General features: G+C 41.4%; 1 protein-coding gene and 1 long non-coding RNA gene across 2 annotated transcripts; one reads left to right on the forward strand and one right to left on the reverse strand.

Moving 5' to 3' along the window:
* Positions 1-9,912: 9,912 nt before the first annotated feature.
* col1a1a (collagen, type I, alpha 1a) lies at positions 9,913-30,844 on the reverse strand. Its single transcript, XM_080905565.1, has 49 exons — positions 29,027-30,844; positions 27,020-27,211; positions 26,739-26,761; positions 26,604-26,639; positions 25,462-25,554; positions 23,810-23,878; positions 23,682-23,726; positions 23,329-23,382; positions 23,189-23,242; positions 22,999-23,052; positions 22,848-22,901; positions 22,685-22,738; positions 21,886-21,930; positions 21,728-21,781; positions 21,588-21,632; positions 21,423-21,476; positions 20,821-20,919; positions 20,587-20,631; positions 20,360-20,458; positions 20,063-20,116; positions 19,858-19,965; positions 19,243-19,296; positions 19,029-19,127; positions 18,881-18,934; positions 18,691-18,789; positions 18,544-18,597; positions 18,399-18,452; positions 18,135-18,242; positions 18,002-18,046; positions 16,066-16,164; positions 15,863-15,970; positions 15,399-15,560; positions 15,240-15,293; positions 15,028-15,135; positions 14,858-14,911; positions 14,528-14,581; positions 14,277-14,438; positions 13,989-14,096; positions 13,633-13,740; positions 13,275-13,328; positions 12,782-12,889; positions 12,606-12,659; positions 12,404-12,511; positions 12,243-12,296; positions 12,043-12,150; positions 11,599-11,878; positions 11,318-11,508; positions 10,783-11,025; positions 9,913-10,640 (listed from the first exon to the last, which is right to left on the reverse strand). The coding sequence occupies exons 1-49, from the start codon at positions 29,106-29,108 to the stop codon at positions 10,494-10,496; spliced, it is 4,344 nt and encodes a 1,447-aa protein (XP_080761691.1). The 5' UTR covers positions 29,109-30,844; the 3' UTR covers positions 9,913-10,493.
* LOC308411611 lies at positions 20,321-29,043 on the forward strand. Its single transcript, XR_013974423.1, has 4 exons — positions 20,321-20,460; positions 23,209-23,265; positions 26,999-27,253; positions 28,905-29,043. It is a non-coding gene; the product is annotated as an uncharacterized lncRNA (long non-coding RNA).
* Positions 30,845-72,089: the final 41,245 nt, after the last annotated feature.

Below are 72,089 nucleotides of genomic sequence, written 5' to 3' on the forward strand. Positions count from 1 at the left end.
CACTCCGCATACGAGCCTTGTGCTTTATGCTGGTAGCACAGGAATAGAGCCAGAGGGAGAGAGAGAGAAAGAGAGTCAGGGACAACAACGTCACATTAGAAAGGTATAGTAATCATCCACAACTATTTTCAGTTGCAGATGATAAAGGATTCAGAAAGTTTATTCATGCAGGTCCATATGACAGAGAATATGCATGTTCTTTTTGTTTTCATATTTTAATTTATATTTAATTGTGTTGTGGTTTGTGTTGTTTCACTTTAAATTTTTTTTAAAAGGAAAAAGCTGAAAATTTAAATAGTTAAAAGTTGAAAGTTGAGTGCTTGTGTATAAATACACAAGCAATACACATATGCTTTCATGCTTTCAATTGTGTAATTTAAGTGATCTAGGTAGCTCTGTTTTGGAAGTTCAGTTCATGCTAGAAATGTGTTTTAGAGTTTGTACGTGTTTTGTCTCTAGGGGCCACCGCATATATTTATATATAAACATATATAAATAAAACCACTTTTTTTTTTACATTAGTAATTCCTTTTCTGCATAATTCTATATTATTGTTAATATTAAATTAATTAAAGCAACAAAACAACCTGAAGAGCCGGTTCGGAGCCGAAAGAGCCGGTTCTCTAAAAAGAGCTGGAAATCCCATCACTACTGCCTAAGGGAAGCATGTATAATACAAACAGAAGTGGTCCTAGCACTGAACCCTGTGGAACTCCATAATTAATCTCAGTGTGTGAAGAGGACTCTCCATTTACACAAACAAGTTGGAGTCTATTAGATAGATATGATACAAACCACTGCAGCACAGTACCTGTAATACCTACAGCATGTTCTAATCGCTCTAATAGGATATTATGGTCGACAGTATCGAACGCTGCACTGAGGTCTAGCAGGACAAGCACAGAGATGAGTCCACTGTCAGAGGCCATAAGAAGATCATTTCAGTAAGGAAATATCAACAGAAGGAATTGAACATGATTCACTGATATATAGAATTTAATTAAACTTTTTGGCAATTAGACTCCAATTGTTAGATTTGTATTGTTGATTGTCATTTATGCTTAGAAATATCTACTCATATATGCTTAGAGTTGTATAATCAACATCATGTTGGTAGAGGTTTGATCCTTAATAGTCTGTTCCAGAGTGTTCTGGCATGCACACTCACAATCTTAGGGTCATGGGAAGAGGTCGTATCTTTTCTTGCTGATATATGGTATAGCAAACACACGTATATCTGTGCCTTTTGTTTAGATGAACTGCTGGACTTCCAGGTTTAGGGAAGTCGTTTATGGGGTCACACACTGACCCCCCCCCCCCCCCCCCCCCCCCCCCACACACACACACACACACACAGACACTTAGACAACGCACAGGCAAGGTACTCTTTGTGTGTATGTAGACGTCATATGTTAATGAACCTATGTATATTAATGTAACCTCAATAAAAGAGCAGTGTTACGGGGGAGCAGACGAGAGCAACTGGGGTCAAGCGAAGGAACGGCGTGTGTCCAGTTGGTCTCCCTCGTATACGAGAATCATAAAGAGCTCTGCTTGGTGTTCAATGCTTTTTGCTGTGTAGCTGAATTGTCTTGAACGTTCCAGCGAATGGGTTTATGCTACAAACCCATCACCGATGGCCCATCAGGGTAGGACCCCAGTCTAGACGTTAGTGGTGGAGATGAAGATGGAAGCTTAAATAGAGCATGAGCAGTATGGGAGAAGTGAGTAGCAGGTTGGTTCCACAAGGGAGAATGTTTGATGTCCAGTGAGACTGTATGTGGAGTGGAGGCTGATTGGCCCGAAGAAGGGCAGGAAAGTGATTGGATTAGTGATGTCAGCAATGAGCTTGACAGTATGGAAAAGTGTAAGTGATGTAAAGCATAATTAGCCACCAAATACCGAAAAAGCAGACAGATGTGTGACTACTGATCTTCCTGATTGAACTTACGCATTAACTTCATTTGTAACCTTCTGCAATACTGTTTCTGTACTGTGATGAGGTCTGAAACCTAAAACTCGTCAAATAAACCATTCGTCTGCACATGATCAGTTATCTGTTTGACAACTACTCTTTCAAAAATTTTGGGTATAAAAGGAAGGTTGGAGATTGATTCATTCACAACATGAGGTTAGCCGTTAATAGGCCCAAGGCTGGAGCCCACCAAAACAACTCCCTGATAACGACTGTGTGATCACTATTCTTCCCATCCCTGCAAGGACACCTGGATCAGCTGGAGGACTGTTTACTTAGCCTGATTGGCCGAAGGACACTGTGTCTCCGCTGAATTATGTACACGCACACACATACACTTACACTGATAGGCACTAACTCATCCCCCCTCCCCTTCCAACGCCTTCGATGCTTGTTTCCTGCGAGGGAACACGGCGGGTCTGTGTGCCGCGCTGGAATGGTAGCGCTGTGCAGGGCGGCTGCTGTGTTCGCTTCGGATTACTCCTCACCCCCCACCCACCCCTGTGGCTTGTCATGTCTTCACAATGTTGTGCTGTGGACATTTATGTGCTTTCTGTGCAGAGGAGTTTTTTTGTTTCCTGTTCTCATGCTGTCCTACCATGGAAGCATAGCATGAGTAGGGGTCTCTTTTTTTCCTCTTGTACCCAGTGTAGTGTACATTTCAATGTTTTTCTCTGATTCTACCAATCTCCGACCTGTATCCCTATGTAATGTTTGTGCTATATGTGTAAGGTCGGGGGGGGGGGGGGTCCTATTTCACTGCAGGGCAACCTGCATGTGACGAATAAAGCTTTGATTGATAATATCCTGCTGTATGATTTGAATGACACGCAATGAAAAATTCCAGATATCCTGATGTCCACGCTGATGTCTTTAGAGTTCAAATATTTGGTGTCTTGCCCATGGGCTGTGATCACATATCAAGGTTTTAAAAACTGAGCTTAAAGAAGTGCTGCACATGAATAGTGCTAATAAAAATCCAGAGAGGCCAACAATTACCACTAATTATTTTTAGAGGCATGTTTGTGTAAAATAAAACAAGAAAAAAAATACATGTAAATAAATTTTGAGTAGCCATTTTTCTTTTACTTCTCCAATTCTGCAAATTTGTATAACAGATTATGTACAGATTATTTTTTGAAAAAGGAAAACATAATAGGAAGAACTGTATAATCACATTAGCTGTTTCAAAATAAAAGTCTGTACCTCCATATAGGAATTGATCTCTCTACAGTAAGAACTCCAGCTGTAACAACTGAAATAAAAAGCTGAGTAGATGCAGGAACAGTAATACACAGATTATATTATGTGTGGTGGTGAGGTTTTTGTGCTGAGAAGCAGCCATAGATAACACTGTGTAAACTAGCTGCACAGAAGTACACCGCATTGCTGTCCTGCTGGAGTTTCTCAATTGTTAAGGTGCAGTTTTTATTCTCATCTGCACTACCATCCAAGGTTGCAGACACATTGGCCTCTAGAGTGGGACGGCTTCCCCACATGTATCCCAGCAGCTGTAACTGTCCACCCTGTGACTGCTTGTACCAGAGGATCCTGTTATAGGTGGAAATGGTGTGCAAACATCTGAGTGTGGCTGTCTCATTTGGGTTTTTGCACATATCAGCTGGAGTCTGGTGGACCTGGTCACTGAGTGAGACACCTGTGAAAGAAACAGCAAAGAACACCATAAATTACTTTACACACAGCAATAAGAAGAAGGTGTGCGCTTTAGGCAGCGGTTATTCCCTCTTTCACGCCATTACCTGAAACCAAATGAATATTATGAATCAGAATCAGGAATAAAATTTTCATTCTTGGGTATTTTAAAGTATTTAGTTATTGTGCAGCTGATGTGGTCAAATTCTGTTTTTCTCAGTGGATCTGCAGTCATACTGTTCACCCACATCCTTGATACTCGGAAAGTCTTAAAGTGGGAGGTGACATTCTCCTGTCTGCCATGATCTATTAGTTCAGTAAGTATGTAAAGATGTGCTGCCACCTCATGAGCAGAGGAAGGACAGAATCATAGATGAGTCATTGTTCAGTATAAACCATTTTGAGCTGTCAGGGCCACTGTACATATTTATTAGTAATAATACTAAACTAGCCAAGCTTGTTTTTGGTTTTTTTAATACAGGCACATGGTTAAAAAAAAAGATTACAATGTAATGTTTGATTTCAGTGTATAAATACACAAATACATATATATAAATTAAAGTCTAACTACTATGCTATATGCGATGTGTTTATATTACACTGACCGGAGACACTGAATGACATTATGCTACTTCAGGTGGCTGTGGATGAAATGACCCCCGTCGACGTGAGGTGGGTGGGACCCAAGATAACATTTTCTCAGTTTCTAGGCGAGATATTGAAGTAGCTACCAATAAGAGTGTAAGAAGCTGTAAGTTGACAAAATATGACCTGGAAATAAATAAATTAGAGGGTTACCTAGGCAACTGGATCTGGAAATGTTTGCAAACAACCAATCAACAGCTTCAAAGGGATGCATGGTAAGTGAACTGTTCTCTGTGTGGATGCAGCTTAAGAGCAAGAAAAACTCTAGACTAATTATTAAGTGCAGCCTGAAGCGTTTGGTTCACAGTGATTACACCTGGTCTAAACTCATTGTCACAGATTCTAAGGTGGCAACACCATCAGTCAGAATACTGCAACAAATCTGGTTTGCCTCAACTGCCACTCTAAGTGGTTGTTGAGGTTGTGATGACATTATAGTAAGCACAAGGAGCATACATTTAACCAGGAGAACACCAGAGCAGACATGGATGACTAGGGAAAAAGATAAAGGGAAAGACAAGACTGCATTTACACTAATTACGTGAAGGGACATTGGTGGGAACAGGGCAAACAGTTACAAAGCAAGGAAGATAAAAACAGAAAGTCTTCAGTCAGAAAGGTTAATAAAAAAGAGTGAGATGTTACTTCCAGGCTGGACTACTGCAATTCATTATTATCAGGATGTCCAAAAAACTCCCTGAAAAGCCTTCAGCTAATCCAAAATGCTGCAGCAAGAGTCCTGACAGGGACTAGAAAGAGAGAGCATATTTCTCCTGTTTTGGTTTCCCTTCATTGGCTTCCTGTTAAATCCAGAATTGAATTCAAAATCCTGCTCCTCACATACAAGGTCTTAAATAATCAGGCCTCATCTTATCTTAATGACCTTGTAGTACCATATCACCCTATTTGAGCACTTTACTCTCACACTGCAGGCCTACTTGTTGTTCCTAGAGTATTTAAAAGTAGAATGGGAGGCAGAGCCTTCAGTTTTCAGGCCCCTCTTCTGTGGAACCAGCTTCCAGTTTGGATTCAGGAGACAGACACTATCTCTACTTTTAAGATTAGGCTTAAAACTTTCCTTTTTGCTAAAGCATATAGTTAGGGCTGGACCAGGTGACCCTGAATCCTCCCTTAGTTATGCTGCAATAGGCCTATGTCTATTGCAGCCGGGGATTCCCATGATGCATTGAGTTTTTCCTTTCCAGTCAACTTTCTCACTCACTATGTATTAATAGACCTCTCTGCATTGAATCATATCTGTTATTAATCTCTGTCTCTCTTCCACAGCATGTCTTTGTCCTGTCTTCCTTCTCTCACCCCAACCGGTCGCAGCAGATGGCCCCGCCCCTCCCTGAGCCTGGTTCTGCCGGAGGTTTCTTCCTGTTAAAAGGGAGTTTTTCCTTCCCACTGTCGCCAAAGTGCTTGCTCATAGGGGGTCATATGATTGTTGGGTTTTTCTCTGTATCTATTATTGTGCGATCTAGTGTACAATATAAAGCGCCTTGAGGCGACTTTTGTTGTGATTTGGCACTATATAAATAAAATTGAATTGAATGTTCTGCACCCACATGCACGCACTCAAAATGTAGCTACAAGGCAAGGGGTTTAGTACGATGTCAAGAACCTGATGAAGCTCTGCTAACTGTTAAGAAGTGAGGTTGTGATAATACTAACAGGGAATGGCAAAAAGGTGAACAATTAAGGACTGGCATTGTTTGAACATCTGAAGAACACCAGGGGCTGGTCAGGCTCCCAGAATTGCAGGGTTTGGGGAAGAGTGACGATTTTTCATGGAGCAAACGTGTCAAACTGTCTTTGGTAATGCCATGCCCCACCATTCAAAGTTTTGTTTTAATCCCGCATAATCGGCTGTCTGACACCAGATATTGACAAAGTGTTTGCAGAATGTGTGGTTACAGCAGATGAGTGTGGTGAGGGTTTTTGTTACAGACCGCTCGGGTGATGCAGCAGGGTGCTTCACTTGCAGCACAAAAATATATCGCACTGCCGTGGGCTAAAAAGTGAAGAGACGAAGCACTTCTGCCGTCTCCGCTCACGTTATAAAGTGCTTGGAATGGGCCTTCAACAGCCTGACTGTCATATCGTGCAAATCCAATGAGAGTCATTTCATTCCTCCTTGTAGACTGCTTGTACCACTGGATCATGTAAAAATCACTGTTACTGTGATTGCAGTTAATCAGGACTTGTTTTCCAGCCACTTTGAACATCTGAGCAGGACTCTGATGGACAGTTTTTGATGAGAGCCCTACAGAAAAAACACAATTGAAGCACACAGTTGGAGTTATTAGAAGCATTAATATTTAAATCAGTACTTACAGAACTCAGGAATTTACCTGCTAGACATAGTGGAAGAGCAGCTAATTGAAGGAGTCTGAGCATCATTATTGTGAAGGTGAAAGCCAGAGAATCACAAAGAGTACTTGTGCAACTGCTGTTGACACTGTGTGATACAGAGACAGCCTAAGAGGTGTTTCCATGTGGTGGCATGGATTTACACAACTGTGATTATTTAGCGCCTCTGCTTGGCATTAATAGGGTACTGAACCCTTGATACTATGAATATAAATAAATGTAGAGTGTGCTGCACAACAGTACTTTTTGTATTATTGTAGCGTCTTTACCTTTCAATAAAAAAATGCCTAAAAAAAGGCCACTGAAAATGAACTGATAAGGTTGGGTTTCTGGAGATTGAAATTTAACTCAAGTATTAAATTAATGGTAAATAAAATAGAAAAGATAGCAAAAGGTGACACACTGAGCTCAAACAACAGTCAGTCAACTCTGAGTAATCCTGAGTTAACTGTGAGCAATGAAAAAGGTTTGTAGAAATTCCAAAAAGATGAAAAGAAAGAAAGTAACTGGGGGAAAACCATATTTACTGTTAATGTTCCTTAAACATTTGGAAACTGAGGTGGTGGACTTTTGAGAGAGGAATGTTGTTCCATTCCTGTGTGATAGAGGATTGCAGTTTCTCAAGAGTCCTGGGTGGTATCTTTGTTTTGTTTTGTTTTTGTTTCTGATGCACTCAGCCACCATGGCCTGTAAGCACACTCACCATGCAAGACTTTTAATGTTTGCTGAACAACATTTAGACGAACCTGAGAAATACTGTGGGAATATAGTCTGGTCAGATGAGACCAACATTAAACTCTTTGGATACACACCATGCTTGGAGGTCAAAAGTCACTACATATGACCCGAACACACCATACCAACAGTAAAGTTTGGAGGTGGGAACGTCATAGTGTGGGGCTGTTTTTCAGCATACAGTACTGGCATGCTTCGCATAATTGAAGGAAGGATGAATGGAAAAATGTACAGAGACAGATGAAGATTAAATGAGGGTGTAGGTTTCAGCAAGACAACGATCCCAAACACACAGCCAAGGAATGGGCCAAAGTCACAATGCATGGGACTAGTTTCTCCACACAGGAGGTGGAGCGGTTGAAACGGTTCTCACCAACAAAGGCTTGAGTAGAAAGTATTTAATAAATTTCAGTTACCAGCCTCAATACTTTTTCCCTGTGTGTTCTGCATTATTACACATAATTTACGGTCATCTATGGTTTGCTTTCTTTGCATGTGTGGATTTCATGTCAATACCATCTTTAGATGATAGAACACTGAAGATGGAAGTTAGGTGGTACAGTAGCTAAATCTGTTACAAAGCTTCTTTTTATTTTATGTGTTCATATATTTAGTAGCTGGTGCCTAAAAGAATAAACAGAAACTGTCCCTTCAAAGATCTTGCTTAAAAGTCATCCTCTAGCTGTATCTGTTCTCTCCTTTTTTCTGGCCTCATCGCACCCTTCTGATGTTTACTCTTGGTATAAAGTCACACAAGCCTGAAGAGAAGCTTCCTCTCTGCAAACAGAACCTCCTCTGTTGTCCGAAACTGGAGAGGTTAACATTCCTCTGCCCAGGCCTCAAATAAAGGCCTAAATTCTTGCGGAAATAATCCAGATTCCCACCGGGGAGTGCAAACCTACCCTCTCTTCCCTGGCTCCCTCAAGGTGGACAATCAGTGTCTTTGTGAAGCCAAATTGATGCCAACAGTCTGAGAGCAGAGCTGGTTCGTCCCAGCACCAACAAGCCCCTCAGTTCTGCAGTCTGAGTTGAGCAGATGGGCTGACCAGCTGTGGAAACAGTGGGGTAAAAGATTGTTGTAGGGACTTGTCAAGATGGACAGAATTACTCGTAAATGGACTATCAGGCTGACACTTTCTTGGCGGATTATGGATGTGCATTTTTCTATATGGATTTAATGGCATGGAAGAAGTCACAATGTGGAATCTGACTGAAAGGTAGGCTGCTCTCCTCATCTTTTCTGACCCCCAGTAAGTTGGACAGGTTTCACAATTAGAAGCCGCGTTATTCACCTGCTTATTTTAAGTGGCAGCACTCAAAACTGCAAAGAGAAGCAAAGGCTTACATGATCAAGAGACACAAGTCAAGGTGCTACCTTCAAAAATGTTTCAAAATCTGCTAACATCTTTCGTCTACAGAGGAATATATTAGCAAAATATTAAACAAGAGGCAGAAATCTTTCTGTCATGTTTCTTTAATCTTGTCTCTTTCTGTTACTGTACAAGTTGTAAAAAAGGCAAAAGGTGCTTTACTTCAAGTCTCTTCTTTTTTTGGAGGGGGGGAGAAGTGCAGGGGGTCAGTCAGGCAATTAGGCAGGATTCATTGTTCGACCACTTAACATGCTTTATTTCAGCATTCAAAATAATTAAAAACATCTCAATTTATTATACATATACAAAATAGGTACAGATCCTTGTGGTGTTTTCCCCCATGGGTGTGTCTGTCTGCCTTCTCTCACAAACTCTCACTGATGGTTCTCTTTCTGCGCATTTTATCACAGCTCGAATTTTGTTGTTGTTGAGAAACTTCAAGAAAAGAAAAACAAGAAACAGACCACAACAGATAGTTGGTGGACTAGAATCTGGATGACAGTTAAAAGTGAAGGGGGAAGTTCAAAACATAAAAAAAGAGGCTTAAAGAGGCGCTACGCTGGTTGCCAACATTACCAAAGCTGGAAATAGAAGAAGTCTGTCTCATTCTGGACACCAAGAAAAAAAAAACTGTGGTTTTATTTTAGCACCATGAGGAGGACCCTGCCATGCCAGAGTGACCGTAGCTACACTACTACACAACAGTATAGTCATACTGAGCAGCCAGCAGACCTCTGAGAAAGAAAGAATAGCACCTTCAGGCTTTTGCCCTCTCTGCTTCTGTTAAAGTGTCTGCAAACCTCAACTACCCCCACTGACCACCACAACTCTACTTCAGGCTTCACTTTAAAAAACACTGGGCCCTTTTTTTAGAGCTGGAATTCCTTTCACTTCTGAGGTAGGCATAAGGATTTTTTTGTGTTTTTTTCCTTAAAAAAAGAGGTTTAAACCCATGTTTCTCTGCTGGTGGTTTTAATGTGGCTTTTCTTTAGGAAAAAAAGGGAGACATAGAGAGGAATAAACATGAAAGAGACCACAACAACAAACAAATCACAACAGCTACAACATCAGCAGGTGAGGAAGGAACAACTCTTGAGGAGGCGTTGTCTAGGGGCAGGTGGAAAAAGGGGAAGGGCAGAACAACAGAGACAAACATGGCTGTCAGTTTCACCGTTTATTCATCAACACCTGAAACGTGGTACAAAGCAATTGGGTTCTGTCTGTTGGGACTGTCCTTTCATTCCTCTCACCGCAGAGGTGTATAAAAATACAAAAGTCACCTGTGTCTGTTTCTGTAAACTCCAGAGAGGCCGGGTTTGGCCGCATGATGAGGGGAAGTCAATTTTCTTTTACACTTTACAGAGGCATATATTATTTTCTTGTTGCCAGTGAAACAAAATGTCTTCTCTACAGGATCCTTGGTGTTGGTGATGGCAAAAACAAACAAAAAAAAGTCAGAAACAAAAAAAAAGTAGTGGTCCCAAATGCGACGATGCAGATGCCTCTACACCACCGCCATCTTGTTCTCGTCGAAGTGCAGGTTTTAGGCAAAGCGGACCATCGGAGCAACGGCCAAATGGAAACTTGTAGAACGAAGGGTCAGATTTTTCAGAAAAATGGCATCGGGAGAATGATTTGTTGGGGGCATTTTTTTTGCTTTTGCTTTAGAGAGAGATGACTGCTAGAAAAAAATTAAACACACACACGCACACAACAACAATTTCAAGTCCAGATTTCTCTTTTTACAAGAAACAGACAGGTCCAACTTCAAAGCCAAACTCTTGGTCTGGAGCACCAACGTCCATAGGAGCGATGTCAATGATGGGCAGGCGAGATGTTTTCGATGTCTTGTAGTCAATGACTGTCTTGCCCCATGTACCGGTGTGTGACTGGAAGGAGAGACAACGAAAATCAGAATTAGGGTTCATATTCAGAACAGTGCTGATTAGAACCTCTAGCCTCTAACCCGTCTCAATCTCTGTTAACTTTGAATAATTAACATATTGAGTTTAATGTAAAAGGTTTCCTCACCGTGCATCCATCCTCGAGGACGCTGTAGGTGAAGCGGCTGTTGCCCTCGGCTCTGATCTCAATCTCGTTGGAGCCCTGGAGGAGGAGGGCCTTCTTGAGGTTGCCAGCGGCAGCATCCATGTAGGCGACGCTGTTCTTGCAGTGGTAGGTAATGTTCTGGGATGCCTCAGTGGACATGAGACGCAGGAAGGTCATCTGGATGTTGACATCCTCTGGCAGAGAGCCCTCACTGCCATACTCGAACTGCACAAGACAGTGAATAGGGGATAGATTACTGACTGTGATGGGCAAAGGTGTGATGGTGTTGAAAAAGACTGGGTAAAGACAAAGTGGGAAGAAGTGGAGATGGGTAGAGAGAAGTAGAAGAGGAACCTAAGCAGACATTTAGGAAAGTGGGTAAGAGAAATGAACTCAAGCTGCAGCAAATCACAATAGAACTGCAGATAAGAGAAATATGGAAATTGACAGAAGAAGAAACTATAAAGAAGAATAGAAGAAGAGAGAACAGGTAGGTTCTATAAATTAGGACGCTTACCTGGAAGCCGTCATTCATAGCCTCTCCGAACCAGACGTGCTTCTTCTCCTTGATGTTCTTGCTGATGTACCAGTTCTTCTGGGCAACCTCACGCTGAGTTGGGGATATGCAGGTCTCGCCGGTCTCCATGTTGCAGTAGACCTTGATGGCGTCCTGAGTGCAGCCCTGATCAGGGTCAATCCAGTACTCACCTGCAAAACACAAACAACTTCAAAACTCCGCTAGGCCTACATCTGACTGCCCTTGGACTAGCTCTCCTGTCACTGTATTGAACTGCTCACCGCTCTTCCAGTCAGGATGGCACATCTTGAGGTCCCTGCAGGTTCTTGCTGGGTTCTTGCGGGTTCCGTCAGGGCTGCGGATCTGCTCAATCTGCTGGCTCAGGCTCTTCAGGGTGCTATCAACCTCCAGATCACGGTCACGGAGAACGTTAGCATCATCAGCACGGTACATGCGGAAGGGATCAGGAGCCTTCTCCTGAGGCTGGACCATGAAGCCAAGGTCAAATCCACCACCAGGGGCACCAGGTGCTCCAGGAGGTCCAGGAGGTCCAGGAGGACCCTGCAGAAGGAGAAGGGTAAAGAAAAAGTGTGGGTTGGTTAGTTCATTAGTAATGTGCTGCTTTTATCAAAATGTAACCCTCAAAAACCCTAGGTATAAAGGTACAACGTGGCACAACTTAAGTAAACAGCTGAATGTAAAGAAGGTTAGCTTGTTAGACTTACAGCAGGTCCCATCTCTCCAGAACGTCCACGAGGTCCAGGAGGTCCAGTGGGTCCAGGCAGACCGCTCATACCATCCTTACCAGCAGAACCAGCAGCTCCTGAAGGACCCTACAGATACCAGGAAATTTCAAATGTCAGTATCTGAAAATAAACTAGGTAAAGCTGAAACTACACAACTGCTCCAGACTAAGTTAACTTACTCTAGGTCCAGCGGGTCCAGCAGCACCAGCGGGTCCAGACTCTCCAGAAGGTCCCTATGGGTGCACAAAAGAAGACAATCAGTTTAAAACTAAGTTTACTGGTGTATGGCATTACTTTCTTTGACTATAGTATATGCAGACTCAAGCATAAACTATCATACAGCAGGTCCGGGAGGTCCCTGCATGCCAGTGAATCCTCTGTGTCCCTTCATGCCTCTCTCTCCAGCCTCTCCTGCCTCTCCCTTGTCACCACGAAGTCCAGTAGCCCCCTGTCATAAGGAAAAATGACAGACATCATTTGGTTTAACCTTCCTTGCATGCTCTTCCATCCAGTGTAGTTTTGCAACCAATATTGTTACTTACAGCAGGGCCACGAGGTCCAGCAGGGCCAGCAGCGCCGGCAGGGCCAGCAGGTCCCTGGAAAATTGGAAAAAAAAAAAAGTTTTACGTGGAGACAGGGTTGCAGTGACTTACAGCCTTGTCTTTGACTGGCATGACATACCAAGCTGAAACATTAATGAAGCAGATTTGTCACTCACAGTCTCTCCACGGTCACCAGTCTTTCCAGCAGGGCCGACAGGTCCAGGGGCGCCAGGAGGACCAGGGGCACCAGAGGCTCCGGCAGGGCCACTCTCTCCACGGTCTCCCTAAAGGAAAAATAAAAACTAGGTTATCACTAGCTTCAAACAGTGTATCTGACTACATTTGCCCGTTAAGCTTTATGTTAAAAATTCTAGTAGTGTATGAATATGTATGAACATGCTGAACACACATATATATCCTCCAGGGTGGGATTCACAAATCATGGCAGTACTCACAGAAAGTGTGACTTCTTCCTCTGGTTGCCATTTTAGAAGTTGTGGATGATGGCTAATAGGTAAGCTTTAGGCTAGATAACTTGTGATGCTACACAAATTATTTAGTTGCATGTTAACATGTTAGCATGCTAACTTGTAGGCTGCCAACATACTTGGCGCTATGGAACAAAAAATAAGATAGCTGTGTGCTGTTGGTGAGGTCAGCTTATCTTACCTTGGGTCCAGGGGCTCCATCACGACCAGCTGCGCCCTCGTTACCAGGGGTTCCCTTAAACACAGGCACAGAGCAAGTTAAGCTTAACAAAAACCTTCAGAACTGACTTCACTGAAAGTTTGTTGAAAAATTTTAAAATTTATATGGCTGAATGCATAACGAGATGTGTCAGAAATAGTGTTTATAGCAAAATACTGTCACGCAAAAAGTTCTATTAGGAATATAGCAGTCACTAGATGCAACTACATGTTCATGAGCATATAATTGGCCCTTCAATGGGCTTCACAGTTGGTTGGGTAGGGTAACCAAAGGGAGAGCCACCCCTTGGCTCTCCACTTGCTCTAGTGGGACTTTATACCTCACGTCCAGACTCTCCAGGGGCTCCGGCCAGGCCAGGGGGTCCCATGGGTCCGGGAGGTCCACGCTCACCGTTTGGACCACCAGGGCCTTGCTTTCCAGGCTCTCCCTATTAGTGCAACAATTGCAGTCAGTCCAGTTATATTAACCTCATTCATATTTCTAACTGACTGAGACTGGTCTGTCTTATTTTTTGCTTAGCTAAATGAGAATTAAATGTTATTGTTTTGTGTCTTTTAGAAGTAGACTTTTCTCTTGATTTAGAATCATGTAACTTGATGTTCTGGATTTATCAGATCCACTGAACATTTTTAAATTTTTGAAATTCTGGGTTTTAGAATACCAATAGGAACTTACAAGAGCTCCGGGAAGTCCAGGGAAACCTCTCTCGCCTCTCTGTCCAGGCAGACCAACAATACCACGCTGTCCAGCAATACCCTGAGGTCCAGGAATACCAGAACTACCCTGTGAAAGACAGACAGAAAGTAGTTAGACACTGAGACACAGGTAGCAGAAACTGTGCAGTCAGTGAAAGGATGGAAATTAAATTTAATGATATTGCTGAAAGAAGATTATTGAAGGCTATGGTTTATTATAAATTGTGTCACAGCATTTTAGAATGTACTGAAAGTTGATATAACTTACGGGAGCACCATCAGCACCAGGGCTACCCTTCTCTCCAGGAGGTCCTGGGGGTCCAGCAGCACCCAACTCACCAGGGCGACCAGCAGGTCCAGTCTCACCACGGTTTCCTTTGGGTCCCTCCTTGCCAGCTGGTCCAGGAGCTCCGGGAGGTCCAGCGTTACCCTGTGGGGAGGACAGGGAGAATTGAAAATAATTCCAGGAAAACACATAGATTTTGCGCACTGTGTCAGAAACACCTAAGAAAAACTTACAGCGGGGCCGGGAGGTCCAACTCTGCCAGCAGCACCAGGGAAGCCAGTAGCACCCTAGGGAGATCGAGGCCAATTAGCTAACTCAGGCTGCAAAAATACTGCATCAAGTCAGTAAAAAACAAACAAACAAAAAACAGACATGTATCAAACAATGGATTTGATGGTGGTACGTGTTTGGAAAATAAATAAAATCTTTCACTACTTTCTTTCCTTTTTTTAATTTTCTTTGCCCAGTTTTATGAAGTATTGCCAGTTTGGCTAGAGGTACTGTCACCTCTAAGCTAATGTCAGAAATGTAAGTTGCTTGGGAAAGTAGGAAGAGTGACTTACAGGAGGTCCAGCAGGTCCACGGGCTCCCTTAGGGCCAGTGTTTCCAACGGGACCCTGAAAGGCAACAGCATAGTGTCAAAGAAACAGCAGCACACAATGTGGTCACATGTATGTCTAAATAGCTGTAATTTGTGAACTGGGATATGCTGGGAGTATGTTATTGTGTAAACCTGAGGTCCTGCAGCACCAGTGGGTCCAGCAGGTCCGGGAGGACCAGAATCTCCCTTAGCACCATTATCTCCAGGCTCTCCCTTAGCACCAGCCTGTCCATCAGCACCCTAGAGTGGATTGGTGGTTGTGAAGAAAAAGCCAAATAGTTTTTTAGTAACTTCTGTGTTAGAGTAAGAAAAATAGCGTGGACACTATTGTAGAATTTACTTACAGGAGGTCCAGCGAATCCAGCAGGTCCAGGTGGTCCGGCCTCACCACGCTCACCCTAAGATGTAGGTAGACGAATCAGAATGAATTCGAACATTCAAAGATTAACACACTTAAAAACTTTAAATTAAACATTATCTGTAGCAGACACAGCAGTGCTTACAGGGGGTCCACGGGCTCCAGAAGGTCCAACAGGTCCTTGGGCACCAGACTCTCCCTTGTCTCCTGGGGAGCCAGCAGGTCCAGGAAGTCCAATTGGTCCAGTCAAACCACGAGGACCATCCTTACCTCCTGTTCCATCAGCACCCTTAGGTCCTTGGTCACCCTGTGTGTTTGAAAGGAAAAAAGATGTTGGTAATAAGACGAACATTCACATAGTATATCAGGTCTTACAATGCTGGGGTCATTTGCTAAGTCACCGTAAAGCCCATCAGCGATTACACTGGGCATTTGCATCCCAATTGTGTCGTAATGACAATAAAATGGATGGACATATAGTAGAAACACTGATCAGTGTTTGTTGGATTGCTAAAGTAAATCTCACCTAGGATAGCAGTCTACAATGGCAGTGACCGCCAATGTACTATCCGAATACTAAGAGTAATAGGACTACAGAAGGCAACTCACTCTGTTTCCTCTCAGTCCTGGAAGACCAGCGGCACCGCGCTCACCAGGCATTCCCTGCAGTCCAGGAGGACCCTGAGCACCAGGAGTACCAGGGGCTCCAGCATCTCCCTGAGGAAGAGATGTTCAGAATAGTGAAATATGTGCAATTTAGTCAATCTACTCACAACTGAGAACTTCTTAGTTTTTATATAAGATGTGTTCACCTTAGCACCATCATTTCCAGAGGCTCCTGGGGATCCACGGGCACCAGCAGGTCCAACTGGCCCAGGTGCACCACGCTCACCAGGGAATCCTCTATCGCCCTGAGGAGAAGAGTAGGTTGGAATGAGTTTATTGGATGGTTTGTTGAAACCATGAGAACTAGATCTGCTATATAGACCTCAATAGACCTCAATACTCGAAATGTGCAATTCATTCACTTGTATTTTTATTTTTTATTCCTATTTATTCTATTTATCCCCTTCGTATATTTTATTTATATTGTCTCTGTATTTATATATGTGTGTGTGTGTGTGTGTGTGTGTGTGTGTGTGTGTGTGTGTGTGTGTGTATATATATATATATATATATATATATATATATATATATATATATATATATATATATATATATATATATATATATATATATAATATTCTGTAACTCTGAAACTTCTGTCGGTGCTGTGCTTTTTGGAAATCGAATTTCCCAGAGGAACCCACCCGAGGGATTAATAAAGTTCTATCTAATCTAATCTAATCTAATATCAGTTCTAGTTGGATGATATTCCCCAAAGGGAGGTTCATATGTGAGGTGAAGCTTTCATCATAATTTATCTGTTCATTTATGAATGACAGGGTAAAACAGAATGTCTGATCAACACGAAGCGCTACTTTGTAAATGGCAGTGCAAGGGTTTTCCTCCTGTGACCATATCGACACTGGTATGGTACCTTTGTTTTGTTTACAGGTAATGTGAGTTGAAGCTAGTGATAGCATCTGCATAGTTGCTATCACTATTAATGATACAGTAGCTTGTTAGCAATCCTAATATTGAAAGTAGCTGGCTAGTTAGCAGGCTAAAAGTTGTTTTCCAGGTCTAACATCGAGCATTTTGGACAAGAATCCACTTTAAAGAATAAAAAAGCAGTTATAAGCTGCTAGTAATAACTTTAATGTGTTTGAACAAGCTAGTTAGCAACTTAGGAAGTTGTTTTCTACACCATGTAGGATTTTGGACAAAGAACTAATGAATATATTTAATTATATTTAAACCACAATTAGAGTCTTATCTAACTGTGAAAATTATGAGGATATGTGACTTGTGCGTGGAAAGGGTCTCCAGTTTCAAGTTTCTGGGTGTGCACATAGACACAGACCTCCAATGGAGCTCTAACACCTCTGCGGTCTTAAAGAAGGCCCAACAGCGTCTCCACTTTCTGAGAATCCTCAGAAAAATGGACCTGAAGAAGGAGCTGCTGACCGTCTTCTACCGCTGCTCCATTGAAAGTGTGCTGACATATTGCATCGGTGTGTGGTTCTCCAGCTGCACCACAGCACACAGAAAGGCACTCCAGAGGGTCATCAACATGGCCCAAAAAATCATTGGACATCCTCTTCCCTCCCTGAAGGACCTGTACAGCACTCGCTGTCTCAAGAGGGCACGCAGCATCCTACGGGACTGCACACACCCAGGACACCGGGTGTTTAAGCTGCTGCCGTCTGGCAGGAGGTTCAGGCTGCTGAGGTCCCGAACAAATAGACTCAAGGACAGCTTTTACAACAGGGCAATAGCCCTGATCAATGTAAATAGCTGACCTGACTGGATACCTCCCTGGACTTTTTAGGGGGAGGTAACAATGTTTAAAACGATAACAATAATATTTATATTTATAACAAGGTGCAATAATAATTAATGTGCAATAATAACAGTGTGCAATACACATACACTTATTCTTCTTTTTTATACTAAGTTAATATACTGTGTTGTGTTGTTTGTTACGTTGTGATGTGTCATATCGTGTCGTGTCATATGTAGTGCCGACGTAGGACAGTTTTTCCAATTTCATTGTACTACTGTACTATGTATGACTGTGCAATGACAATAAAGAGTTATCTTATCTTATCTTATCTTATCTTATCTTATCTTATCTTATCTTACTCTAGCTCCAGCAGGTCCTGGGGCTCCAGCTTCGCCAGGTACACCCTAAAAGGAAAAACAGAAATACAGGAATAAGCACTTTTATTCACTGGAAATGATGCTGTTCCAGTCATAGTTCCGCTTCAATCAGTACCTGCTCTCCGGGCTTGCCACTCTCACCAATGGCTCCCTGGGGTCCTGGGAGACCCTGGAATCCAGGAGATCCAGCAGGTCCCTGCTCTCCTCTCTCACCAGCAGGACCCTTAAGATGAGCAGAGAGGGAGAGTCAGCAACGGTGGCAGTAATGCATTGAGTAGATGTGACTTATTCTTGCAGCTATGTAGCTTTCAGTAGAGAGACATCAACACAAACTTGGGTGCTAATATCGAAGTGTAGCCAGTTAGTGTTGTTTACTTACAGCAGGTCCAGAGGGGCCCTGTGCGCCAACATCACCATCCTTTCCAGGTGCACCCTGGGTAGAGAGATAGAAGGCTTTCACACACACAATCCTACCATTGATGATAGATAACAAGAAAGAAAACAGCAGAATATTGAGCACTCACAACAGGTCCAGTAGGTCCCATGGTTCCTCTCTCACCGGGCTTTCCAGCCTCACCCTATAGACAAAAAAACACGGAGACCATATTTTAGATGCCCACTATTACTAAGCATGATTAAATATAATGTATAGATGTTGTAACGCTACTCACAGCAGCACCCTTGGGTCCGGGGAATCCCATGACTCCAGGCTGGCCTCTATTTCCACCAGGGCCAGGAGGCCCAGGGCGGCCATCTTGTCCGGGGGCTCCCTGTTAAGGAAGATTAAGCATGTTAAGGGTTTTGCTATTTCTTGACATAAATTATAAGAACTAGGGTTAACTATACTGCATACAAACTTACAGAAGGTCCCATCTTGCCATCAGGTCCAGGGTTGCCGGGGCTGCCAGTCATTCCCTACAAAGCAGAGGTCAGAGGTCAGAGGAGGGACTGGGTATAATGAATAAATGATGCTGCAGAGAATTATTTGACAGACAGTATGCTATCCCACCTTAGCTCCGGGCAGACCAGGCTCACCAGTGCGGCCAGACTCACCAGTGGCACCTTTAGCTCCAACAAGACCGGGGGCACCACGCTCACCATTGGCACCCTAAGAAGAAAATAAGAATGGTGGAAATTCAAAAATTAGTTAAACCAAAATTGTGGAAGCCTGCGGGCGGAATTAAGGTTTATATCTGTTGTATGTATGTGTGCATTTTCCTTACTTTGGGTCCAGCAGGGCCATCAGAACCAGGGAAACCACGACCACCAGGGGCACCCTGTAAAGACAATCAAACATGTCCTGCTTAGCTCTGAACAGTAAAAAGTGTTTAAACAGAAATGTGTTCAAACTGTAGGTTTAAAATTGAACACCCTGTATCATGCATACAGTCGAATTCCATCAGAGAGATCCGGGCCTCAGGTCTCTGGCATCATTTTTAACTTAAATTAACATCCAAAAGACTTAATGCTTTTAACCAATGAAATGAATGTTTCTATCTTAGTACTAGCACCACTCAGTATGTCCATATCTGTAATACTCTTGGTCAAATGTTTTGGGAACATTTTGAACCTCACTCAGTAGTTTGGTTACATCATGATTAAGAGCCCAATGGTGTTTATTATGTTTTCATTCCAAGCAGAGATTAATCTGCTTTTTCAGTCAAACTAACCTTTGTAATGTTTACAGCTGCACACAAGTAATCTCAATCATTTAGATTTGACCATCAGTATAAAGATTTCAGTCTTTTGTCCTTTGTGTTGAAACACCACTAGAGGTCCCTCTGCCATCATTTTACAGATTAGGGTACGGATAAAGTGGAATCCAGTGAGATGCATACTCTCTCTCCAGGGCCGCCACGGGCTCCTGCAGCACCAGGCTCTCCTCTGGCTCCTCTCTTGCCCTCCTCACCAGGAGGTCCAGGGGGTCCCTGAACTCCTGAAACACCCTGTAGAAGAGCAATGTAACATGCAATGTGGCATAAGAGGCTGATACACACATAATTTTAGTGCAGTGTGCTCTGTCATGATCTATGGTGAACTCACAGCCTCTCCCTTGGCACCAGGCTCTCCCTTGGATCCTGGGGCACCAGCCTCACCCTATGGGACACAAACAAACAAGAAAACATAAAATTAAACAAACTACAAACTAGGGAGAAATTACTATTATTTGGATAAATCTAAAAGAAAAATAATTTCAGCAAACAACAAATGCCCAAAACAAATCTCTAACTTTTGTTTTTATCTCTGTAGGTTGTAACTGTCAAAGTATTCACACAAAACATACAAGTTTAAATTTTGGGTGATTTTGCTTTTTTTTGGATCTAAGAGATCTTTACTTACAGTGTTGCCCTTGGGTCCGGGGGCACCAGCAGCACCCTGAGGTCCTGGGGGTCCACGGGGTCCGGGGAAACCAGGAGCTCCAGCAACTCCAGCAGCACCCTGTAGGTGGCAGCACACAACAATACAGTCATTTAATGTCATGCTGTAGAAAAAGTGATGACTATCTGTAGCTTTAGTAAAAATAAGAAAGTATTAAAAATAGAGTAAATTTGTTTAAAGATACTCACAGGTACTCCCTTAGCTCCAGCGGCTCCATCAGCTCCAGGGTTTCCCTGAGAGGAGAAGGAAGGAAGTTTATTTATTGTCCCAGAAGGCAGAATTATTTTTAATTTCTTTTAACAATTTAAATGATAATGTAAATTGTTTTATTTTGCCTTGAATCAGATTCTAGTGGCCTATTTTTTGTGGCCCATTTGTTGTTGTTTTCATCAAGGATCTTTATTACAGTCACTCATACTTACGGAAGGTCCAGCTGGGCCAGCAGGTCCGGGGTTTCCGGGCTCACCACGAGCTCCACCAGGGCCCTCGGGTCCACGAGCACCCTGAGCTCCAGCATCACCCTGGGGAGAAAGAAAAGATTATTTAGTAATACAAACAGCTTGGTGGTGGAAGACCAAAAAAAAAAGATAAAATTGTCGGCATAAACAGAAGATTTGTTTTAGAGAAAACACTCAACATCTAACCTCTGCCAAAAAGAACCCCACAGCTTCAGCTATGACCCAGTTCCACATGCACAGACAATTACTGTGAATTTCTATCATAAGCTTTAAAATATACTGAGAACTCTGCAAAAAATAAAAATAAAAATAGCGCCCATCCATCTAATTTCTTAATAGTTACTGTTTATACTCAAACAGTAGTGGGAGCTCAGATGTTTTTTATGACCTGCATTCTACATGTCAGGTGTACGTGTTGGCTACCTACATGCTTCAGAAAATAAATTCTTCAAAGTCGGCACAGTAAAAACACAACTAAGAGAGGAGAGGAAATAGATTATACTGCGTTTCAGAAGAAAAATGGATAGCACTGAGGATTACTGGAGCGGGTCAGGAGCAGTTTATACCTTGGCTCCAGGGCCACCGGGGAATCCAGGGGGTCCAGCGGGGCCAGTGGGACCCTGAGAAGAACAAAAACACAGATACTCAGATATACATAGTGCATCTTTTTGGGTCAGTGCTAACAAAGCTGAGATTTTAAGAACTGAAGCTTTGGACAATGAAAGACTTACAGGAGGTCCAGCAGCACCAGCAGCGCCATCGTTACCACGAGCTCCCTGCAGGTCAAAGACAAACGTGAGTGGTCGACTGGTTTCTCAATTCACTAATAAATTGATTTCACTAGCTGCAACTATGTAATGTATGGACTCACAGCAGCTCCAGTAGCACCAGCACGGCCTCTCTCACCAGGCAGACCGCGAGGTCCCTGAGATAGACAAAGACAGTGTCAGTTAGCCAAAATCAGTTGTGGAGAGAAGAAACTATACTACTATAATTATGTAGCAGAGATGGGGTGCTTGTTTTACTCACCATAGCACCAGGGGTTCCATTCTCACCAGGGGTGCCAGCCTCTCCCTAAATGGACAGAAACACATGGGCCGGCGAGAAGATTAGAATCATTGATTAAACTCTAGAAACTTTATCAAACTTTCAGAAATTATGCTCGTCAATGCAGCATTTAGCCAATCAAGCTGCTATAACTAAAAAGTAGCCAGTGACTGCTAATGTAACTTGCTAGTGTTTAAATGGTTGATACTACTGCTTTTTGTAGCATTATTGTAGCCACAGCTTTTACTGTCCACACTGATACTCAAACTGTTAGCTGTTAATAGAAGTAGTATTTAGCTTTAGGTTAAAATATGTTGTATGACCAACTTGTCGGTGGAGTGGTAGGTGAAGAAAATACACTGGTTATAATGGAGGAAATGCTGAAACTGTTTTAATGATTTTTCTGCATCTATGGGTTAATTTTTTCAGTGTGTCTTTAAACACTAAACGGTACTCATTTGAGAACCATATTGATAGTTCTGCCAGAGATCTCTTCCTGTTAAAAGGGAGTTGTGATATGGTGCTGTCTATAATTACAATTAAATGCGATTAATTTTATTGTACTTCAAATTCTGGCACTAGTGCTCCCACCACCAGGACCACTATGAGTTAGATATCAGTGCCAATATTACAACTACTTTTCAATTACTACTGTCATTTATAGCACTGCTACGATTACAGCTACTCAACACTGCACTATAAGTGAAGTAGCCCACCTGTGGGTGACTTTTTTCTACAACTTATGTGGTGAGAACAAGTGTTATAACAAAGGGAGGGGCACCTTGGGTCCAGCGGGGCCACTGTCTCCCTTGGCACCATCCAGGCCACTGAATCCCTACACAGAATAAGAGACATGCAAAGATGAAGTTTCCAGCCACGACTTTCAACATTTTTTATTTTGAGTTGAATATGAGTTGAATGGGGTGGCACAAGTTCTGACTCACTCTATGTCCCTTGATGCCAGGCAGACCTGGGGTTCCTGGGAAACCACGAGCTCCCTGGGAAAAAAAAAACAAAAAAACAAGGAGGTGACAAAAGTTATTATCTCAGCTCTGTTTTTGTTTTACATATCGGTGGTAAGAATCAGCAACTTACCTGAGGGCCAGAAGGTCCACGCTCACCGGGGCGACCTGGTTTGCCAGACTCACCCTGAGAGAAAGAGAGTTGGGGAGATGGGGACGAAATGATGTCTCAAGACATTCCTCAGTCTCTTTTTTAATATAATATCTACCTATATATATATATAGGTAGATGAACTGATATGATATCAATCCAGTGCACTTACATCCTCGCCGTTCTTTCCAGGGGGGCCGGCAGCTCCACGGGGACCCATGGCACCCTGAAGCGAAAATCAAACATAAGGTGAGAGTGTTAACATCACAGCAAAGTGCAACGTGCATTTGTTTCCCTGTCCTGAATACTCACAGGAGATCCAGGCTCTCCAGCCTCACCAGGGGGGCCAGTGAATCCCTGAGGTCCCTATAGTTGGTAACAAACACAAACACCATCACTACACCAAATATGTTGATGCTACTCACTTTTTCAACACACTGTAAGGAGCAGTTTGTTAATTTTTCAAAATTTATTTCAAGAAAATAAAAGATGTTTTTGCAGCCTAACAGTAATCAATATCAATACTACTGCCTAATAGTAATCAATCAGAAAAAAACAGTCTTTGTGTTATTTGCAGCAGAAAAAGGAAGGACTGGATTCATGCCAGCTAGCATGCCAGGTTTCAGTTTTTAACCTAAGCATAAAAACCCCCATCATATACTCACGCTAGATCCAGGAGGTCCAGGAGGTCCACGGGGTCCCATTGGGCCCTATCAATCCAACAGAGAAAAGCTCAGATGCTGCGCATGGAAATATTTTGAATATAGTGTATTTAAATACATATGTAACCTACCATGGGTCCAGGCACAGGCATGGCAGGAGATTTGTCATCGTAGCCACCAGACATCTGAGGGGAGAAGTTCTGGAAAAAAATAAACACAGACATGTTAATCTCACAAAAAATACCAAAATGATTGTTTTTATGATGAAAAAATATTAAATTCCATCTGTGTTGTGACATGACATAGGCTACATGTTAGCTATGATGCATTTCAAATCTCAACACTAAATGTACTTTTTCCAGTTGAATAGAATCACTGATTCTGGATCATCTGAGCCATAGTCCAAATTAAATATCTAAATCTTGCATAGTTGTGTCATGTTCCATCAAGTATAGTTGTCTGTTGTTTCTTTTACCATGCACTTCCCCACTGCATAATTTTTTCATATTTCCAAATAAAAGCAAACACAATAACAAAACTGCAGCAGCAGATTTGATGATATGGAATCTCAATGCTAATGCCACTCATAACAATCCAGTTCTAAAATGAGCAGTGCGTATCAAGTCATTGACCTTTGACCTCAACAGTAGTATTTAAAGGTGTCTCTGGAGGATACATACTGTATAATGTAGATAGGGAACATTCTGTCTGAAGTCAAACATATGTTAATGGTGACTGCCAAGTCTCTAATTGTCCAGCTTAACGTGGACCATTGGCATAGAAGTATGTCACTGATAATGTATACACAGGGAAGACTGTAGGAGTTTACTGAACTGTGGTTACATGGAGTGAATGCTGAAGTATGTTAATAGATGTTAAAGTCCTGAATCATGGAAAATTTGACGCTGATATTTAACCATATCTAAAACAGCATCATGCTAACCCTCGGTAAAGTTATACATGTTATCCACGCTATAGTTATTACTTTAGCATACACATATGTAGTTGAAGTTATTGGCAAACTGAAACATAGAATATTTAATTAGAAGTTGATTCTACAAAAGTATGGACTCATGTTTAAGCAAGATACAGAAATGCAAATTAGCTTTGAATGTTAACTAAGTATCTCATTAAAGAATATGAGTGTGACAGTGTGTTCTCTTAATATTTTAGCACAGAGGCAAATGGTAAAATGAATCAGCAAATAATAAATTATATTTTGTTACTATTTAAAATATTTTCAATCAATATTTTTGGTATATTAGCAGTCATGTCAACAACAGGCTGCACAGAGGCATGAAGATATGCAGTGCTAGCCTAGCATGTGGAACAATGATCCTGTAGCAGAATTCAGTCTTTGGAGATGTCAGATCAGATTTCTAAATCAGACCTGGAGTCAGTGGGTATATTAGAATGTAAATAAACCTCTAAAATTAAAAATGGTAGCTTAGCAAACTCTAACTTTCTAAAGTTTGTCCACTTCCAGAATATTGTCTGCTTTCCATTCAAAAGGAAATGAGGCGTCGTTCCATCCTTAGTAATGACTTCTTGACCTTCTGATCAGAGACACTGTGCCAAACTCCAGACACAGCTCATCACACTAATATCACATCACATTTGGGCTTCAGCTTTGACAGTTGACTTTTTCCGCTCTAGCTGCAGCACGATTAACACGCTGTCAATCATTTGCATACATTAAACGACATAGTTACGTTACTAACTGACCGGCCACCATTGACCTTTAATGAGTGAAATACAGAATAACTAAAATTCAACAACTTACTCCACCAAGGCCAGGGGGTCCAGGTGGGCCAGGAGGTCCAGGCAGTCCAGGCTGGCCAGGCATACCATCTCTACCAGGGGGACCAGCAGGACCCTGTAGATAGAGGAAATCAGGGTCATACTCAAGAAGGTCGCTTGGATTAAAAGTTCTGATGTCCACAGTCCAATACTCTAAAACAGAAAACTGATTTGTTAAACCATTAATCATGTGCATTTCCTATGGTCTGGCCTTATCATTGAAGACATATGTTTGGTTAATATTTGATTCCATGTTTGTGTCTTCAAAGGCTTTTAAATCATTAAAAGTGCAGTTTACTTTGAGGCTGACTATGAGACTAACCAGGAACAGTCACCTGTTTGTCACCATCATGCTCGGTAGCCAAAATAGCACCACGAAATACATTATTATTACACTATTAAATGCACTCTTAAAAACAACACAGATGATCCACAGAGCCTCTTTTAGAGTCTAAGATTCAACTTGTAAAGTGACCAATGAAGGTTCAATCAAATCCAATCCAAATAAATAATCAGAAGTCATAATTTCCTCCTAAGATTGCGCCAATTTAAATGAATGTAGCTCCACGGTTGAAAATCATGGATAAAGAAGTTGTTTTTTTCATTGATAAAAACCAAATCCTTATATAGGTAATAATATTTCTCCATGATAATATTTGGTTTGATTTTGAAATGTAAGCCAAGTCATGCTGCTCTGCAGGATTTAACCTGACCTCATCATGTTTTGTGTGAGGTAAAAAAAACAGACTTAAACTATCAAAATTGGATGTAACAAAGGACAACCAGTGCCCTAGGGTGACATTTAAAAACACAAATCAAAAACTACAGTTTACAGAAACTTTACATGTAAGATACTGTTTTCTCCCACCTCACTGCATGAAGATGGGTAAATGGTTTTAGATTAAGTATGATGTGTAATGAAAGCTAAAAGCAGTTTGCAGTTTCACTGCATTTCAAAGTCATCTGAGTCACGTTTCCACATCTGCCTGATTTAAAACACATGGAGCTACATTCTATCAGTGTAACTGATCAGCTCCAGCAAAAACAGTGACAGATCTTGAGCTCACCACACAACCAAAAGTTACTCCACAAGTAAAACAAGGAAAGAAGAGGGTGTGAACCTACCCTGTCTCCCTTGGGTCCACGAGCTCCCACGGTTCCCTGTGGTGAAAAGAAGAAAACAGTGTGTTCAATGTGTATCTGATCTCATGGGAGTTGTACAAACTTATTTACAAGTGTCAGTGGAAAATGTATATTTACCTCAGTCTGAGGCTCCTGGAAGCCTGCAGAGAGCAAACAGGTTTGGCATTAACAGATGAAAGCACCCAGAAAAGCTCATAATAATGCTTTAAGTGTTCAAACAGAAACTAATTTTTTTTTTTTTCAAAGACAGTGTCTCACTCACACCAGTAACTCTTGGCATGTCATTGAGGACAGATGATGGATTCGTGTCATGGGGGCAGTTTAAATGAGAACATGTGATGTGCAAAAACTGTTTTGTGTATCTGTGCTTTGTCCAGAGAGAGATGCAGTTATTATACCGTCATCAGGGCAGATGGGGCAGCACTCGTCGTGGGGGATGATGGGGTTGGGGCAGTCCGTTGTATCCTCGCAGATGACCTCATCGCACATCACCGTGCCACTGTCGCACACACAGATCTGACATGGCTCCGGCTTCCACACATCCCGGTCTGCAAACACCTGGCCGTCCAGAGTGCAGCTTTTGCCCGTGCCTGAGGGGGGCGACACAGAGGGAGAGGGACGGTAAGAGACAGGTGAGCTACCTGAACGCACATGCAGACTCAGTATCTACACTGGTGGGAGTCCAGGTAAAACTAGGGCAGGAAACTAAAGTGCTTTAATTATGAAGCTAAAAATAAATTGTGAAAAAACCCTGAATATGTGGATCATTTTCTCAAATTAAAAAATTTGATTTGTTCTCAAATTTAGTCAGACTGATTAACTGAGATGAGAATTTTGAATTACAGTGAAAAAATAGTTTCAATAAAACACTTTTTTGGAGAAAAATGTTAGAAAAAGATAGATTGCTAAACTGGTGTAAAATCTACGTCTGAAACAGGAAATAATGACAGCAGCAACATAAATACACAAAGCTTAGCGGTGATAAAGACGTGGACAGGAACTGGGGGGCTTTGGAATCAGACCGGAACAGGTCAGAGGTGACAGAGAGGGCACCAGTGTGCCGTGTCTGTCTGCAGGTCACGCCATCATTGCACACACAGACACTGATTAAATGGGATTTAATCTCCCTGTACATCAACTCAAAGTCATATTTTCCACCCCGACACTGTGGCGGCTGCATTTGATTCTCAGCAAAACTCAAACTGGGACTCTGCTCAGAGTGCTTTTAAATCTTCCAGCGTACCAAAGTGCTGAGCTCAGAGGGGAAAAGCAGAAGCGCCAGGAGAACTGCAGACTGTAGGCTTGGCAGTGACTGGTGGAAACACTCCACATGTGGATGCAATTAGAGAAGAAAAAAAAGAGTGGAAAGAAAAGAGGGGGAGGGGATGGCACGGGGGGACGTGGCGGCCAGATGTGTCTGGCAGTGCTGAGAGCAGCCTCTGGGTGGCGTTGTGAGATCATTCAGAGGGCCAGAAAACATCTGCATTTTATGCACAGCTGAGTCCTTTCCAAAAGAAGAGGAACATCTGGAAAAACCGAGTTTCGCCTCCTGGGCTCTTGTTTCCAGAGCTGAACTGCTTTTCCTTTGTCTTCTCAGAGGAGAATACTGGTTGTTCTAAGCACCAGCAGAGGCATCCGCTTCCCTCTGACCTCTCTTTCTGTGCAAAATGATCTCTTCAAAAGTCCACCTGAGCTTTTGTGGGCTCTAAAGCTGAAAGCTGGCTCAGGCTGTGGAGGTCAAATACTCCGGCAGACAAGACTACGCCTGCTCCTCTCCTCCTCCGCTCCCTGTTTTCTTCCTACTCTCCCTCTCAGTCACCTGTCCAACTCAGCACTTGGCCTCAGGCTGCAAATTCCCTGTCACATCAATCAGGCCTGTGAGAGGCTTCGCCTTCTGGCTCATATCTCGTGGAAACCATTTTTTGAATGGGTACAGGTGACGCAGGTAGTCGTGTCAAACTGATAAAATGCCACAGGATTAGGGTTAGGCATTTGAATGCTCCAATTTTGGGGTAAAGGGAGGTTCAAACCTATGCAGCTGGATAACCCTCGCCTGGAGGAGAGAATGGAAAACTTGCAGCAACTCGCTCTGCATGCATGGTGGGGAGGTGGGGGTTGGAGAGACTTAGACAAACACAAGGAGAGGGAGAGACAGGGGCCTTCTTGAGATGCCCAATGCATTACACACACCCTGCTTTATCTGTCTATCTGTCTGGAGACAATAGAGCACAACAAAGCAAACTTAATTCTACTTAAAACTTTTCCTTTCTCCTCTTCTCTAAGATCTCAGAAGCCGTCCAGCCACGTAGAGAAAATCCACTTTCCAAACCCAGTAAAGAAAAAAATGCAATAAAGTAAAAGGGGAAAAAGTCTGAGAAGCTCCAGTAAACAGTGATGAAACTTACGGTCGTCCTCGCCCTGCGCTCTGACCAGAAGCACTGCTGCGCTGAGCAGCAGCACCAGCCGCAAATCCACAAAGCTGAACATGTCTAGATGCCACTAGACATGTAGACTCTTTGAGGCAAGAGAGGAAAAAAAGTTGGGGATGTTTCTTTCTGCTACACTCCACTCATACACGGGTGTTTGGGGCAGGATCCACTCGTCTGTTCACAATCCTCCTGACCCCAGCAGAAAACTCCCTACTGCCTACACTGACTTTCCACAAGGGTTTTTATATGGGAGCCTCAAGAACTGGGAGGTACCGGAGACTGGACCGACTGTAGGGACGCACCCTCATTACCCCGTTGCTGCTTCTGCTCACGTTTAGGGAAGACAAGAATGGACGACTCCTTCAAAGGAAAAAAAAAAACAGCGAGAAAGAAGAAGGGAAAAACAGAAGGTCCCTCCTTCCATGCCTCCACACCAGAAGGGTTATAGTTTGGATCAGAAGAGGAAGGAGCAGGAGGGGAGGGGGGCTGAGCAGGAGGAAACCTGATCCATAAGAGCATCGGACGGTTGGAGGAGGATCTCCTGCAACAGGCACGGGTTTAATCCAGAATTTATTCCTGGTTGTGGTCCACTTCCTGATTCGCTTTGATTTGAGCTAAAGCTAAGACTGTTTAGATTCAGTTTTCTGGGTTTATTTTCACAATCTGATGTCTCAGACTCTATCAGTTTTAGTCCAGTTTTACATCTTGTAGTTCTGGTTTGAGTTGGGGTTTTGGTAGTAGATTTGAGCCAGTTGTTTCAGCTTAACAGAGTGTTTTTATAGTTTTATCTGTTTGAGTGTTAACATGTCCTGAACATGGCTGCAGCCTCACAGACACTTGCCTCAGGCTGTATGTGTATCTTCTGCTTTAGTTTCTAAATTTCGTTGTGATCAGCGTGCAGGTTTCATGTCAGGTTTGGAAAAATTGTTCAAAGAACTGTATAATAACATGCTCCATGTTTAGAACTATTTCAATTCAGTTCAGTTTGATTCTATCAGATTCCATTTAATTTAATTCAATTTCAGTTTATACAGTGCCAAATCACAACAGCAGTGGCCTCAATATGCTTTATACTCTAAAGTAACATAGAAAATGCCAACAATCAGACAACCTCCTATGAGCAAGAACTTGGTGACAGCGGAAAGAAAAGCTCTTTTTACAGGAAGAAACCTCCAGCAGAATCAGAGAGGGCCAGACATCTGCTGTGACCAGTTGGGGTGAGGGGGAGGAAGACATTTACACTGGAACATAGATCATCACACTGACAAAGTCCACCTAATGACTTATTTTAATACAGTATGCATGTGTGTAAAAAGAGAAATCTGCCTTTCACAAGTCCACAAACTATACTGCAGAACTAAAAGACTGGAGTGTCCCAGTAAAGCTCACTTGTGACAGTCCATGGATCACAATCAATAAATAACCAAAAGAATCTGCTGAAAGTCGATGACGGAAGGGATTTGTTTTCTGTTATAGGATTATAAGTGACACAAGAAAAGTTAGCATTTGTAGAACTGTGTCATTGTTTTTGATCACCTGATTCAGGTCTGATGGAAATACATTCAGAACATTACCGAGCATAGTGGCTAATATGTTAAAACTATCGCCTCCTGGATTCACACTCGGGTAGGTAGACCTGTTCTATATGGGGTTTGCATGTTTGGTTTGTCCTAACTTTGGAATACATGCTTACGTCAGTAAGCCCAGGAAACTTTAGTAAAGAGATTGTTAATTTCAAACACTTCACATGTCATCCTGTTTATTTCACAATTTTTTGGGGCCTTTTTCCTTATCAAATTCACAGAACACATGTAAAATATAGAGGTAGCTTCTGGGTTTGTAAAGGGAATTAACAGCGGAAATGTCCTAAACATGCATTATTTCTAATAGCCAGCAGAGGGTGACTCCTCTGACTAAAAACAGAAATTTGACTATATAAAAGCTCAGACCCTAGTAAACTGTTTCCTCGGGAGTTTTTAATTCTGATAGCTATTGTTAAATCTTGCTGAGTACAACAAAATGTTTGTTTTGTAAATTACGACCCCGATTATAGTAAAAAGGACAATAAAGGTGGATGACCTTAAGGGTGGCCAAAATCATAAATTGTTAGCTATGATTGTGCCGTTTCGCATGTTAATGGTAGCTTATGAGGCCCAAAGCAGAGATAAAGAATGGGCTGCAGAGGTTGGTTCAGTATACGTCATCATAACTCAACACACTCTGATTTTCCATTTTAAAAAGTAGATACTGTAGGTCCGTCAATCAGTCCTGTGATTACTTTTTACTTTTGTGTCAAAAAACATGAAACCATGGGACATATGGCCAGAGCAGAAACTCTCTGGTGGTCATTATAGTCTAAACTTTGTGTATGCGCCCACTGTATAACTATTAGAGCCTCTTTTACACCTGTTCTGGGAAGACAGAAAATCATTTACTTTGGGGAAGGTTATTTTAAAAACCTGCTTTAACAAGATTGATTGTGCAGTTTTATTCCCCTTAGAATTCTGGTGGGTCCTTCATCACCACAGTAGAAACAGAAACGCTGAACAACACTTTTGTAAACAAATGCACAATAATTTTTTCTGCAACTGTGAGTGTTCTTATTCTTCTTCAGCATGTACGGATAGACTAGACCACTCATGCTGTCCCCTTCAGTTCTGGATGAACTGGAGCCTCAGTACATAAAAAGGGTACCATGTGTAATAATTGTCACTTTATGAGATAATAGTAATCTTGTGTAACATTTACGCTTAGAAATGTGTTAAATCATATCACCATGGTCAATGTAAAAAAAACAAAAAACAAAAACCCGACAGGTTTTGAGAAAAACAAATACATAAGTCATTTTGAGATGCTCTGAAGTTAGAAATTTAGGACTTGATAAGAACTGAACCCTTAAAGAGACAATTTACCTGCAAACTTGAAAAAAACAACAAAAAACCCAAACATTCTAATTATGTCTGAAAGTGTTAGAAAGACTACTAGGATCTACTTGAATCATCATACTATGTATTTGATATTTTAACTTGTGTTCCATAAGGATGGAACAATCAAATGACAGATTAAATAACAGATGACTGTTAAAAAAATAGCATATGACTGAACCAGATGTTAGCATTTTTGGAGTGAGCAGCTGCAGTGGGCTAAAACTGCCTCTGTTTAGAAATACCTGCACAATTGTGGGGTTTGCACAGATTATGATTGTTATCGGCTCTAAATAATAAGAGCCCTTTTTTGCTGTTGAATTCCCCCCCCCAGTACAAATACAGGTTTATATAGAAGGTTCTCTGCCCCCCCCCAACAGTATTCTGTGTGCAGCGCCGGCCCGACTGCAGGTGAGCTGTAATTAAGCAGAAAGCAGACATTATGGAGCAGATGAGCTGTGGGGAGACACACAGTAGCTTTCTGCCATCTGATCCACCAGCATCAGACACGTTGCACAGTCTGAAGCTGGCCAAGCAAGCCTCTAATTCACTCCTCCTCCTCTCTCTCTCTCTCTCTCTCTCTCTCTCTCTCTCTCTCTCTCTCTCTCTCACACACACACACACTGCAGATACCTTCATATTATCCATGTGTCTGCCTGTTCGTTTTTTTTTTTTACAGGGAGGATGGAATGCAATCTGTCTTTCAGGAAGAACAGAGAGGGAGAAAAGAATAAAAGGGAGGAAAGTGCCACCTCATCATTCCCCGGCTCGACCTCCAGCTCTGACTGAATCCTCAGAGTGTCACAAACTCGCACATACACACATTTGCAAGAGTTTGCATTTGCTCCCATCTCTAATGAAAAAACCCATCGCCCTCCTTTCAGCAGCACACCTCAAAGTTTGACTTGAGGTTACACATTGAAAGATTAAGTTTAGATTTTGAGAATATGTATTTTTGGCTCTTAGCAAAGTCACTGCCTCAGTAAGTACTTTTTGTCATAAGGGTATCAATTTTACTAAGTTCAAGTTTAGACATGATTTCAGGTATTTGTATATCAAGAGTTTAGTATAAAAGTATCACAGATTTATAATGACACCTTTGACGTACCTTTCAAACACACTTGATATGATATGTACTGCAGCAATATGCTTTATGTTACTAATAGTAATAATGCCATTCCTTCTTTAAACTATGGTAAACTGCTGTACTTTCTTGCTGATTACAATCCTCAAAGCCTTCTCAAGTATAAATGGAAAATGTGTTTTAATTAATTGAACAAATTTAATATAGCATGCTATGTGAATAGGTGACTTTAGCACAAGCCAAGAAGCCAGTCTGCTGATATGCTGCTGGTTGCTTCATATTTACTGTACCAACTTGAGAGTGGTGTCACCTTTCTACTGGGAGCAAGAACGTGGAATATTTCAAAAAATCTCATCTTAAGAAATAAAAATGAACTAAAAAATTAGAAAAAAATAAATAAAAACTATCGTTGTATTGTCTTATACTGTATCATATCTCTTCTGTGTATATCAGTCTGGCCCTTTAATGATAAACTCTAAAGTCAGAAGCAGGCCAGAAATACACTTAACTATCAAAGTCTAGCAATGTACCAAAGCAAAATAACGAACACATGCTTAGATGGGAGGACAGCATAGCAACACAGCTAAAATACTCTTGCTGAAGAGGATTTTCTTAATTAAACACTCACCCATGGAAACAAAAAGGATCCCGGACAGCCCCCCATTTATTTTACACAATTTCTGTGGCTGCAAAAAACAAAACAAAACAAAACAAACAAACAAAAAAACCCAAACTAAAAACAAGGTTGCAAAGACAGTAGGGATTTTAGAAGGGTAAAACATAGGTTGTTTTTTTTTCTCAAAATGGTCCATATTGTTTTGTTTCAATAAAAAGTCTAAAAATGAGACTGCTACTTACTTTACAATATCATTGTACTACATGGTGTGCAGGGTCTCTAGTCTAGATAGCTTTGGTTGATTTATTTACTGACTATGAGAAATGAACACAACACTTCTCTTGAATGTGAACAGTTTTAACCAGCATCAAAGATTTGTTGAAAGCCAAGACACACTGATGACTAGCCAAGCTATAGCATAGTTGATTAGCCGTAGCAAAATAACTCTTTAGAAGTTGAATAAAACTATATTCTCTATGTAGACAACAGAGGTGAACATTTAGCTAAGTCTTAAGATACAGATTTGTATTATTTCTTACAATTTTACTTTTCTTATCCGGCATATAAATTCTTGAACATGCACAAGCCAGTATACTAGCAAAAACATTGAATCTGCCAAACATGAATTAAAAAAAAAAAGCACAAGATGTTGTTGCTAAACACAGCAATAAGAAATGAAAAAACCTTCTGTGATGTTTGGAATGAAATGGCAGCATACGCATCTGAAACATTCAGTAAAACTGAATTTAGAAAAGATATAATTGAAGGTTTTGCAGTTTAAAGCAGTCCGAATTAAAGATATGGAATGGGATTTCTTTTAACAGCTCCTTCATGCACGCCCTTGTCCCCTACCAACAGGGTCATGCTGGTCAAAATGCAACACAATAAACCATCAAAACGTGCGTGTTTTTCCTGTTGTTTTCTCAGCCAAAAAGTAATGTGACCTAAATTATAGAGTGCATAATCATGTACATTTCCCCCCCGTAAGAATGTACATAAAGGCTTTGATTCCCAAAAGTCATTCCTTGCAGACATTGCATGCACAGAACTCTGGTAATTAGTTGTAAGTTGATTGGCTGGTTTCAAAAAGTCTATGTTTACCATCTTTCGAGTGTCAGGTCAGTACAATAGTAGGTTTGACCCCAGAGACAAAAAAGCCCATTCATATGAGTGCAATGTAATTAAAGAACATTGTGAAGCTATATAGTAATAAAGGCTTGGAGATCAGTGGTGCAAAAAAGTCCAAATCTGTAATTTCCGAAATATCACCGGAAGAGCAGAGCTGGATAGAAACCCTGGAAATATCTGGAGGGAACGGGCGGGGGAAAAGAAGAGATTGAAATCATATCAATAAACCCCCAAAGTTCAGTGAGGACATACAGAGACACTAAAATAACTAAAGAAATACCAGAATTTAAATTTTCATTGATTGATTGAAGTATCAAAGGTCTTTCATGCTCTTGTATGCTTGTGCAATGCAGAAAACCATGACAATATTTGTGAGAAAGAAAAAAGCACCAATATAGCACATTAATATAGATTTGTGGACTAAAGTGTTGTCTTCATTTCAGCTTCATGGATTTGGATATATTAACTGTGAAAAAAATTCTTAAAAAGCTGATTTAGTTAAACACTTATGGTGTGACTTAGCTATGTCAACTTTTTTGGTTTGGTTGGAGCACTGGAGAATAAGTAGATGAGCAAACTTATTGTTCTAAAAAATCTCTAAATTGAATTTTATAGTTATCAACTAAAGGTGTTTATTTGAACTGAAGGAACTATCCACATGCTGTGAACTGGCATAGACTGAAGAGACAAAAGGAATTATTGGCTAGATGTCGTTGAAGGAATGAAGAGTCAAATTCTTTTTAATGGAAAATCATTCAGAAAAAATCTCAGCAGGAATATATGGAAAGATACAGGCAGGGAAAGCAGAAGGAAGACACCAGCACAGAACAGAGAAGGCATCAGTGAAAACAGATAAGATAGAGATTTAGTAAAAATCATTTTAAATGGTTTAAATGATTCTAAGCTTCAATAACCCACTGAAATCTTAGTTAGCCTTAGAGTGACTGTTTGCTGAAGCATTCAGACATTTTGTGTCTGGTTAAGTGGGAAGCCATGGGCATTGTAAAGGTCTTAAAAACTGTTATGAAAGACATGATGGGCATGAATTGTGCTAATAAAAAGCCAGAGAAACCAACAATGACCAATGATTTTATAAAGGGCCTCTACATAGTAAATAATACAAGATACAAAGCATTACAACAGTCTTAACCCTTTAAGACCTACCATAGAACCAAGTCCGCCAGAGCTTATATTATATTTTTACATGCTGTAGTGCCATTTTTGGGAGCATTTCAAGTTGCTATACATCAATACAACCATTATAGCCCAGATTTTAATAATATGTATTCATTAAGTGCATAGTAATTACATAAATTGCAAAAAAGTGCAATAAACTACAAATAAATTGAAAATCGTTTTTGCTTTTTTAACATATATTTCTAGTTAGAGAAATTTAAGAGGCTTATCCCTCAAAACTGTAAATACAAAAAAGTTGCACAAAATAGTTTCCTACCACAGGAAATTTATTTTGAGTATCTTCATAGTTTTATTTTTGAAATACACCAATTTTTATACACTGCAGGAAAAACGAAAATAAATATTATACTGCAAATTTGCAAAAAAGCAGCGTATGCATCAAAATAAACTATTTCCAGCAGTGCAATATGAGTCCTAAGCATCCCAGAAAAGACACAGAAAGTCATAAAGTCAAAGATAACTTTTAAAAACACCAGTATAGGCCATGAGGTCCTGATGGTAAAAAAAACTACATTTCCGCAAAAATGACATCACTTCCGGTTTCGGGCAGGTAATGGTTCGTGCTGACGTCTATTCCAACGTAGGAAGTGTTATGAACAGCTGATCGGATCGCCAAAGCGTGTTTCTGGAATATTATGTTTTTGTTGATGCAAGTGCTTTTTATGAAGTTTTTGCAAAGCTATATGTGGAAGGAAACTGTGACCTAGGACAAGCTGATGGCATAAGATGTAAGTACAACTCCTCCGGTTTCATATGCAAAAAAATTTGTTGCGCTAGCTTACGTGGTTGCAGAGCTACCGGGATTTAAAAATAGTTAGGCAAAACAGAGCGTGCCGCTCCGACCGGCTCTAAAGGGTTAATGAACGGAGTAGGAAGTTGGATCCAGAAGCAGGATTGATATGTCATAATATATTATCCAGATTATTTTATGTTCACAGGAAAACCCTTTTTTCTGAATATGGTACAACTGAAAAAAATCTTTTTCCTACTAACATAAAAAAAAAATTGTTAGGTTCTTTTTTCCCCAATATTATGGTGCAACTGTTGGTTGAACATGCTCCAACAACAGGTCCTCCAGGAAATATTGAAAATCTCCTATCAGGGCTGGATAACCAATGAAGAGGTGCTACGAAGAGCAAACGCTCTTTCCCTAGCCGATATTGTTGCTCAACGTCAATTTCGGTTCGCAGAACACATCCTCCACCTACCACTCCACTGGCCAGCCAACGATGCTATGACATGGTAGAGGGAAACACAAAGACGGATGACCTAAGACCAACTGGCGCTGGACCATAATAGATGATCTGGAGCATGCCGGCATTAACTGGGATGAAGCCGAAGCAATTGTTGCTGATCGCCAATGATGGAAAGCATTAAATGCTTGATGCACCATACGGCTTAGGAGGAACTAAAGCCTAAATGGTGCAACTGTACTGATGTAAAGTTCTTGCTGTTTTAATTCAATTAAAAGTTTTCAAGAACTGATGATAAACCAAATTCATATTCTTATTTTATACAAGACTTTAATGCTTAAAAGATTAAAACCCACAGCTTTCCCCAAAATGTCACACCATACATTTGGTGCTGCATGGTGGTTTAGTGGTCAGCATCATCACCTACCACACTGAGCTTCTGGGTTCAAATCAACCATCTGGCTTAACCTTTTTGTACATTTTCATCCCCCATGTTGGTCTTCTCCAGATGGTTCCTTTGGCAGACAAGATGTAGATGTTAGTCTGATTGGGAATTCTAAATTTGTCAAAGTTGTGAAGTAAAGTGCTCTTTGAAATGGTTAATAGTAATATAGTATTATAGTAGTAATAATGGTTAATGTGACTTACAGTCTTAAGCATTTTGAGTTGTCAGTGATATTAGAAAAGCTTTATATAAATGCAAGTATATTATATGGTTACACCAATCTTTTTATTCTCTATCTGAAAGGCGCCCTTTAAGGATTCTCTCCCTCTAACTCTCAAAAAAGAGGCAGCTCTTCAAAATACCCTGGATTTTAGCTAAGAATGTTTGAATCAAATTCAGATCCCAAAAAAGGAGAGACCTTGCAGAAGTCATTGCCGTTGGACAATGATTTATGTGATAGTGTTGCTATTTCCTAAATTACTTCAATGAGGTGCGAAGCTCTGAGCCGACATCCTAGGCGTATGATTCTCGCTTTGGGTGCGAGAGGTCCCGGGTTCAGATCCTGGACGAGCCCCCAATTATGTTATACACCGGCCTGGGGGGCTGGTGTCACGATTAGTGGAGCAGACTCAGGCGCAGACCACAAGTTTCTTCAAATCAAAAGTGAATTTATTTACAGTGTTCTCCACGGTGAAATATATATACACACACAACGGTGTCTGGTGAAAAGGGGCCGGGGTTCCAGGGTCCGGGAGTGAAAGGGGCAGGAGTCCAGGGAGGGGAGATTTCCACACAGCCCTCGCAACCACACACAGCTCCTCTTCTTTCCTCTATCACTCTTGCTCACGCTCAGTCACCGTGCACAAGGAAAACAGGTCCAGGGGAAATCTATACACAGAAAGAGAAACAGTTAATCTCCTGGTTCAGACGTACTGACGAACAAACTTTGCAGAGTGCAGGACGACTGACGCTGATGGCTCAACGATCCAGCGACGAGTAGAGCAGACTCACCATCTTAAGTAGGACTCCAATTCTCATAATCAGCGGCAGGTGTGCTGATCATCTCCAGGTGCGTGGGCCAGGAGCAGGAGCCCATACTGAGCTCCGCCCCGGCAGGAGAAAGAGAGAGTGGAAGAGGACGAGAGAGAAAGGGAGAGCAGAGGCGAGAGAGGAGAAAAAACAAAACAAAGCGCCTGACTGCTGTCAGCTGGCGAGGTGCGGGGACCATGACAGCTGGAGTGAAACACAAGAAAAATAATAAAAAGAAGTAAATCACACAGCTTTACAATGACTGGTCGTTTTATTAACTTGACAGGTAGCGAGCGTCAGGGTGGGCATGGCCAAAACAACAAACAAAACACACTGGAAATTAATCAGAACTAACTTACCTATAGTGAATCAACCCCAAAAGAAAATACAAACCTCTAACCTGTCTCCCTACCCGAAACAGGAGAAAAAGGTTGTAAAAGAAACGACTTCCCACCCCTACAGCTACCATGTCCAGATACGACTCTCTAAACTGTTTTTACTGCAGCCCAGCTCTGTCACACGCAACGAAGGGCCCCAAACGCGCAGCTCACTGGAAACAGGAAGTAGTTCTGTGACCATGTGGACTAATACGCAGAGACTTCACCACTTCATTCAGTCTTTAGAAAACTAGAACAGGAATGACATCTTGGTTGTGACTGTCCCTTAGTGTTAGAATTTTAACATAAAATTAGCTTGATGATCAAAGCTTGCGCAAATGTTAGCCACATTGGCCAAGGATTTTGCAATTGTTTTGATGTTTTGGCCCCAAGTTTTAGTTTCTCAGATACCTGAAAGAATGTTGTCTTTGTTTTTTGGAGAAAACGACAAAGTATGGAAGCTGAAAAAAAAAAGGCATCCATAACTCGAAATTTCAAGTTAGCTCTGCCAATCAGGAAGGTCTGTGAAGTTACATAATTTCCTTGTTTCCTACATTATTCCTTTGTTATTAACAGCACAACAGCAATTTGTATGTGCACTATACATTGGTAGCTCAATGATGCTATCACTACCCGATTTTGAGTGTGGCTGTGTCAGTGCCATCTACTTCTCGGTAACAGTAAATTAGGAAACTTGCAAAGCTTCCTATTTGGCAGGGAAAGAAAATAAATTTGCAAAGTCTAAACTCCAAATTATGACATACCTAACATAATCAGTGGGGCTTTGTCATTAATCATCTCCAAAGTTTATTACATAATTTAAGGAAATACAGATTGTGCTTAACAATTCCACTGAGTACATGATTAGCTGTTTAGGGTATTTGCTGAAAGAGAATAGTCACAGTAATACTATATGCAGTAAATAAATAAGTAATCAAGATTAAAAAAGATTTAAAAAATATTAAGGTCTCAAAGAGAAACTAAGAATGTAAATGGCCTGTATTTGTATAGCGCTTTAATAATAATAATAATGGATTGGATTTATATAGCGCTTTTCAAGGCACCCAAGGCACTTTACAATTCCACTATTCATTCACTCACTGGTGGAGGCAGCTACAGTTGTAGCCACAGTTGCCCTGGGGCAGACAGACAGAAGCGAGGCTGCCATATCACGCCATCGGCCCCTCTGGCCAACACCAGTAGGCGCTAGGGTAGGGTAAAAAACTTGACCATTTGTATTTGTTTCACTTTGAATGTCTGGCCACATATCCATACTCACCATTTTTTAAAGTAATAGAAAAAAAATGAAGTTTTCTTTTGAAGTTTCTGGTTAAGTTCAAATTTAAGATATGTCTCTTTCTATACCCCACTGATACACCACTGCCACTGTTCACAGGTTAGTGACTTTAAAGGTTATTGTGTACTTTCATACTATGCCTGCTGCGTTAGCCTTTTCTTCCAGTTAGAGTTCTCTCCATGACTTTTTCTTTTTCTCAGCCTTCAGAGTGTATAATTTGTAAAACACTAGTTTGGTGTTTCAGGGTGTGTGGGGAAAACTGAGCTTTTGCAAAGCTAAGACGCATGCTACCCTGCAAGAACCAGTGGCTGTGTGAATGTAAAAAGGAGACAGTCTGACCCTTTCATGTTCACTTTAAATGTCACTATCATAACTATCATCAAATATTACTGGACATTTTATATTCTTTTATATTCTACATATTTATTCTTGGACTCAAATACCTGCCCTGTCAAAACCTGCTGCAGGCTGTGATAATGTCATATAGGCTTTAGTTTCCAACATTATATTTTGTTTTCAAAAAGTATTTCTTATATTTTTGTCTGCTTTGTCTACTTAGTTACTACTTAATGTTATTTTCTTAATCACTCTAATGTTGGACTAATGAGTCTTTTTTCTTTAAAGTAATATACAATAGATAGATAATGACTTCTTTATGAATACTTTTGATAATGATAATTTTTAATAACTTTGTTTTGTTATATTTCATTATTATATAAGTACTTATTAATCTTCAAAATGAAAGTTTTGACATTACTGATAATGGTTTGTATAATTGTAAGGTAAATGTGAATCCATAGCTCATCACTAAACACTAAAAAACAAACCCAGGCCAGGTGTTTGGGGGATTTTTAAACCATCATTTTGTGTTGATCCATCTGTTTTACCCCTGGGAGTGAGGCATTCCCCTCTTGCTTAAAGCTATATTGTTAAAAAAAAAATAGGCGCAGAAACAGGTGGAAAAATGTAGGAGGGATAACAGCAGGATGCCAGATGGATGGAAAGGCAGAAAGAGATAATAATGTTCAAAATAAATCCACTGTTCGAGCAAGACACAGTCAGCTATATATATTTGTGGTATCATGAGAATGCCCTCCACCAAATGTCTAATTGGTTTATTGAAGTTATCAGCTGTGAAATCCTTCATATGTATCTTCATATGTTTTATGTGGAACATTTCCTAAAATCTGCTACATTTAGTATAGGTTGACTAAAGAAGTTAATGTACCTCAAAAACCCTCAAATCAACAAAACAACACAATTAACACTCTCAAATTAGTTCCTGCTTGGCTCTGAGTCCTTACTGGCCTGACTTGAGAAGACTTTCAAGCAGCTAGTCCTTCTTTCAGACATTTTAAACTCCTGCAAATGTATTTTTACCCCTGTAATTTGGATCCAAGACTTTGAAAATAATAAAGCACACTGCATACCAGAATTTGAGCCTGTTTGTGTGTGCAGAGCTTAAAGGAATGCTCATACTGGGCAAATGTAAATGTAAGACAGGTAATCTGGAAGGTAGCATCTTTTGGTTTTAAAAACTTGTTTGGTTCTTTGGCAAGTGATTCAAATACAGTCTAAAGTTATGTGTTGAAAGATAGTAAAGTACATATTTAGAAAATACTGATCTCATGCCAAAAATCTTTTGATTTTGTGCTGGACACAACTAAATGTGAAAAAACACTGAGCTACACAGAGAGCAGAACGTGTAATGTTATTGTTGTGAGATGGATTTAATAGCATTTTAATAAAAACACATAAAAGAAAAGCAGAGTGCATAAAAATAGTAGGTTTGATGAGGAGGGGAATGGGAAGTGATGCAGGAAGGAGGAGAGTGAGAATGAGGGAAGCAAAGATAAGGACATAGAAGAAGATGCAGAAAACAAAATGAGAGCTTTTGACGAGAAAAAAAAGAGAAGAAAGAAGATGGAAAGAAAGACAGAGTAAGAAAAGGGTGTGTGTGTGTGTCAGTGGCTGGAAGGGAACAGACTGAAATAGAAGCAGTTATTACTCCGTGTATTGCTGTGACTGACTGTCTCCCTCTCTCACTCCCTGTCTGACTGTGCTGTGTTCATAATGTACTGTGGTCAGTTAGCAGAGAGACAACTGCAGGGTGGAGCTGCCTTCACTGTAACCACACACACACACACACACACACACACACACACACACACACACACACACACACACACACACACACACACACACACACACACAGATGTGAATCCCTCTTGATCTGGTCTGTTGGCAGATGCAGTCACAGTGAACCTTGGATGCTGCAACAATCAACTCCTAGCATGACCACTCAACATGTTGCATTGGCAGAATGCGACATGTTCATCATGAAGGTCAAGTGTCCCACATTACTGCTAATGCCACAACAACGTCTCATGCTCTACATTCATCACTTAATAGGATCTCAAGATACTACATGTGTACTCACACTACAGCCTCTGTATTGTGCCCAAAAGTATTTGACTCCAAGCCTAGCTTGGTTATCTAATGGATCACTGCATCCCATGCCCGGGCACAGGTATGAAAACTGGCCTGCCAGAAGAGGTGTGCCTGAGTGCAGTGCAGTGATCGCTATCTGGATGTGGACCACTCCCTCAACGACAGCTGCTTCCCTAACACCTGTAACTTGGCCACACCAAAGTAATTAGGCAGCAGATAAAAAGGTCATGAGAAAAGAAGCAAAAAAGAAAAAGAATAGAAACCAACCACATTTCCCCTCCAGTCTGAGGTTTGACATTTAGTCGACACGGTTACTAACTAAAGTTAGTCTCCACAGAGCACAGAAATGAGAGCATTTAGCATTTCAGTCTCTTCTCCACTGAGGTTACGTCCGTCTGTCCACTTCAGGAGTTCCAATAAAGATTTGTATGAACACATTTGTATTTTGAAAAATAATAAATGTTTATTTTGAATGACTGTGTTTTCTGATTGTTTATGTGCGTGCATGTATGTATATATTGTGTATAGCTAAATAACTTCCACACTAATATGTACAGCTTACGTGAGGGCAGAATGGCAAAAAAAAAAAGTGCCAGCAATGTGTAATTACGTGGGCCCTGAACAGTAAGAATAGTTTCAAACAGCTGTGGTGAACTGAACTTGGACTAAATTTGTCATCGCTGCTTGCTTTAAAGTGAAGAAGTACAGCAGAAGTGAGTGCAGTGCTGGTGTGCTGGACTAACGTGCATGTCGCTATACAGTAGCAGCAGCTTTGATGTTGCTCTGCTGTCGACTTTACACTTCCTCTCAGGCTGTAAAAACCTGAATACACAGCTGTCTGTCATCACACACACAGCAAGACAGCCTGTCTGTGTGTGTGTGTGTGTGTGTGTGTGTGTGTGTGTGTGTGTGTGTGTGTGTGTGTGTGTGTGTGTGTGTGTGTGTGTGTGTGTGTGTGTGTGTGTGTGAGAGAGAGAGAGAGGATGAAAAGGTTAGTCTACCTGCTGCTTTCTCATTATTGCTTTTGGGAGTCTAAATAATGGTTAAAAATGTGTGTGTGTGTGTGTGTGTGTGTGTGTGTGTGTGTGTGTGTGTGTGTGTGTGTGTGTGTGTGTGTGTGTGTGTGTGTAATGGGCTCTTTACGAACGGAAGCCATTGGTTGTTTGAAGTTTACACTACTGGAAAAAATCAGATAACAGGGTTTTATGTAGACTGTGCCTCTGTATATGCGTGTGTGTGTGTATTTGTGTGACGGCACCTCAGGCTAATGATTTACTGAAAGTGTGTGTAAGGCAAGGAATGGTAAGGACGTAAGGATTATACCTAATAATCATGTGTTTCAGCTGGGGTGTCAGGAACTGGACTGCGGCTGTTACCTGGCCACTCCTGGTCCTCCGGCATAGGTCGCACAGAACCTCGCCAACTGAGTTTGGTATTCAGTGTTCAAATATGAAAATGAAAGTAATAAAATATAACATCCAGCGGCTGGTTAGCTTATGTTAAGCTCGTTTGATGGGTTTAATAGGCCTTTCCTACATGCTAAACTGCAGGGAGTGCATTGTGTGTCTCATCAAAAGGGCTTGTAGTAATTAAAAGATGCTCTTTTGTACTACAGAGAAAAGGTAGGTACTAAGTAGTAGATAGATAGATTCTCTGGAATGCCAGAAATCTGATTGTATTACTCAACAGTTTAACAATATTATTATTATCACATCATAAGACATCTTAAAAACCTTTAATGTATTATTTACAGTTAGATGTCTCCACATCACAGACAACATAAGCATGGTTTTTTATTAATTTTTGGGCTGGTGGGCAAAATCTGCACAACTGCACTGTTAGGATTAAAAACAGGTATTTTCTCTGATGGTGTGAAGTGCGCACCTTCAACATGACTGGAGAGTAATCAGTGGTGCTGCTTGCTGCTTCGTCATCACATTGGTCATGTGATTTGTACGTGCGAGGGTTAAGTGGACGAGGTAGCGTGTGAGCCAGTTCCAAATCAGCGTTAAACAACTTTGCTTTTATGGAAAAAAAAATCCTATTGAAACTATGACACATCTAAATGATCACACATACAGGCCTTTAAATAACCTGAAACTAAGTGTGTTCCTGCTTTGTGTCCATGTGTGTGAATGCAGCGTAGGTGACACTCCACACTGAAGGGATCTTATGAGCTGTCTTTTTAGTAGCAAGCCTTTCAACTTGGCTGCAATGTTGGAGTAACAACTTTTAATATCAAAGGTAAATGGAAAGCAGAAATACCGCACTCTGCTTAAGTTTTAGATGTAACTAGAAAGATTTACTTAGGGGGAAGAAAGGAAACAGAGGCGACTGAGTCACATATTATTATACAGATGTCTGGGCATTAACATGGAAATGGAGGCGTATCTGCTCATTGAACCAGACCAGTGCCAGACATTAAAACACTATAGGAAGATTCATATTCAGTGTGTGTGTGTGCGAAAGAAAGAAAAATGCAGGTAACTCGGCTCTGTTGCCACCTGTCATTAAAACCGTCTCCTGGAACTGAACTGTACCTTTATAAGAACATTATAAAGATATTTACTGGGGTGAGAGAGACAGCAACACAAAGAGTCATAGAGAGAAAAAGAAGAAGAAGGCAAAGTGGAGATGAAGAAATTCTCCTTCTCTGTCTTTCTTTGCCAAAAGCAGATAATTGAAGGCCTCGCTTGGACTCGGGAAGCAAAAGGAGGGCAGAGAAGGAAAGGAGACGCAGCGATCGAGGCCAAAGAGGGGAGAGACAGAGAGAGAGAATAAGAGAGAGGGAAGCCACGTCCACATGTATGACTCACTCTCTCTCCCTCCTGCTGCTCTGTAACTCTTCCTCTATGTCACTATCCCACTCTCACTGTCAGCGAGGGCAAACCGAACTCAGAGCAGCAGTTTTCCCAAAATATAGCACCACTGGTACTATTTATTTCACCTGAGTCACGTTACCTGTATCTGCAATATGAGTTGTAGTAGCAGTAAACCATCATTGGTGCACCGTGCCAATAAGACAGCTCTGTGAAGACAAACTATACACGCGCATACAACTTTGCCTGCTTTTGATTTGTAGCCAAGGTAAACTCAGACAGACTTGAGGAGCATGTCTGGCATCTAAATATATACGTGTGTGTTTGTGCTAAATGTTTCATGCTCCTCTGCTAACCACAAGAAATAACTGAAACCTAAACCGGTGACATAAACATCAAAGAAGCCAAAATCACATGAGCAAGTATGCACAATGAAATGAAGAGCACTTAAAGAAGCTGCCTTTGTTTGACTCGGAAGCGATGTCCAAAGCTTGGACAATCAGACAATCAACATCATTAAAATACAACAAAAACATATCAGGTTTTCATTCGCTGAAGAACAGATGGAGAAAAGTGGCTGCACTTTTAAGGACTATTCACTGTTTCCATGTTGGTGTCAGCAAACAGCTGCAGACTGCAGTCAGCAGTGTTCATGTTCATGTACTAGAAAACCGAATGCAGACCTTCTGACATCGAGGCAAAGAGTTGCTTTTTTCCTGTGTTAGACTGGACAACATGAAAAAAATGAAATGGGGAATGTATTGTAAGAAATATAAAGGGCCTACAAATCAAGAATGCTGACTTACAGCATGCAGCTCATGTTTTTGGTTGTGAGTTTCACTGAGAGATGCTGTAAGGTCTGGCTCTACTCAACAGCAAACCAAGGACAGACAGACAGACGGACAGACGGGACACGTCTTCCTCACAGGCTTTCTGTCAGCAGAGGGAGACCCTCGGGTACGAGTGACATCACCCATCAAGAGCCAATCACACACTTGCAGTAAATGTTTAGAAGGTTTAGGCATTTGTAGAGTTGGTTGGCTCGACTGTGAAGCACAGCATGCTGAGGACTGAACAATAATGTGTTGGCGAGTTTTGACAGTCATGCAGTTAAAGTGTCCATGTGCTGAAAATAGGAGGAGAGGAGAATATAAAGAAAAGAATAAAAAGTATGAAGATTTTTTAAATGGGTAAAGGATGGGTTGGATGAAAATGAGTTGAGAACAAGACCAGCTGAGAGTGAAGGAATGGAAAAGCAGACCAAGGAGTGACTCAGTACAGCCAGAGAGAGAGAGAGAGAGGAATGTTTAACACACTTTATGTCTCTCTGTCCCACTTACTTTCCCTGCTTCCCAACTTGCAAGGAATATCAAACCCATCCCCCCTCCTCCTGACGCACACACACACACACAGCACAGACAGGCTGAGGATGGAAAGTATGAGCATTGCACTGCTGCCAGACTGCAGAGAGAGAAATGATCAACAGAAGGAAAATATCCTCTGTTGTGACTCAGGCTGTTCTGGTCTATTGTCTACCTATACTGATATAGATTGCACTTAGCTTGTGTTAAAATTTGAATGAAGTTTAGAGTGAGATAATACAAGTGGATGGTATATTAGCATTGGAATTTTCAAAGCTTTTGACATTTGTTTGCTAATATCCTTGTAATAAAGTTAGAAATCAAAGGACTAGTTTGACATTTTCAGGAACCTAGCCTAGCATAATTATTAGCAATGGCTACACAGCTAGCCTGGCTATCGTCAAAGATAAAACAGTGCAAAGTTCTAACTTAAAAATTCCCTCTTCTTGTTTTTGCACAAATGAAACCAACAACAGACAACTGGAAGTACTCATGCCAGCTTTGGATAAAGCTAGGGTATTTCCAGCCTCTGCGCTAAGCTAAGCAAACCCGCTGCTAGTTGTAGCTTGAAATATAGTTTACAAATGTACACTGATGTTGACAAGAGACTAAAATGTCACTGATATCTCATTTTAGCTTTTGGAATAATAGTTTTACTTTGCAATTATGGTGGATAAAAAAATCTGATGATGCTATTGCAATCTGTACTAAATGTGGAGAAACAAATTTCACAATCAGTCACATTCATGCGTACTTTAAGTGTCTGTAAAACTACCAAAGCATTCACAAAGAGCAGTTACACAGTTGTTGATAATATTACTGTATGTGCATTACTGACACAGTATCAGTATTTTTACTTTTCACTGTTATTCTCAACATGTTTTTATCATGATAGATATTACATATCATGTTGCTTGTGTACATTGCGTATGACTTAAAAAAGAAACTGACATAATCAGCCTACAGAATCATTTTGATATGAAAGTGTAGGAGGCTGGTTTGGAGTTTGAAGTCACGCACCTCATGTTGCATTTATACGTAAGATACGTGGTTATGCATCCAGCACATGCCCAGACAAATATGACTACATACACACAGCGCCCCACCCCCAGGCACAGACGCTATATCTAGGGCAGGGTGTAATGATAATGATACAGTGGTGTTAATTAGTATGAAATACTAGCATGCTATCCAATTTTCTCCATTCAAAATGAAGAGCTGCTGCTTCTGCTTCAAATACACACTGCCAAACACACGGCTGCTATCAAATGTACCACTGTCTAATGTTTATGACACGTTTAAAAGAAAACGTTTTTTGCATGTACAGTTTTTTCCTAACATACTGTACAGTAGCATTACAGAGTCTACCGGATTTGGGCTCATGCCCTCTTTTGCCACTGTCTCTGCAGGAATGTAAAGCAATGTTTCATCAGTGTGGATGGATGAAAAGTTAGAAAAACATGAAACGAACTCATGATTGGAACATAACTACTGCATTTTCAAAAGTATTCACTATTTAAAATAAAATGACCCAATTTGCCCAACATTTTCAATTATTTGTTTTGTTGTTGGCCCTTGCAGACACAGAGCATGCAATCAAACATAACACAAAAGGTTAAATGCTATTTAAACACATCACAGTTAAACTCCCTTCGTTACACATCACTTATTCTTGAATGATCATTTTATTTGTTCTACGTGGCAAGACTTGGGAGAACAATTTAGAAAATATAATAAGAAAAAATGTGCAATTAATGATGACCTCAAAGAGCTAAAGTAGGATTATAGTTGTATTAATCACACTGGGAGGGAAAAAGTACAGTTCCAACAGGGTTGAAAATATTTCAGCAGTCACTTTCACTTTTTATTTGCACCAGCAAATTTGTACCTGTATATCCTTAATCCCTTTAACCCTCTGAGGTCTAAGTTGTCAGTGGAAAAGATACAACCCCACTAACCCAAACCGTAACCCTGGGCAAGTAGAATATTAACGTCCAATGACATGTCAAAGAAAACATTCATTTTTAATGGCTTCAAACACTATTCAGATGTTTTTTCCAGAAAGTATGTTTTCTATCATCCAAACATAGGATGAGGCTAGGGTTGGAATCTGCTGGTGGTTCACCTATAACAGGCCCATGCAGCATAGCTAAACTCTACTTTCCAGTTGAGCATGAATGTCAACTCTGAAATGCTAATATAGTCTGTTTACTCCTTTTTTCTTTTTCTTTTCAGTGTGCACGTAAATTCATGTGATGGCTGCAAGACAAAGCTGATCCATGTATTTGTTCATTTCTTCAAACTCTGAACAGTTTAACTGAAAGCTGTGGAGTGAGAAAAAGTGTTTGAAGTGTTTGAATACACGATGACATACATGCTGTATAATTTATTTCCCCATGGTATACTACTATCAGTGAATGTCATCTGTTAGGTCAGCACAGCTATTAAAATAGTGCTAACAATGTTTTTGTTTGATGGAAAGGGAACAACTTTGACTCTGTGTGCTAATAAAATGTCATAACCTCCTGCTTTCCCTTATTTCCTGTGCAGTAAATCCGTACCCCCAGTGTCCCACCAAACCTGTGTGCATGTGTTCTTTTTTCTCTAACTTCATCAGGTGTCATTTGCATGCATTAAAAAAGTCATTCTGCTCATTTTGAGGTCCAGACACTCTAGCTACCATAGCACTATCCTTTTATGTATTTGTCCTTGTGGATGATGACTTAGGCTCAGCTGGATTTTAAACTGAAATAACATAATTTAGTCCATAAAAACTTTAGGTTAAAATGTAAATAAAATGCCACCACACCCTAACCCCGCCTCTAGCTGATGACCTGGCCCTATTTTTAGGACGGAAGCATTGACTATTGAATTGACCGGACAACAACTCCTATCTGACCCACTGGACAGCGTTAGAAAATGGCAAAGAGGGCATAACATAACATAACAGTATTTTCATAGGTGTTACAGCCTCCCCCACAGCCATGCATATTACACCAAAGTAATTAAATATTAGATAAACACTTGAATTGACAAGATTTAAGGTGAATTAACTTCCTATAACTGTAATTAAAGGGGCATCTGGGCAGTGAGCTACCAGAACTTTTCTGTAATTTCACACATTTATTCATGCAGGCACATTATCATGTAGAAAAACTGACACATACTGTTGAAATTACACTCCTTTTTTATATTGAGGAGGACTAAATGTGTACCCATAGATCTTTTCACTGAGCAAAAGAGGAGTTAGAGTTAGGGTTATGGTTGTCAGGCTTGATGACTCAGGCTTCACAGGGTTAAATAGTATTTGCAGAATCCCATCTCAAGTAGGCTAATACACCTGAATCACCATCATTTACATTTCATATAATCAGAAGGGTTTATGCACTCCTCACTAAAATTATGCTGCTAACTATTATGGTGAGTCTGTGCTTTCTACCACATGGCTCTACACCAAAGAGTGATGTAGAGTTTGTTCTAAAACTTATACACTGTATAGTATAAAAGAGAGACAATTCACGATAATAAGCACATGGGTCTCTAATGGGAGCGGGTGGAGCTAATCCTTCTTCTACATCCAGATCCAATAACTCCTCCTGAGTCAGAGGCTGGTCTGTGGAGTCTCCAGCGTTCCACAGCTCTGTTAGCTAATGTTTTTCCTTGGCCGCTAACCAAACCACAGCCCAGGAACAGGAAGATGCAGAGAAGCATTTGGCTATCCTACCTCTGAGGCTACACACCTACTCTAACGACCCAAACAAACAGCAGATAAAACTTACACACTGATACCCATGTGATAACCTGTTTAGTTAACAACATGGATTAATAGTTCAGATATAAACTGCTAGCTGTGTGTCTTTTTTGATTGTTTTTACTACAAGTAATATTTACTAGTACTGAATCCTCCTGGTTAAAGACTGTGTTGTAATCATCAGATAGGGAGCACAACTGCTTCTCCCTGTGCATTATTTCATATATACAGCAAAATGTCCTGAAACAGAAACACTGATCTGTGGTCTCTTCCCCTCCTCTTCCTGTGTGCATTCTGTGCTTCATTTGCTGACCTCTGTTAGCCACAGCAAACGTCTATTGTTCATTTTTTTTCTTCAAACATGTTTTTTGTGGCCCATCTGGAAACATTTAGCACAGTGTTGCCGCAGTTATGGCCAGATGATGGACACAGCGGCGATGTAAATCCACCTCAGTGTGTCTTCAGGATGAGGAAAGGATAATGGGAAAGAACTCCAGGCTGGGAGTCCTGGTTGGAAAAACTAAAACAGATGAGGGATGTCATTTAATTAATGAAGGGGTTTGTGTATATGAGTTTGTGAGTATGTGTGTGTTCATCTACAAGCGTCTACATGACAGCAGAGGTCGGTCTGAGAGACATCACAGCTCATCCCCTGTTAGAGGTCGAAGGTCAGGGATGGTAAAATGTTGGTGGGGGTGGAGCAGTTTCTCTGACACACTAAAAGCTTCACCAGCTGCCACAGGAATTAATTTTGTGGTGTTTGTCCTATTCCCACTCACGTCCCAGTGTGAGGGGGCTTTGCACCATAACGTTCATAAGTTGGCAATGTAATCATAATAATATAGCTTCATAATGATTACAGGACATCAGACTACTTGTTCATATTGCTTAATAATGTAGAATTATCATGTAGAAATAAAAAAACTGAAGTTTGAACATGTTGCCTGCCTGCAGCACTGAAGGACTCCGCGAGAGACGTCTGTCTCAGCTAGCAGCACCTGTCCCTCTCCTCCTCTTCAGTTTGTCTCAACATAAGCTCGTCATATTCTGTGATATGATTCACTCTGAGGTGTTTGACGAGGTTAGTGGTGTTGCCACAACACCTCACTGTCTTGCCACATATATCGCAAACCACGTTTGTGGAGTTAAAATACGTCCACACATGACTCCGTTCACGCTCAGCCATTGTTATGAGTGCGTACGCCAGGGGCTGACACATTTAGCCGTATTTCGCATATGACTGTAAAAGGCGTAAGAGGCAGTAGTTCCTTCCAATTTAGACGATCCGACTGATATAGTTTCTTTCCACGGTAATGAAAAACTACAAATTTACCCCAAAGTACTAAAATATTGATATTTCAATATCGATCCGCACACCACTAGTGGAATGGCTCTCTGTAGTTCCATCTGGAGTTTTTGGAAATCACATGTGCTTTTCTCTTACTGCTGCTGAACCCCGTGCTTCAGTGGCAAAAAGGTCAGTGGACATGACAGCCTGTAAAAACACACTCTAAAGAAGAAAGGTATCTATTCTCTCAACAGCTACAATTCTCAATACTGCCTTCATTTTATCGCATAGGAAAATATAGGTGTAGGACTCCATTACCCAGAGTACCCTTCTCTGCTGCAGACACACGTGTTTGAGTACTAAGATGATTTCAACTGTACAAAAAGCTACATGTTAACATTCTTCTAAGATCAAAAACTAAAGTCAGGCAACACACTGACACTTTCAAACAAACAGAAGTTCTAAATACACCAATGAGCACTGACAGGCAGTGTTGGTCAAGTTACTTGAAAAAAGTAGTCAGTAACTAATTACTGATTACTTCCCCCAAAAAGTAAGCCCGTTACTTTACTGATTACTTATTTTCAAAAGTAATTAATTACTTAGTTACTTAGTTACTTTTTAAAAACACGATTTACAACCTGAATAGGTGATAAAGTGATAGATCTTTCAGCCCAATTCTACTTTTTCTGCATAATCCATCATACAAAATGTAATCAAATGGAAAAGTCTCTTTTTTAAAACTTGTTTTATTAGTTTTAATCTTTTAACTTTATGCATCAAGCAAAAATTAAGTTATATGCAACATTCTCTGACTTGAATAAATTAGTTTAACATTTAAACCTATTTTCTGCACATTCCAGCACATAAAATAAAACATTTTTTTGTGTTTACACTCAGTCTTTCAAATAGATGCAAGTAAAACACAGCAGAAAATAAATAAAGTCAAAGACTAGCGGTCCTGTTGCTCTATTTTCACCTGTAAAGCAGGAGTGGGGTAGGCGGAGGTTTACCCTGGTGCAGGTGTGGCGCAGCAGTCAGTGGAAGAATCCGCGAGTTTCCCATTACGTCATAGCTACTCGGTGCTTGCTTGGAAGTTTAGAGGGGTTTTTTTTGCTGTAAAAAGAAGTTTTCTTCCCACGCACAACGGACGCTAATGTTTTTGTCATTTTTTATGGAATCAAACTTAAAGTAAGGTCAGTACTTCCACGCACACTCATACTCTCTCCCGCACTCGATATATGATCCATTGTTGATCTGCACACAGCTGTTGTCACAAACGTCGCACTCGCTTACGTCACTGTCATGAGACATTCTCGCAAAAAAATCACGGTTTTAGTAACGCAGTAACGCAGCGTTCCTACGGGAAAGTAACGGTAATCTAATTACTGTTTTTGCAATAGTAATCCCTTACTTTACTCGTTACTTGAAAAAAGTAATCGGATTACAGTAACGCGTTACTTGTAAGGACAATCAGTATGACTCACTAATATCAAGTGAATCAGCTCAGGCTTATTTTTTAACACACGTACACCAGTGGGACACAACAAGGTCAAAGTAACCTCCACATGGATGACAGGACCCGATGTTCCCCAGGAGATCATTGCTCAAAGCATCACAATGCCTCTGCTGGCTTGCCTTCTTTTCATAGTGCACACTAGTGACAGGTCTAAGTGATGCACACACACCTGGCCACCCAGGTGAGGTAAAAGAAAATGTGATAATGCGTTACTTGTAACTGTTACTGCCCATCTCTGCTGACAGGTGAATAACACTGATTATGTCTGAATTGTGGCACCTGTTAGTGGGTGGGCTATATTAGGGAGCAGGTGAACATTTCGTCCTCAAAGTTGATGTGTTAGAAGCAGGAAAAATGGGACCTCTGTCCACCACTGCAAGTCCCAACAGCTCACGAGCATCAGAGCTGGGCCATGGACCAATTTGAAGAAGGTGGCCCGGTCTAATGGATCACATTTTCTTTTTTGTGTTTTTTTTGTGTTTTTTCTTCCCGGGATGCCTGCAGTGTTCTGAGTTTGTGTGAGCTGAGGACTGCCCTGTCCATACAGGTCATAGTGTAAACTCAGCTCTCAGTGTATTTGGAGCCCTCTCTTTGTGTCTGCTAGCGTTACACTTTTTCTGTTTCTTCCCTTTTCGGTGCCTCAAGCGCTCTCTTCCCTCTCAGAAATTAAAGCGATGCACTTTTAAAGCCGTCTCCCATTTTACCCACCTCCCTGTGATATTTAACGTGCAGAGCAGCTTTTCCAAAAGTACTTTGTCTACCATATTTTATCATTTTCACCCATTTCCTCCCTGCTTCATTACCTCTCATGACCTTGTGTGTGCATGCGTGTGAGAGAGAGAGGGGCAGTTAGAAAAAGCAAGAGGCAGGCAGCCCATCATCGACGTGGCAGGGTGACGTTGCAAAACCTGAAGACAAATCCAGGGACTGGATCAGAGACAAGCATACAGTGAGGAAAAGACAGAGAAAGCAGGAGAATGCACTTTTATTTTCTTCACTGTTTATTTAAAGACTCTGGACGTTTAACAATAACAGTGCAAGTTTTTTCATAAATAATAGAATGAGAATTTAAAAAAGAAGGTTCGTGTAGTTTTCTTTATCTGTAGTGATGTGTATACGAGGAAGTGTGGGTAAAACAGAAAAATACCAATTCCATAACAGAGCTATAAAAACAAACAAAGCCATCCTTGGAGAGCTTTTGCAGTTACTGGGAGTTTGTGCAAAAGTGCTATGATGTACACATGTCAATCCAGCAAGCATGCTGTCCATCAGCTTTAGTATATCCAGGTACTGGGACAATAGTTGTACATACAGTACATATATGTATTTTTGAGATCACCACCAAAGGATTCTACAGAATAAGAATCAGCTGCTGTTTGGCAGATTGTTTCCCATACATTTATTCTACATTTTGATTGTGAATCCTGTAAATGGGAAACCTCTTGTATGTGTGTAGTTCTAGGACAGAGTGCGTGTGGAAGTGTAGTCAGTGCAAACCAGGAGCAAATAACTCAAAGCTGGCACAACCCATAAAGAGAAGCTATTCATTTGAAGCCTAAACAACAATCATAGTCTCGGTGGAGAACGTGCTCCAAATGATCTCCTCGCTTAAGCAAACCTCTAACATACAGTGCTCAACAGCAGCCCTTTCTTATCACTTCCTGTTTCCTTTGTTCATTTTTCCAGATAAACCGGTTTGTGATTTGACATGTTGCTGAAAGAAAGCAAGTGAACTGTCCTGACACCTCTGTCCACAGGTGTGGAAACTGGATTGAAAATCAGCAGCTCATGACTTTGCATTTGATAGTGGCAAACTGAGCTGACAATTTTTGAAAATGATAACATTTTTTCTTAGTAGCCCATTTAAAAATGAGTTAAATGAAATTTTTTTTAAAAATGAGTTACCCTCGCTATCTCTAGTTGTGACGTTAACATCTCTACATCTCTTCTAAACATTACTGTGACTCTAACGGAAGAAAAAACAGGAATTCACTAAGGTAATAATCAGAGGTGTGGACTCGAGTCACATGACTTGGACTCGAGTCAGACTCGAGTCATTAATTTTATGACTTTAGACTTGACTTGAAAAAATGTTCTAAGACTTGTGACTTGACTTGGACTTTTACACCAATGACTTGGGACTTGAATTGGACTTGAACCGGTTTACTTGAAAAGACTTGATATTTTACCCCAAATATAAAATTTAACATGCATATTATATAGAGATTGAAAATGTGACGTCATTCACGGGTAGAACCGCAAAGGATTCTGGGAACTCGTGGCAAGCGGTACTAGCGCACGCAGGCTTTCAATTAAAATCAGTTATACAGCGATAAAAAGAAACACAAAAATGTCAAGAAGCTGTTGTATTATTAACTGCAATAGCCGGTCACATGACAGCCACGGGAAGCCGACGGGTAAAGAGATCGGTTGTTATCGGATTACGTCGTTGAAGAGAAATTGTTCAAGCCATGTTTCCGAAGTAACAAAGACGCAACGGATGGCCTGGATTGCAGCCATTCAAAGATCAAATATAACATCCCAGAACCCTCCAGCTCACAGGTTAGTCTGCTCCAAGCATTTACACAAAGGTCAGTGTTTTTTAGTAGTTAATACGTCATTTTCATAACATAATTAGTGATATAGGTTACAAGCAAGTCTGGCGCTGAACAGAAATTGTCGCGCTATGCTCCTTTATTTATTGTGCATAAATAGTGAATTGTCCTGACACAATATTGCGTTTCGCTTCTGTTATTATGGTACATTGACAAAAACATATGCTTTTATTTATCCTGTTTTAGAACAGGATAAAACAGGTTTTTTGTATCACTAATTGCCCAGTACGATTACAGCATCCAATATTATTGTCACTGCTACATTTCTGTGATGCTACCAGAAATTATTTCCACTACTAATTAATTACCGTTGAGCTCAAAGGTCCTATTAATAAACGGTTAAGGAATGTGTATTTATGACGACAATTTGTGAGACTGGTAAACTTATGATACGTACGATGGTCTTTCGTTCTACACGGTGCATTTCAAGGTCCTGCACCCATCTGTCGGTAAACTGTACCTGGGCTTGTTGCAGTGACCGGAAGTTACTAAACTTCATGAGTGTATGCGCTCACTCCAAGAACCGTATGATTATAAATATGCATATAAATATGCTAAGATGAGATAGCTGACTTCATCTAACTAGCAAATGTTGTCCAGGCTATGTTGGTGATACAGTTTTTTTTAATGTGTATGATATTTTTGTCATGCGATTTTAAAGCCGGTCCTACAACCGCATCCAAGAATAACATGCAGCTTATCTCAGAACTGTCGGTGAAAATTATTCTAGGAGCTAGGTTTAATTGAGCTGCATTTTAAAGAGGTGCAATTTCACAATTTGTGTATATTTTCTAAGTTCACTATTTTGTCATGTGTTGAGAAAAACACAGATTTTAAAATTACATGGTCTAATATTTACATTTAGCATATAACTGCAACATTATTTTTTCGTTTTTTTTTTTAAAGACTCGAAAGGACTTGAAATTCAAAGTTTCAGACTTGTGACTTGACTCGGACTTTTACACCAGTGACTTGAGACTCGACTCTGACTTGCCTGACATTACTTGAGACTTGACTTGAGACTTGAGGATAAAGACTTGAGACTTACTTGAGACTTGCAAAACAATGACTTGGTCCCACCTCTGGTAATAATTGTCTGTGTACTGTATGTTTTGTTATTAAAAGTATCTGCAGGTTATTTATTCCATCAACCAATTAGCTTTACCCGAAGTAAATCAATGGCTAGCTAGCTAGCTAGCAACAGTTTACAAAATTACATGTAGTTGTGTGATATAAACATGCTAGCACAAATCAGTAAAGCGTTATTAAGCTTAACATCAGCAATCATGTTAAAGTTGACTTAAAGCCTTTTTTTCTTAACAGCAGATACTACATCAATGTCTTTGATAGCTAAAAGCTTTACCTAAAAGTTCAGACTCAATAATTTACTCGACTTGTGACTTAATTTAGGCTACGTCCACATGTACACGGGTATTTTTGAAAACAGAGATTTTCCGTTTTCGTTTAAAAAAAAAATCCCGTCCACACCTAAATGCCAAAAATGAAGGAAAACGCTGCCAGGAACATGCCAAAGCAACAGGTGGTGATATATTCCTATCGTGTAAAAATATTGGCCAATCAGAAGTCTAGAAACCTGGGTGGGAAAGAGTAAACAAAAATGGCGCATAGAAGCAGAACTGAGTCCTATGTGTGGAGGGATAGTAACTGTGTGTGTATATGTAAGCATTTAAAAACTGCAGAGAGTAAAATTGACAGTAAATGTATTTTGTCTAAATCCGCCATTGTAGAAATTCATTTCACCGAAACAATAATGCGGTCCACAGTGTGACGTCAAAAAAGGCGCACACCTTTGACGCTAGGTTTTCTCCGTTTTCTTCATCCACATGTAAATGCAAAAGTTTTCGAGTTTTCGAAATTCTCCACGCTACCAGGAGTCTTTAAAAATCTCAGTTTTCAGTGACCGAAAACACCGTTTACGTGTGGACGAAAGGTGCAAACGCTTAGAAAAATCTGCATTTTCAAAAATACCTGTCTACATGCGGACGTAGCCTGAGTCTCTTGCAAGTTAATAAACAACAAGCTGGGTTAAAACCAGCAGTTGTTTTTACAATTAAATTGTACAACTCAGTTTGATTAATCAGAAATGTCCCTGTAAATATCTTTACTAGCCAGGTTTGAGGTTTTTGACTATTATTCATAGCTGACCTTCTTTTTCAGTTTTGACATTACCTGTAAGTTATATGGAAGCTGAAAAAGATAAAATTATTGGTTCATTAGCATTTTCTATTTCTCTAAGTAGAAGAAAAGCATAACCATAGAACCTTTACTAGCATGTTTAATGATACAACTTATAAATCCCAAGCTTCAGGTTATGCAGCTTAAAGGTTTTAACTGTTACCTATTTACATTTGAGAGTTCAATTCAATTCAATTTCATTTAAACAGCACCAAAACACAACAACAGTCGGCTTGAAGTGCTTTATATTGAAGGTAGATCCACATTAATACAGAGAGGTCTATTAACGCATAGTGAGAAAGGTGACTGGAAAAGGAAACACTCAGTGCATCATGGGAATCCCCCGGCAGCCTACGTCTATTGCAGCATAACTAAGGGAGGATTCAGGGTCACCTGATCCAGCCCTAACTATATGCTTTAGCAAAAAGGAAAGTTTTAAGCCAAATCTTAAAAATAGAGATAGCGTCTGTCTCCTGAATCCTGAAGTGCTCTAATGCGGGCACTCTATGGTACTACAAGGTCATTAAGATAAGATGGGGCCTGATTATTTAAGACCTTGTATGTGAGGAGCAGGATTTTGAATTCTGGATTTAACAGGAAGCCAATGAAGGGAAGCCAAAACAGGAGAAATCTGCTCTCTCTTTCTAGTCCCTGTCAGGACTCTTGCTGCAGCATTTTGGATTAACTGAAGGCCTTTCAGCGAGTTTTTAGGACATCCTGATAATAATGAATTCCAGTCCAGTCCAGCCTGGAAGTAACAAATACATGAACTAGTTTTTCAACGTCACTCTGAGACAGGATATTTCTAATTTTAGAGATATTGTGCAAAAATTACTGCGTTTTTCTAAATGACTGTAATACTCATGAACTAAATCATTTTCTGGTTTCAGTTCTTGATAGTTGATGGACGGATGGACAGTGTTTGATACGTGGAACATTGTCAGGGTACAACTCAGTTGAGTTCATTTATACTTTTATCCTGGCTGTTGTTTGAAACTAAAAACTACAACAAAAGTATCCAGTGATTTTACTCCACCATTTTGGATTTTAATTGGACTTTACTCCAAATTTGAGAAATCTTACACAAGGTCTGATAGATTATGGGGCTGTTGGTTTCCTCTGCTTTTAAAGAAAAATGCCTGAAAGATAAGATCAAAAACAATTCTTACAAGGATTCAACTGTCTGAGCTGAGCTGCAAGACAAAAAGTCAAAAGAGAGATGAGAGGAAAAACAGACACTGGATCAAATGTGGGAAAAAGAACATTTTCTCTGTCGTTCCTTCTCTCCGTGGCAGTTTAATCTAACCAATATGTGTGTCTGACACATGAGGGGGAGGAGACAGAGAAGAGGAGAGGGTGAGAGAGAGAGAGGGTTTGCATTCTTCTCCATTGATGTCAGTGTTTTACAGAGCCTTTGACCACTGCCTGCAGAGTGTGTGTGCATGTGTGTGAGGTGACCGCAAAAGGAGTTCATATGCAATTCAAAATAACCTGGGCACTCATTTGAAGAAATTTGAAAACTGACATTGATCTATAATCAATCTGATCAATGACTTTACTCCTATAAATTTAATTCCGGTCCCTTCTTTAAACATGATATCACAGCCACGTGTTTTGATCTTTATAGTTTGTGGAAATACATTCCAATCCAGTGATAGAAGAAACTTTAATTTCACTTCATATTCTCAATTAAGATCATTTTTGATTAATTATTTGTATTCACACAACAGCTTAATAATATCTCCTATTTTCAGAAGCATTTCTGCTCTAATGAGGCTTGTGTGAAGTCAGCTCATTTTCTCTTCACACTTCCTTCCTTTTGTTTCTCCTCCCTCTGCCTCCCTCCACCTTTCAGCCTTCTCCTCCCTCTGTCTTTTCTCTCCTGCTCAAATGTCCCACTTTATTCAGAGCCTCATTTTTTTCATTGTATTTTTATGGCACTTGTATCTCCACCTACTCCTCTTCCACTCTTAACCCACACATCACACTGTTTGTGTGTCTTTCCCTGGCTTTCCCCAACTTTTTCCCTCTCTTCCTTCCTTCTTTATCTGCGATTTCAGCTTTTTTTTCCCTTTGTCAGAGACATCGGTTTCTCTGCTTTCTCTCTCTACCCTTTTTGCCATCACTCACTATCCGCTTCTAGTGTCTTCATCCTTTCCTCTTTCTTTGTCATACTTTAACTTTCCATTTTACTCCATCCTCTGTCCTTTGTTCTTTTGTATTTCAAAAATATGACCATACAGAAACCATTAGAGGAGTGTGGATGTGTGAAGACCCAAGCTAAAATCCATCCATTCTGTACAAACAATAATGAATTCAGTTCATTCAGTCCCTACAGAGAAAACCCCAACATTAGATGACCCCACTATGAGCAAGCACTTGGTGACAGTGGGAAGGAAAAACTACCTTTTAACAGGAAGAAACCTCCTGCAGAAACTGGCTTAGGGAGAGGCAGCCATCAGCAGTGACCAGTCGGTGGTGAGGGGAGGGAAATGCTACAGAAGTTATACCAGGTTGCAACACTGTGCTTCTGTGGTCCTGGTGACCTGTCAGTGCAGGTTATAAGTTATGTTACAGTTTCTGAAGTAGGCCTGCTAGCAACGCTAGCTAACATTAGCCATGTGTGCAGTCTCATCAAAAACAAACAGTGCAAGGTGACCTGAAGCTATACTCAGCAGCACAATAGGGGATCGTTTTCAAAGGCACATGTGAAGATGCAGCTATGGCTTCAGTAATTCTCTTTATCCCTGACAGTGAGATATATAGATATAACCCCCCTACCTCATCTACTTTTTAAATTTACAATGATGTTCAAATGTAATGTAAACATCACTGACAACAAAATTTAACAATTTATTTATTTTTTTACACTAAAAACACAATAACAAATGTCATGGATGTGCATGTGGCCAGTCTGGGTGGAACATGACGAGTTAACCTCTCTGTAAACGACTCCTCTCTGCCCTGGTTTCACTCACACTTCACCACTCCCTACCACGAGGACTTGAGTGCACTGCAATTGTGTGTGTGTGTGTGTGTGTGTGTGTGTGTGTGTGTGTGTGTGTGTGTGTGTGTGTGTGTGTAAAAGCCTCCAACCCTTCCTCCTAGCTGGATTTTTTTAGACTGGAATCAGCTGCTATGTGTTTATTTTCATTAACAGAAGTAGACGGAGCAGTAAGTTCAGACCCTGAAAGGGAACCCCGAGTATTATGACATGTTACTCTAAATAAGTTACAAATTATCTCCACTACATAAAACATACTTGAAAATAACTACAATTTTTTTGTTATTCATTAAATCTTTGTTGTTTAAAACTATTTTGGAGCCGTGTGAGCAGCCATGTTTTTTCCGCATACAATGCATTCTGGGACGATGACGTGTATTGGTTTTCGGTAGTATAGGTGCTTTCGTTCAGCTAACCTGTTTTGTTTTTTTAAAGTGTAGCAACCGTATTAATTAACTTACCTATTAGTGACTTGGTTACGACGTGGTAGACCAGCACTATCCGGTAGTGATGTGCGATACCACTGATTTCCTTTCCGATCTGATGCCAAATAATATTCAGGGTGGTATCGACGATACTGATCCGATACCGATACTTTATACAAAAACGTATTTTATTTATTGTATCTCGAATTATAGCGTCATAATGATTACAGGACATCAGATTACTTATTCTTATCACTTAATAATGCAGAGTTCATCATATAGAAATTTTAAAAAAAACTGAAGTTGTGGCTATTTGAACACCTTGCCTGCCTGCAGCACTAAAGGACTCCAAGAGAGAGGTCTGTCTAGCCCTAGCAGCATCTGTCCCTGTCCTCCTCTACAGTTTGTCTCAACATATGCTCGTCATATTCTGTGATATGATTTACTCTGAGGTGTTTGATAAGGTTAGTGGTGTTGCCACAACCAAACATGCCAACCCTCCCGATTTTTCCGGAAGAATCCCGGAGCCACCATTCTCCCGAATTTCCACCTGGACCACAAAATTGAAAAACCATATTGCAGAATTCCTAGCATGGCCCAGCCAATTCCAGTTTCCAACAATGGCGGCAGCTACTTAGTTTTAATATTACTCTTATTTCTCTTTCTGGGTCGCAAAAAAACCCAACTTTTAACATATTTTCAGGTGAGAATGTAGCTGTGTAAACTTCAAATATCTGAGCCGACCGACGCATCGTCTTCAAACCCCCGCGGTCTTTCACTACTCGGGTTAAACATGATATATAAGTCACTTTGATAACTTAAAAATGTTATTGTTTGCCTTTTTCAGTGTTTTATTTGTTCGTGAGTAAATCGGTTTGGCTGAGATTAAAGTTATTAGATTAGATTAAATTAAATTTAACTTTATTAATCCATCGAGTGGGTTCCTCCGGGGTTTTCACACAGCTGAATAAACATCAAACAGAAAACTAATTAAAGAAAGTGTGAGACGGTCGAGAGTTTATGCCAGCGCCTGGTTATATTTTAGACAGCAAGGAGCAGACGGCAGAGTTTCACTCCACCGAGGGAGCTCGTGACGTACTACCCGGCTTTCTTTAGACTGCAAAGGCCGCGTCCTCAGGTGGAAGCATCCGGGGTTTTCACACAGCTGAATAAACATCAAACAGAAAACTAATTAAAGAAAGTGTGAGACGGTCGAGAGTTTATGCCAGCGCCTGGTTATATTTTAGACAGCAAGGAGCAGACGGCAGAGTTTCACTCCACCGAGGGAGCTCGTGACGTACTACCCGGCTTTCTTTAGACTGCAAAGGCCGCGTCCTCAGGTGGAAGCATCCTCTGAATTTGGACACCCCCACTGTTTCCGGGCCGGCCAATAATAACGGTGACATCTAATGTATTTTATCCGATAAATAAACCCTGTAAAATATATTTATCCCCCCCGCACAGCCCTTTTGAATGTCTCCCTAATTCTGAGGTCTCAAGGTTGAGAAAGTATGGCCACAACACCTCACTTTTTGCCACATGTATCGCAAACCACGTCTCAGCTGTTTGTGGAGGTAAAATACGTCCGCACAATTACGCTCAGTCACGGTTGTGAGTGCGCGCGCCAGGGGGCTGCAAGACATTTATACAGCCATATTTCGCACATGACTATGAAAGGCGGAAGAGGAAGTAGTTCCTTTGAATGTAGACAATCCAAATGTTATAGTTTCTTTCCACTGTGTTCCTGTTAATGATAAACTACAAATTTAACCTAAATTACTGAAATATCGATATTTTAATGTGAGAATCGATTCTAGAACATAAATGATTGGTATCGGTGGAATCGATATTTCAGGATCAATCCGCATATCACTACTATCCGGCCTTTGAGTCTGACGTTATTAGTCTGAGCCCAAACTCTGTAATAAAATGATCAGTGTAGCTGCTCTGCTAGGTGTAACAATTAAGTTTAACATCCATGAAAACGGAATTTCATGATATTTAACTGAGTTAGAAGTTAGCAGGGAGTTAGCTCGCTAGCTTCCATCTAAATATAATATACCATGTTCTGATTTATTAGATTTATTATCAAATTCAAACGTACAGCTCTGCTATCACTTCCGACATAACATGACGACAGGAAAGTAAACAGCAGTGACGTTTGTAGGGTTACTGAAGTTGGACTAGCTGGTATATAACAATGTGCTATGTGACCGCGAGTGTGACAAAGCTATGTTAGCATAACAGTAAAGCTGGAGGACAAACGCTAACAAACGGAGGACTTTTTTCCACTCGATAAAAGTTAAGATGAGAGTTCCCGATGGTTAGGGGCAAATGCAATCACATGGCAGGATCCTGTAAACGGACCAAACGTCAGTCAGGAGAACTACCTAGTGCGCATTCAGTGCGCATGCGCCAACCAGCGTGCAGCCTGTTACAGTCGCTCCTGCTTTTCTCTTAGTTTAGCTCTTTTTTCTTACGTATTCTTTTTTTTTTCTGACTTGTATTTTCCTCCGTTTTCTATCTCTTACTCAATCATGTGGATTGAGAGAGTTTTTGTTCTTCTGGTGGCCGTGGAACTGTTACTTTTATCATGGAACGGGACCGCGGCACATCTCCTACACGCACGGACTGTTTACTCCAGAGATCAGCTGATCGCCCTGATGCCGGCCGGCTCGCTGGCCAGGCCCGCAGAAGTGCCCGCAGAAGTACCAGCTGAAATTTGGAGGAAAACACATCGGGGATGCAGAGGTCAAGGACAGAAGAGAAGAAAAAAGGTGACGGTGAGACAGCGGAGGCTCGAAGCGAGGAGGAGGTTTAAACCGTGTCTGCCGTCTATCGTGATGGGAAATGTGCGATCGTTGGCAAGTAAAATCGACGAGCTCTCAGCACTGGTACGGAGTCAGAGGGAATACCGAGAGTGTAGCCTGATGTGTTTCACCGAATCATGGCTGCACCAGGTCATTCCCGATGAGAATGCTTCCGTGGAAGGCTTCCACACTGTTCGGGCGGACAGGGACAGCATCGCTAGCGGTAAGCGTAAAGGAGGTGGGCTTGCTGTTTTAGTTAACAACCGGTGGTGTAACCCTGCCAACATAACAATCAAAGAAAGGATTTGTTGCCCGGACACTGAACTGTGTGCTGTTGGACTCAGGCCGTATTATTTACCCAGGGAATTCTCTCACGTCATCTTGGTGGCTGTTTATGTTCCCCCCTCTGCTAACCCCACAGCTGCATGTGACACTATCCACTCTGCCATAGCTCGGCTACAGACTCAGCACCCGAGTGCCTTTATTGTGATCTCGGGTGACTTCAACCATGTATCACTGGACAATACACTACCAACATTCAAACAATATGTGGACTGTCCCACCAGGGGAGAGAAAACTTTAGACTTACTGTATGCTAACGTCAAGGATGCATACAGCTCCTCCTCCCTCCCCCCACTTGGTAGGTCAGATCATAACCTGATTCACCTCACCCCCCGCTATGTGCCAATTGTGAGGAGGGAACCTGTGACCACGAGGAGTGTTAGGAGGTGGTCAGAGGAGGCAATAGCGGAACTACAGGGCTGTTTCGAGGTGACCGACTGGGAAACACTCTGTGAGCCTCACGCCGAGGACATCAATGGGCTTACTGAGTGTATCACAGACTACATAACTTTCTGCACCGACTCCATTGTTCCAGCTCAGACTGTTCATTGTTACCCAAATAACAAGCCGTGGGTGACTAAGGACATCAAAGCCCTCCTCAACAACAAGAAGAGGGCTTTCAGAGGGGGCAACAAAGAGGAGGTGAGGAAGGTCCAGGTGTTACTAAAGGACAAGATCAGAGAGGCTAAGGACAATTACAGGAGGAAGCTGGAGTGGAAACTCCAGCAGAACAGCATGAGAGAGGTGTGGAGGGGCATGAAGACCATCACTGGATTCAGGCCAACCAACAGCAGGGGAGCTGAGGGAGGTGAGAATAGAGCCGACGAGTTGAATCTGTTTTTCAATAGATTCGACACCACAGTGTCTGCTCCCACCCCCACAACCTCACCTGCAGTCAGCCTGGAATCCAGAGCCACACCACTGTGCCAGCCTCTCTCTTCACATGTTGCCTCCTGTGAGATTCCTGACACCCCTCCCCCACCCATCACCTTCACTCAATACCAGGTTGAGATGCAAATGAGGAGACTTCACTCAGGCAAGTCTGCTGGACCAGACGGAGTGAGTCCCCTTGTCCTCAAGGCCTGTGCCCCCCAGCTGTGTGGAGTCTTTCATAAACTGTTTATGCTGAGTCTGAGTCTGCAGAGGGTCCCGGTGATGTGGAAGACATCATGCCTCGTCCCTGTACCAAAGACGCCTCGTCCCAGTGGCCCCCAGGATTACAGGCCCGTGGGGTCAGTGTTGACATTGTGGAGGACTATAAATACCTTGGAGTACACATTGACAATAAACTGGACTGGGCTAAAAACACCACAGCACTTTACAGGAAGGGCCAGAGTCGTCTCTATTTTTTGAGGCGACTGAGGTCCTTCAACATCTGCCAGAAAATGCTGAGGATTTTCTATGAGTCTGTGGTGGCCAGTGCGATCCTCTATGCTGTTGCATGCTGGGGGAGCAGGCTGAGGGTCGCAGATGCCAACAGACTTAATAAACTGATCCGTAAGGCCAGCAATGTTGTGGGGATGGAGCTGGACTCCCTCAAGGTGGTGTCGGAGAGGCGGATGCTGTCCAAGATAAAGACAATGTTGGATAACACCTCCCACCCACTCCATGACATGTTGGTCAGTCACAGGAGCACGTTCAGTGAGAGACTGAGATTACCGAAAAGCACCACTGAACGACACAGGAAATCATTCCTGCCTGTGGCCATCTCCCTGTACAACGCATCCACTTAACACACTGTTTGCTGCTACAACTACACATGTTTCTTTTCCAAATATTTATTTATAAGTGACTTATGTATGTATGTATGTATATATATGTATATATTGTACTATTCTTAGTTAGCGTATTGTCTGTCTTGTCTTAATGTTGGTTTAAAATGGAGCACTGTAACAAAAAATAATTTCCCCCAGGGATCAATAAAGTATTCTGATTCTGATTCTGATTCTGATGAAAATCCATCCACAATACGAGGTTAGTCATTAACATACTGCGGCATGGGCTGGGCTAGTTACATCGTAAAGGTTTAAAAACTCAACTTTAAAACAATTAGCGGTAATAAAAACCGTGAGAAGCCGACAGTGATCACTGACTGTTTTTAGGGGCTTGTTGAGATTAAATCGAACAAGATACAAAGCATTAAAACATGTTAAAAACACAACAGTCTTATTAAATGCAGAATACTTTGGGCCCAGAAGCAGGATTCATCACGTTATCACTTAAAGACCGGACACCGGTCATGGAGGCTAACAAGTGCTGCCCAAAGAACATCTGGATTAAGCCATACGGCTTCAAAGTTTTAGTGCTTTACAACAAACGCTTTCAAATTCAAATTCAAATTCAAATTCAAATTTTATTTGTCACGTACACAGTCATACACAGTACGATATGTAGTGAAATGCTTGGACAACTGCTCGTGACCTAAAGAAAACAAAAAAGGAAAAGGCTATGAATAAGATGGGAAATAAATATGAAAAATTAAAAAGGGTAAATTTAACTAGGAAGGAATAAAATATAAATTAAGGTTAAAAATGAAATAACTGTACAACACAAATTAGAATGAAGGGTAAATTTAACTGGGAAGAATAAGATAAAGATAAATATATAAATTAAAGTTGAAAATAAAATAACTGTACAACAAAATACACAATACACAATATAGAACTATATAAGAATGTATGAAGAAATCTAAATATAAATAAATATATACACAATAACAGCAGCTGTACAAGTATTAACCGGAAATGAAGAATATAGTGACCAGTGTTGTGCAAAACCAAAGTCCAGAAAGTCCAGTGTGTGTGTAAGAACTGTATGTGTGGGTCAGTACTGTGTGGTGGTGTGATTGAGAGACCGTATCGCCTGCGGGAAGAAGCTCCTCCTCAGTCTCTCTGTGTTGGTCTTCAGGGAGCGGAATCGCTTTCCTGACCTCAACAGAGAGAACAGTCTGTTGTTGGGATGGCTGAGGTCCTTCACGATCTTCCTGGCCTTGGTCCAGCACCGCCTGCTGTAGATTGAGTGCAGGTCAGGGAGCTCGGAGCGGATGGTGCGCTCAGCTGACCGCACAACCCTCTGTAGAGCTCGTCTGTCCTGCATGGTGCTGTTCCCGAACCAGGTTAAGATGTTTCCCGCCAGGATGCTCTCTATGGTGCACGAGTAAAAGTTCCTGAGCACCTTGGAGGGCAGTTGGAAGTCTCTCAAGCGTCTGAGGTGGTAGAGACGCTGTCGGGCCTTTTTCACCACGGTGTTGATGTGACAGGACCATGACAGGTCCTGCGTGATGTGAACTCCGAGGTATTTGAAGCTGTCCACTCTCTCCACTGGGCACTCGTTGATGACGGGGGTCTGGTAGTTCCTCTCCTGCTTAGTGCTGAAGTCCACTATCAGCTCCTTTGTCTTACTGACGTTTAGAAGGAGGTTGTTCCTCTGGCACCAGTTCTCCAGATTCCTAATCTCCTTCAGGTAGGCCGTCTCGTTGTTATCAGAGATCAGGCCCACCACGACGGTGTCGTCAGCAAACTTGATGATGGTGGTGGAGCTGGTAGTGGCCACACAGTCATGTGTACAAAGAGTACAGCAGGGGGCTCAGAACACACCCCTGGGGGGCTCCAGTGCTGAGAGTGGTGGAGGCTGAGACATGTCCGCCCATCCTTACTGCCTGTGGTCTGCCAGTTAGGAAGTTGGAGATCCACTGACACATAGATGAGCTGAGTCCCAGATGCTCCAGCTTGGTGGTGAGTGTGGAGGGAATTATGGTGTTAAATGCAGAGCTGTAGTCTATGAAGAGCATTTTAACATAATTCCCCCTTCTAGTGTCCAAGTGAGTGAGTGATGTGTGGAGGAGATGAGAGATGGCATTGTCTGTGGAACGATTTGGACGGTAAGCGAACTGTAGTGGGTCCAGTGTGTCTGGTAGTGAAGAAATGATGAAGTCTCTGACCAGGCGTTCAAAGCACTTCATCACTACTGAGGTGAGGGCTACAGGGCGATAGTCATTGAGAGAAGCAGGGTGGGGTTTCTTCGGGACAGGAACAATGATGGACTCTTTGAAGCATGTGGGGATCACCGACTGAGATAAAGAGATGTTGAATATCTCAGTGAACACAGGAGCTAGCTGGTATGCGCAGTCTCTTAGGATACGACCTGGGATGCCGTCTGGTCCTGCTGCTTTCCTGGTGTTCACTCTCTTGAAGGCTCTCCTTACTTCATGCTCGGAGATGACGAGCACGTTTTCGGTGCTGGCAGTATCTTCCTGTCTGCTGCCGTTAGCGCCGCTAACACTAGCATTGTTGGAGACCTTAGCTGCAGCCTCGAAGCGAGCATAGAAAGTGTTCAGCTCGTCTGCCAAAGTCACGGCCGCGTTCGTCATACCGGTTGTTGGTGCTTTATAGTCCGTTATTGTCCTTAGTCCCCGCCACAGGCTCCTAGAGTCACTCTGTTGGAGTTGTGACTCTAGTTTCCTCCCGTAGCGCTGCTTCGCCTCTTTCACCGCCCTCCGCACGTTATATGACGCGGCTTTGTACGGGTCCATGTCCCCCGTCATGAGTCCCGTGTTGTAGGCAGCGGTGCGGGATCTCAGAGCGTCGCGGATGGTTTTATCCACCCACGGCTTCTGGTTGGGAAACGTTGTGATAGTCTTTGTCTCCACGGTATCATCCGCTAGTTTCCCGATGAATCCCACAACCGCTTCCGTAAACACGTTGACGTCATCGTCGGAGCTGTTTCTGAACATGCCCCAGTCTGCGTCATCGAGTGCGTCCTGTAACGCGGCCACCGATTGATCCGTCCAGCGCGCGACCTTCCTCTGAACCGGAACTTCCTGTTTCAGCCTTTGTTTGTATTTTGGCATGAGGAAGATGGCGGCGTGATCAGATTTGCCAAACGGGGGGCGGGATTGTGCCTTGTAGCCGTCCTTGACCGTAGTGTAGCAGTGGTCCAGTGTCCTTTCACCCCTGGTGGGGCAGGTGATGTGTTGATAAAAGTTCGGCGCTGCGCGTTTGAGGTTGGCGCTATTAAAGTCCCCCGTCACAATAAGCGCAGCGTCCCGGTGTTGTGTCTGGTGCTGTGTGAGTGCCTCATGCAGCTCGCATAAGGCGGTGACCGTGTCCGCTTGTGGTGGAATATAAACGGCACTTACAATGACCGATGTAAATTCCCGAGGTAGATAAAAAGGACGACACATGATGGACAGTAGTTCCAGATTTGGTGTGCAGGAGCGTGTGAGAGGAACAACGTTCGCACTGTTGCACCAGTTGTTGTTCACCATTAAACACACGCCGCCTCCCCTTGACTTCCCCGAGTCCCGTGTCCTGTCCATGCGGTGAACCGAGAAGAACTCGGCCGGCTGGATGGCGTGGTCCGGCACCGCTGGGTTCAGCCATGTCTCGGTGAAGCAGAGGAGATTGCAGTCCCGAATGTCTCTCTGGAACTTTACCCTGGCCCTGAGGTCGTCAAGCTTGTTCTCCAGTGACTGGACGTTGGCGAGCAGGATGCTAGGCAGAGGTGTGCGGTGTGCACGAGCTCTCAGCCTGTTCCTGACGCCGGCTCGCTTCCCTCTAGGCCGCCGCCGCTTCCCTTTGTTCTCCCTCGAGATCTCACTCGGCCAGCTCGGATCCGGAGTTAAAAACTTCGAATTGTGAGTACATTGTAAACCAATAGAAACAAGAGTGTCACTGTCATACCTAATGTACCCAATGGTGATGATTTTGCCGATTTAGAAACGCTGAAAACTAACTTAAAAAACAAAGACAAAGAAAAAGTGGTCGGAGCAGTCGTGACGGCAGCCGACCTCACCGGCGCCATCTTAAAGATCAGTCGCCGTTGCCATTGGAAAGCAGTAGCCGCATAGACACCAGTAGTTTTCCGTCACTCTCTCATCCTCGTGTGGCGTATTGTTTTCATCTTCATCTAAACTAAGTGCTGGTTGACAATTTTATTATCTCACTCGGTTCGCTCTGGTTCAAACTGGAAAGGTTGAACAGAAGCCATTTCCAGTGCGCTGCTAACTGTGAACTGGATGCGATGCAACTGTATGACATCACTACCCAGAGTGCATTGAGAAGTAAATAACAATGGCGACCTACTTGTAAATCGGTTGTTAATATAAAATGTGCTTAAAAGGAAAACATTTGGTGTATTTTAATACCACATATGTGTTATTGAAAGCACAGTACATATTATAGCGCAAACATGTCTTAATAGCGGGGGTTCCCTTTAAATACTCTTCTGACACAACTGATACTCAGAGATAATTCAAAAATGTGTGTGTTACTTGAAAGTCAATCATTTTCTGTATTTTAAGTATAATCACAATTAAATAATTAAACACACATGCATAGTTTTGTGCAGTTCACTGTATTTTTATTCGTTTCTTCCTTTTGCCTTCTGTTACTGCAGGTTCACTTTGTCCTTTTTCTCTCTTTCCTACAGTTTTTTTTATCTCAGATTAAAAATATTTACTGATGTCACAAAATGAATTTTTGGATATGAATCTTTCCCTTTTTCCGTGTTCCTGGGCATTTTTACACGAACATGATTCTTTATCACATCAGTCTCACAGCTAATGCTTCATGTGCATGAACATAAACAGACTTTTCTCAGCCCTTAAAGGCAGAAGATTTAGGCAGTAAAACTTCTTTATTAGGTTTAGAAAATAAAACCTAATAACCTGCTTGGGTTTTTCTTTTAATTATTCCAGTTAAAATGCATTAGTTTTACTTGACTACTGATTTATTGCACTGTTACTCAGTGACTTTTAGCATCTGTGGATTTACACACTGGAGCTTCTGATCACTAAAAGGAAGGGTTCCTATGATCCTCAAGATAGCTGAGGTTCAGATGTAGATTTAACCTCTTCAGCAGCACAAGACGTTAGAGATTTAAAACACCTTTAAGTTTTATTCCAGAGGCACGGAAAGCAAATTTCAAGGTTAGGAAAATTTCCAAGCATTCAAATGTATATACGAACTGAGCAGGAATGTGCAAGAAACAACTGAAGTGGACTAATACAATAATAGCTAATACAACATTATTGTTTGATTGTTTGACACAAATTTTCTATTTTTTTGTGCTCCTGAACACAAATGTCTGAATATTATTACTTACCAGTTGTTGTTCACTGATGGTGCATACCTGGGTGTGGGCTGGCATCGGGCAGCATGGACACTAA

The sequence above is a fragment of the Rhamphochromis sp. 'chilingali' genome (assembly GCF_963969265.1).
Source record: "Rhamphochromis sp. 'chilingali' genome assembly, chromosome: 15".
Lineage (NCBI taxonomy): Eukaryota > Metazoa > Chordata > Actinopteri > Cichliformes > Cichlidae > Rhamphochromis > Rhamphochromis sp. 'chilingali'.

What these genes read in the sequence shown, in the direction of transcription:
- col1a1a (XM_080905565.1), bottom strand. Translation starts at nt 29,108, where the DNA reads ATGTTCAGCTTTGTGGATTTGCGGCTGGTGCTGCTGCTCAGCGCAGCA. An exon ending in GACCCCCTGGCCTTGGTGGA is followed by an intron (nt 23,879 to 25,461) that starts GTAAGTTGTTGA and finishes ATTTTTTTCCAG; the next exon opens with AACTTCTCCCCTCAGATGTC. An exon ending in ATGGAGCCCCTGGACCCAAG is followed by an intron (nt 12,890 to 13,274) that starts GTAAGATAAGCT and finishes TTTTTCCTTTAG; the next exon opens with GGAGACCGTGGAGAGAGTGG.